General features: G+C 40.3%; 1 protein-coding gene across 2 annotated transcripts; it reads left to right on the forward strand.

The window, feature by feature from the left end:
• Positions 1 to 480: 480 nt before the first annotated feature.
• SPATA18 (spermatogenesis associated 18) lies at positions 481 to 44,299 on the forward strand. 2 transcript variants are annotated; one of them, XR_647076.2, is made up of 13 exons: positions 481 to 977; positions 9,870 to 9,975; positions 10,106 to 10,221; positions 11,519 to 11,631; positions 21,308 to 21,403; positions 23,064 to 23,303; positions 27,905 to 28,166; positions 29,864 to 30,022; positions 30,867 to 31,042; positions 33,504 to 33,677; positions 36,040 to 36,123; positions 43,765 to 43,810; positions 44,118 to 44,299. XR_647076.2 is itself a non-coding variant. In XM_003898902.3 (13 exons), exons 1-13 carry the CDS (start codon positions 891 to 893, stop codon positions 44,123 to 44,125), a joined length of 1,617 nt encoding a protein of 538 aa, XP_003898951.1. In that variant the 5' UTR covers positions 481 to 890; the 3' UTR covers positions 44,126 to 44,299. The 2 variants fall into 2 exon arrangements, 1 of the variants encoding a protein (XP_003898951.1); XM_003898902.3 differs by having other exon boundaries at positions 33,504 to 33,627.
• The last annotated feature ends 27,790 nt before the right edge of the window (positions 44,300 to 72,089 follow it).

The following is a 72,089-nucleotide window of genomic DNA, read 5'->3' on the forward strand; positions in this document are numbered from 1 at the left end:
TTGAAATACTGCCAAACTAGGTCAAGAAAGTCCCAATTAGAGAATTCGGCATGAAATGAAGCTTTAGAGTGCTCAATGACTCTTAAAAAAAATAATAATAATACTAAAATATACACTGGCAAATCTTATCCAAACCTGAGGGATTAACTTTAATTTGTGAACATCCTGGACCTAAACTCTATTGACTTGGGTACCCAGTGGGTCAAGGAACAAAGCAAAAGCTAGAAGTAGGAAGTACTGAAATTTTAGTTACAAGTTTCATACAGGTAAACCCAAGGCGCTACAAATGAATAATTAAAGGAATGAAAGGAGAAAGAATAAAGGAGCCAAAGAGATGATCTCCTGAGACAGCCTTGCCCCAAACTTCTATGACGACTTAACTGCTGCTTTTCTGGACACGCGTGGGCACCCAGAACCCCCGAATGGGGAGGAATGCTCTAGGTGCCCTGCTGCCCTCCAGCCCGCGCGACGGCGCGTCTCAGTCCACCCCGGGAGGGGGTGGGGGGCGCGGCTGTCACCCAGGGCGGGGCGGCGCGGGCGTTGCCACGATGCGGGCCGCGCGCGTCCCTGGCAGCCAACGCGTCCACGTCAAGGTTTGTTTAATAATCGCCAGGGTATTTATGGCCGGGCTCAGGCGGCTGCTGGGGAGCCAGGAGACTGCGCGGGGCGGCGGATGAGGGGCTGTGGCTGCGGCCCAGGGCACCTCCCCCCCGGCTTCCCGAACCCGGCCCGGTCCGACCCGAGGGGGAGGATGGAAACACCTGCCGCGCTCTGAGCCACCCACAAGAGAACACCCTTCCCGCCATATCACCCCACGGTCCTGCGGAGGCCACCGCCTGGTCCCCCCACGTCTCCATCACGCAGCGTGGGGCCGTGCGGTATAGTGAGCGATGGCGGAAAATCTGAAAAGACTGGTCTCAAACGAAGCTTTACGAACGTTGCAGGAAAAGCTAGACTCCTGGCTGAAGGAGTACAACGTGAGTCTGGGTGAAAAACCCCCGGGGCTCGCCCTCCCGTAGGTTCCAGCACAGCCCTCGTCGGGGATTTCTTAGGGCTGGAGTTGGTGGCCACTTTGCAAAGCCTCCGCGGTTGTGATTCCTAACCAGGACCTCAGCCTTCGACCGGGATCGCTGGGGAAGGAAGGACATGTGTGTACGTGCCCCTGTCTCCCAGCTTAGCGAGGCGGCGCGCAGGTGGCGCGGCCTGCGGAGCGCGGCACTAGGCTGCGGAGAGATTGGAGAGTGCGTCCAATCTGTGGTAACTAAGGACGCCAGCGACCTAGCAACAGGGAAGCCCTGTGGTCTGCGACTGGTCTGGTCACGCCGGCCACTCTTTCCAATCCCCCTCGCCAGCGCAATCCACACCGCCTCCTTCCCCAACCCCGAATTATTTTTTACTACAACCCTCTCCTGCCCAGGGTTTGTATCAGAATGGATTTGTATAAACACACACCCAGGAGTTATTTACCCAGAAATACGCGAAACGGACACTTGTTAACGTTGCGGGTTTCACTTGCATGCTGGTGGGCCTGGCAATTGAGGCACAGTTCCAACACCAGGGCGGATTCAGGCCTTTTTCCAGGCATTTGTGAGAAGCCAGTATTCTGTCACCAAACCCATGAGCACTTTTCAAATCTCATTAATCCCTACCCGCACCCTGGCTCCCCATAATTTCCCCTTTCCCCCAAACAGAACTCTTCAGTGTTGAATTTGCTTTACATTCGGTCGGTCCGTCTTAATATAAATAGGGATTTCCCCTCCTACATAGTAAATGGAGGGGTCGGCAAAAAGAACTGTGGACCGGAAATTGGCCCCCTCCCCCCCTTGTTTCTACATTTGGCTCTGCATAGAACTAGCTGAATGAGGGTGTCAAATTATTTTACTTCTCTGGGTCTTAGTACCTCATCTATGGAATAGCAGAGATTGGTCTAGATGGTATGTAAATTTCCTGTTCAGATTTTAATTTTTTGAGCCTAGATTAGCTTGTTTCTGAGATCCTGCCTGTTATGAGGTCCTTAGGCTTCCCCATTCACCCTTTAACCAGTGCTCCTGAAGTGGAGGGGAGCTCAAAGAGTAGCTACAGCTTTCTCCTTAGCCTTCCTTTCTAGTGTTTCCTGTTCAATCTCTTTGCTCCCTTTTAAAGAACCAGCACTGACCATTCCTTCTCCATTAAGAATTCTGGAAAGTTAAAATGACCTCTTTATCATAAAAGACTTGGGTTCCCCCCAACTAATTTTAAAAGTACCTACTACCTAGTCTCAGGAGGTTGAGAATAAGAAATCCTAACATGTATACAGTATTTACCCCCTTTTTTTTTTTTTGCCCAGTGGCCTAACCGAACTCTGAATTTTAAAAAACATGTTGTTTGTCACAATGTTTATTACAAATAGCACTAGTATTTGTCTGGAACTAATAAACAATTACTTTAGAAACTCCCTGTAAGTAATGAGAAGTGCCTTCGTTTATTACATTTTCCTGTCTTGATAACATGCCATTCTCTGCTGTCATTAAAACCATTTCCATCCAGCTGTTCCCTTCATCTCTCTACAGTAGAGACTGTACTCACAACCACGAGTTTTTTTTATACCTGTGGCCACTCCCCAGGTTCCATCATTTCTCTTGAGTTTGCAGGCATCTTTATCACATTGGAATGTTGACACCTGTATTCTTCCCCCTCCACTCCTGCTTCATCTCTTACAAGTATACTGATGAATCTTATTTCTATAGGATATGTTCCCATCTGAGCTCTCACTTCTCCAGCTGCCCATTGGTCATCTTTCAATAGTGAATGCTATTGAAATGCTCAAAATGCTCAAAGTCAAATCTGTTCAAAATGGAATTTAGCCTTTCCCATGCCCCAACTACAGGCCTCCTTTCTAAGTAGTCTTCATCATTATGTACTCCACTCCCTTTTCACCATCATAGTCTATTGGTTCTAACTTCAAAGTTCATACAGAATCTAAACACTTTTCACCAACCCCACTGCTACCACCCTTCTCCATCCTTGATCATCTTTCACCTGGATTATTACAAAAGTAACAACCCAAAGAGACCTTCTAAATGTCAAGTCAGATCAAGTTACTCTTTTTGCAAGACACTCCAAATTTCCTATTTCAGTCAGAAGAAGCCAAAGCTCTTACAATGACCTTCAAAGTCCTACACAATTGTGCCCCTTTAAGCTCTTTAACCTTATCTGTTACTTTCTCCCGTGCTCAGACCGCTCCAGCAGTACCAGCCCTCTTGCTTGTCCTAGAGCAGTGCTGTCCAATAGAACTTTCTATGATGATGGACAGGTTCTATATCTGCATTGTCCAATATGGTAACTATTGGGCACTTGAAATGTGGCAAGTGCCCACTGAAGAACATAATTTTTAATTTGACTTAAGTCCAATTTAAATTCAGATAGCCACATGTAGCTCATGGCTACTGTCTCAGACAGCACAGTTCTAGAGATGCCAGACATGCTTCTGCTTCAGGGCATTTTGCACTCATTGTTTTCTCTGCCTGGAAAACATTTCCCCTGTTGATATTTGAGTGAGATAGGAACATCCTCATTTTCTTTGGAGAGCTTTAATTCTTAGAAAGGGTAACAACCTGCAGGCTGCGACGTAGACAGGAATTAATGCTGAATGGGTTGGCCACGTGTATACATATTCAACAGGTTATAGGAGGAGCTATGAATATTCATGAAGGGGGAACTCTCACATGCACAGTAAGCAAACACGCATGTTACATTCATCCTATATTCATTTTGGGGTAGAGGCTTAACATTTAAATGTATTACAATTAGGCCCTATACATCAAAGGTGGAGGCAGGGACATGAAGGAACTTAGTGTGCAGCCTCTGCGGATCGACCAGAACCAGCCTATTGTCCATGGTCTCTTATCAGCAGAAAGTTACTGAAATCAGTAACTTATCCAGTCGAAGTTGCAGTTATGGACTGTGGAACAGGGGAGGAGATCAGTTAGTCAGTGAGTTGCAATTGTTTTAACATTGTTTATCTCAAAGCCAGTGCTTGCTTAGCTGCTAGATAAAAAGAAAAAACCTTTTGACAGTTAGAACATAGTTGATTCTTTATGTGTAGGGGTATGTGACTTAATCCTTGCCTGGCATGGCCTTAGGTCTTTATCTTATTGCCTCAAAGAGTCTGTTACATTAGTCTTAAGATCTCTATTTTAACAGTAGCTTCATGCAGTCCAGAAAATGTTGCCTCTAACAGAACTAGCAGTATTTTTACAGCAATCATGGTAACAAAAGGAGGCTCTTAGCCCATATCTGTGTCACAGGGGTTAGTAGCTTTAAAAGAACGTGTCTTTATGTTAATAATGTTGGTGGTTATATTCCTGAATATTTTATTGTTTTCTGTTAACTCTTGCTTTCCTATCTGCACAAAGCCATTAGAATGTGTTTGAAGTTTACTTATTTCACTTTTACACTTAAAACATGGAAAGTTCTTATTCATTTCCTTGCCTTCATTCATGCCCACTTCCAATCCAACTTTGATACAGCTGTTTGAGGCATCATTTTTATGGCTCTCGTTGCCAATACTAGTGATTCTCAACACAGGCAAGGCATTGTCCCCTAGAACATTGTTTTTAAAACTTACCTATAGGACTCAATGCATTTTACTTCACAATATAGCACACATAAACTCTTATACATATAAACTCAAGTTCCACTAATAATTACCTTTACTCATTATGGTGTGTTTTTCTATTTTCTTTTTAGTATTATTTGCTGTTTGAGACTCACTAAATTGATTTTGTTACCCACTAATGCTGTGGTTATCAATCTTCATTGCACATAGGAATTATCCAGAAAGCTTTTATATTTCCAAAGACCAGGTCCCACACGAGAGCAATTAAATCCATTTCTAGGAGTGGGAGCCCACAAAGCTCCTCAAGCAAAGGCTTTCCTGAAACTTCATGGCCCTTACCAGCTTCTCTTTTGAGTTTTACCTCCGAAATCTGGATGAATTTTCTTATAGTAAATAGCATGTGTTTTTGCATTTATTTTCATGTTTATCTTAGACTATAAATTCCTCCAGGGCAGGAGACATTGTGTCCCTAGCATCCAGTGCATAGTGGCCTCTCCATAAAATTTCTTCAGAGTATAAATGCATGAATAAGCCATGCCCTTCTGCTTCTTGAAACCATCTCCTTCTTCGGCCTCCTTATTCTTCTTCATCTTGCTTCCTGGGTGTCCTCTTATTTCTGACTGCTCTTATTTTGTTTTTTATCCAGTGGCTCTTCTTACTTAGAGCACTTCTGACACAGCAAAATTGCCCCTCGCTCTGCCCTCAGCCCTCTCCGCACTCTTTTCTCTCCCTGGTAATCTCATCTGTGCATGTGGCTTCTGTGCCCTCCCACTTGCTGAAGCCTTCCAAAGCCACTCCTCCCAGTCCTGTCTCTCTTCTAAGCTCCAGACTTACTTTCCATCTGCTTTGGGGAAAGCATTGTTGTTGAGAGCTCAGCTGCAGTGCTGGAGGCTGCAAGAATGGGTCCGCACTATTGTCTCTTCAAATTACTTAATTTGTTTTTCCTTAGTGATGAATTTTGCATGATGATGGCATCCCATTTGTAGAATTGTTCTGAGGATTAAATGGAGCCACGTATATAAAGCTCTTAGCACAGGGTCTGGCTGGCATAGAGTAGGTAATTAGATCAGTAATTATTAGGTACTACTACTGGACATTCCATCTGAAGGTCCTGCAGGCCCCCTCACTTGTTCAAACCCAAACTCAGGATCATCCCTCTCATACCTCTTACTCATTTCGAAACTCCCTGACCTTCTTAGGTAATGCTGAAATCAGCAGGAACTTTACTGGCACAGGTGTAATTTGGGGCTAGGAAAGACCTTTGGGAGACCCTTGGTATGTCTACAGCCTCCAGCATCTCTCAGCTAGATGGTTATATCCATCTACCTCCCCACCAGACTCACTCTCTAACCCAAACTCTATCTGGTCTGCTTTTGCCAGAGAGATTTTTGTAACATGCAAAGGAAATATGAGCATGTCATACCCGCCTTCCTCTGTTGCATCCTTAAACATTTTGATGATGGAATGAAGCCCAAGACCCTTAATGTGGCCAGTCAAGTCTTTCAACTCTGGACCCTGTACTCACTTTCCCCTGATATGCCTTGGTACCTTCTGTTTCTCCTCTTCAATTGCCCTTCCCTCTTACCCTTCACCCCTCACTAGAGGTTATTTTGCTACTCCTATAGCTTGTTATCCACACAGAGCACTTAACATAAACTCTTAGGTAATTATTTATCCCCTATGTGCCTCTTGTTCTCCATCTCACTTCCCTGTCTAATTAGTTCACTGACTGAAGACAACTTTTTTTTTTTTTTTTAATATAGCTTTGTTTCCTGAGCTTTGTTTCCAGGGCCTTACATATAATAGGAACTCAATGATTTATGAATGGATAAATCTGGAGAGTCTGTGCTTTGGAGACAGTATAATTAGTCCATATCTTTGCTCTGTTTGTCTTGTGTGAGTATGTGGGTATGTGTTTACTTGAATAATGTGACCCTATTGCAACTTGATTATCTTGTGCAATGCTTTGTGTTTAGAAGTTGCAGCATGTTGTAACATGTCTTCGGAAGCGGAACAGTGTGACACAGGATATTCTCTCCTGTTATTTAAGTTGTGTTTAAAAACTCATTTGACCAGCATTCCTCTGGGTACCCAGTATGTACCAGGCTCTAGGCAAGGCATAGGAACAGATAGTAATGATACCACAATAATACTTCTAATTAATTGTGTACCTCTTTTACACTGGACTCTGCTCATGTGATCAACTACCTCCTAAACGGGAGGAAACAGAGCCTCATATTTAAATGTCTTTTCTAAGGGAATGCAGCTGTTAAGTTGAGAACCAGGTTTGAACAAAGGTCTACCTTATTCCTAAGCCACTGACTCCTTTCAGTACTGCATGCCACCTCATAGGTGCCAACTGATAAACACCTTCTGTGTCTGAGATGCTGGACATGTATTATTTTGATTTAATTCTAATGCTCCGCAAGGCATTATTATCCCCATTGCATGGGAGAAGAATGGGCTCAGAGAGGTTAAGTAACTTGTGCAGGGTCACACAGAACTGTAGCAAGCAGCAGAGCTGAGATACTCAGGTTTGCTTGACTCCCAAGCTCATTCTCCATCCACTTAACACATGGAATGATCTTGCCAGAGGGCAAAAGGCTTGTAAGTAGGTAATTGAAGTTCAGTGTAATAAGTGCAGGTATAAAATGGCCACGGCAAGGAGTGCTGAATTAATGAGGAAGAAATGGAGATAGCTGTTCAGGCTATGGGTTTTAAATGCTCTATTATGTCAACATTACGCTGTTAAATCATTCATTCATCAACTGCTGTTTGGACCCTTCAATTTGCTAGGATACTAGTGGCAACAGATACAAACATGAGCAAAGCAAGATCGTTTTTAAAAAGAACTCAGGCCGGGCGCGGTGGCTCAAGCCTGTAATCCCAGCACTTTGGGAGGCCGAGACGGGTGGATCACGAGGTCAGGAGATCGATACCATCCTGGCTAACACGGTGAAACCCCGTCTCTACTAAAAAATACAAAAAACTAGCCGGGTGAGGTGGTGGGCGCCTGTAGTCTCAGCTACTCAGGAGGCTGAGGCAGGAGAATGGCGTAAACCCGGGAGGCGGAGCTTGCAGTGAGCTGAGATCCGGCCACTGCACTCCAGCCTGGGCGACAGAGCGAGACTCCATCTCAAAAAAAAAACAAAAACAAACAAAAAAAAAAACAAGAACTCATGATCTTTTTGGGAGGAGAGATTAGATGGACGAGATGGAGAAAAAATGACTACAGGAGAAATCAGTGCTACAACAGAATTAGTTACCAGGTACCATTTACCAAGCATGGAAAGTAAACCAGTTGCCCTCTCAGTTACAAGTCCATCCCATCCAAACTCCATGCCAGGGGTGAAAGGCTCTCCAGGTCAATCTACCCTGCCAAACTCTCTGACTTTCTGTGCCTCTGCCACATTGACATATTCAAGGTTGCTAAACTTGTTCCTGCCACAGAACCTTTGTCCTTGCTGTTCCCACTGCCTGGCATGCTCCTTCCCTAGTGCTGTGCTTCCCTGAATCTTATAACCCAGGAATACTCAAGGGTCCCCTCCACAGAGAAGCCTTCCCTGGATGCCCTCCCCATTCACTCTTGGTCGCATCATCCAATCCTCCCTCTACTCCCAGCATGAAGCATGATCTAAAAGTCAGTATAGATAGTTTACTAGTTAAGAGCATGGGCTGTGGAAGCTGGGCTGCTGGGGTCCAATCTCAACTCTGATAATTTACAGCTGGGTAGCCATGAACCAGTTACTTAACCTCTCTGTGCCTCAGCTTTCTCATCTGAAATGGGAATGATAATAGTTCTTCTAACTCCTAGTGTACTAGTGCAAAAATTAGCTGAGTTTATGTAAAGCGCTAATAGAGCCTGGCATATAGGAGAGATATGATAAATACAGAGTGAGTGAATCATCTCATTTACATGCATCCATCCAACATATAATGAGTCTGAATACAGGGACACTGTAGAATCAGGGTTGGGAATACAACAACCAACTGTCCTGTCCTCAAGGAGCTTCCTGCCTGTCTGAACCATTTCCTTGGTTGATGCAGATGTGCATTTGACTTGTAAACTTTTGCCTAGAGATTATCTCAACTTTTCTCTTACTCCTAATTTCTATCCTCCTTGTACCCTGCTTTCTGTTCTGGGATTTGTTGTGTCCAGGAGGCACCAAGGACCAATGCCTTATTGCGTCCTGAGGTGACACATAAATCGATGCATTTTTACAACCACGTGATGTTTGTTGCTTGTAGTTGTATTCCTTCTTCTAATGCTGGAGTCAGTTAGAGGTTTGGCTTATGTGGAAATGGAAATGGTAGAATCTTTCAAAGAAGTGAGGAAAGCAGAATAATAGCCAAAGGTTCACTTCTTTGCCTCTTTATGTTCTGTTCTCATTGCTTAGAATGTTCCACAACCACTGGAACCACCTCCTTTTCCAAATCTGGCTAATTTCATCTTGGACTAGGTTTCACTTCCTTTGGAAGCCTTCCCAGACTTTCCAAGACAATGGACTATTGGGTAGAGCTTGCACTCATCTGTGTAGTTAGACTTATTATTCTGCTGCAAAGTAACTGGCTATTCATCTGTCTGCCCCACAAGTCTGCAAGTGCCAAGTCCCTTATATCCTAAACCCAGCAATACCTTCTTGCTGTTAAGAAGTCATGTTCTCTATGCACATACAGTATATACGAATTGAATTTATGTAGAGGACAGGAACCAATAAAGCAGGTAAATTAGGCAGTGATTTGTATTGTCTGACAACAGGTCCATTTAGCTTTTAAATGTATTTTTGTAGGGTTTTACTGAGTAGGATTATTGCTATAAAAAACAACCTCCAAATCTCAGTGGCTTAACACACACAAACCAACTTTCTCAACTATGTGATAATTCAATGCAAGCATTCAGTCAGCAACCTTGCAAATCTTGTGGCTCCACCATCCCTTATGCCCTCAGCATCCTCTCTTGGCTCTTCTGCATTCAGTTGACAAAGGGGAAAAGAAAAAAAAAATCATTCAAGAGGTTCCCTTCTGGGCCAGGCCCCGGGCATATATCACTTTCCATCCAGTTAACCAGAATTCAGTTACATGGCCACACGAACTGCTAGGGAAACTGGGAAATGTGGTCTACGGGAGATAAGTTTCGGTGACCACACAGCAGTCCTGTTACCAGAGCATACCAGAGCCAGACAGCTCTTGGGTCAAGTGAGACCCTGGTCTGCCTGCAGTGGGTCCCAGAGTGAAGAAATTACCCTGGTTATCTACTGTTTTGCCCTTGCAGACAAACACGTGTGATCAAAATCTAAACCACTGCCTTGAACTCATTGAGCAAGTTGCCAAGGTGCAGGGACAACTCTTCGGGATCCTCACAACAGCAGCCCAAGAAGGTGAGAATGGCCTGGTAATTTCCCATCCAGTTCTGCCTGCCTTTCTCTCCTTTCTTGGTGCTTTTTTGTGTTCTTTGACTGTTGATGCAGTTGTGTTTCTCTCCCTGACCTGATGTGTGTATTCTTTTAGGAGGACATAACGATGGTGTGGAAACAATCAAGTCACGCCTTTTGCCTTGGCTGGAGGCTTCCTTTACTGCTGCTTCCATGGGAAAACCTGTTGACAGCAAGGTCCCCTCTCTGCAGGTAGGGATGCTGAAGGATAACCCTTGCTTTCTGAACAGTGAGATAAAACAAATCAGAAACCTCCAAGAGAAGAAGAGGACTTAATTCTGGTAGACTGACAGAGTGTCACAATTTGTGAGAGTTATTGGTGGTTTTCATGGGGACGGTGTTAGTTTTTGAACAGGTGGAGATCAGACTAGAAAGAGAGCACATACCTTGCTTAAGGCATCCACATCATTACATCTGGGCAACCAAAACATTAGTTACTTTACTTTTAAACATTTATATGGATTTACCTATAACCCTTTCTAAAACAGAAGCATTTAGAAAACATTTAGTCTGTTCTGAGAAAACCAAACATCACATGTTCTCACTCATAAGTGAGAGTTGAACAATGAGAATACATGGACACGGGGAGGGGAACAACACAGCAGGGCCTGTCGGGGAATTGCAGGGGTGAGGGGAGAGAAAGCATTAGGACAAACATCTAATGCATGTGGGGCTTAAAACCTAGGTGACAGGTTGATAGGTGCAGCAAACCACCATGGCACACATATATCTATGTAAAAATCCTGCACATTCTGCATGTGTGTCCCAGAACCTAAAGTAAAAAAATAAAAAATAGTAATAATAACAAAAAGAAAGCATTTAGTCTGTTCTGAGCAAGAACCTTATAAGACAGTGGCTGAAGGATCCCTGCTTGGAGATCACTGAGCAGAAAACCAGTTCCTCTTTTATGGCCCTGGAGTAGGTATCTAAACATTTATGTCTCAATTTTCTTATTTGCTGAATGGAGACAATGGTTTTGCTGATCTAATAGGGTCATTTGTGAGAATTAAATGTGATAAGCACAGTAAACAAGCTGCATAGGGTCTGACACGTGTTAAGTACTTTATAGACTTCAGTTATCATTAAGTAATTTTTTTTTCCCTGACAATGTTTGGATGCTTCTCAGATTTTTATCCTCTGTGTGGGCATTATTCTAGGTATAAAGATGTAGAATGATGTTTCAAAGTCTTTTTGGAAATTGAGGTATAATTTATATTCAGTGAAATCCATAGATTGCTGTTTTGACAAATACGTATACCTGTGTAAATTCACATCTCTATTGGAATATCAGACATCTCCATCACTCCAGAGCATTTCTTGCACCTTCCCCAGGGCAACCATCTTCTCATTTTTATCACTCTAGATTAATTTTGCCTGCACTAGAACTTCATGTGCACTCTTTTGAGATGGACTGGTTTTTTTTTTTAAATTCATCAATGTCATTTTATATATTCAGACTGTTTTTTGTTTTTTTGGTGTGCCTTTCCAGAACACGTTTGACAGGGAGAGACGTAAAGATCCCAGTCCTCGGGATCGGGACATGCAACAGTTAGACTCTAATTTGAACTCAACCCGGAGTCAACTCAACCAGGTTCAAGACGAGTAAGAGGAATGCAAGTTATCTTTTTCCAAAAATAATTGTTTTCAATTAAGTTTTAAATTCGAAAGGAGAATAATAGCTCATGCAAAATGTGGGCATTTGTAAATAAGTAATATGATTGTGTGTGTGTCTGTGTGCATGTGTGTATGACAGTGAGAGAGAGAGAGAGAGAGAGAGTTTAGAGTCAGTGTCTGTGGATTTGGGGACAGGATATATTATGATACCTGGTCCCCTGGTTCCTTCTTTGGAGTTCCTTCTTCATAAGCACATCATCAGCCCATATTGACAAACAGGTAAAGATTGTTAGACAAAAATCTACCTTTTGGGAGAAAAATTTTAAAAGAGATGCAAAAGGGAAAGAATAAAATAGAGTGAACAATCAGGCAAAGAGGACAATTAAGAGAAAGACAGCAAAAGTCAAATGAAGCAGGCTGCATCTATCTGTCCATTATACTCATTTAAGGGTGTATGTGTGCCTCTCTGAATCCCAAAGAGTCAGAGTCTTTTAAGAAAGGAAGAATTCAAGATTTTGCAATAATTATTAGGTATAAGAATGTATTTTTAAAAAGTTAAGCAATTCCAGGCAACAATAGATGTCAGATGCATGCTGTGGGCAGAGCCAGGGTAGCAAACTTAGGGAATCACCACAAAAAAAATTGTAGACTTTGAGTTTGTACTTGAGGCGGGTAGACAAATATGTATGAAACTGTGTTCGACATACCTAACAAAAATCCATCAATGGGAATTTCTCCTACCACAGCATTGCTTCATTGCTGACATCAATGGGACAGAAAGGAAGTCTTTTTTTTTCTTTAATTAATAACTAGTTAAGGCTTGGGATGGAATAATGTGTGGTACTCTGCCTTGTTCTCTGATGACATTTACATTTTTCTAAGGAAAAATATCTGTATTGATTTAGTTTTGCCTGATTATAAAAATAATACAATTTTCTTTTTCAAAATGCATACAACAAATAAAAATTGATGAAAATCACCTGTTTTCTTGTCCCCATTAACATTTTGGTATATTTTACTCCAGACATTTTTTCTTTGTGCCTGCACCTCCACACACACCCATTCATATTTCCAACTGGAATCATAATCAATGAGCAGTTATATACCTGAAGCAGTCAACATTTATAATTGTAATATGCAAAAAGCATACAATCTGTAATTTATTTCAACTAATGTGAGCTTATTTTGAAGGATCCTTCAATAAGCCACTTGAAGGTCACACAGTCATTTTTGGTTTATCGTAGTCCATTTTCTGTAAACATTCAGCTCATTCCAAATGCAAACATGCATTAAGAGCTGTGTTTACCCTCTCATGGGGTCTCCCTTCCCCTCATCCTTTCTAGGGAAGGGATGCTTGTATACTCTCCTGATGACAGACAAGAAGAATTTTTGGTCTTGTACTGCCCTCTGGGTTCTTGCTGGCCTTAATTTCATGTAGGCACTAGTGTCTTGTGCTGATGGGTCCTGAGTTGTGCATGTCTTGTCTGGGAAGGTCTCCTGGGACATTAGCTAGCAATTGCTGCAGATGATTCTACGTTTTCCTCTAGTTGTGAGGCAGGGCATCAAACCTTTACTGGTTCTTGATGGCTGTCAGCACTAGTAGGGGCCAGCGTTTCCCACTTTTCTTTCTTGTGTCAGTGACACTGTTGTTACCTACAAGGGGCACCATGGATCAAGAAATTTAATGCATGCTTTAAAAAAACTTTTCATTTGAAAATAATTTCAAACACAGCAAATCCGCTAGAATAGCACTAAAAATTTCCATATGCCCTTTCATATGCCTTTTGCCCTATTTGCTTTATCACGTGTGTGTTCCTTCTCTCTCTATATATATTTTTTCTCTACCAACCATTAGAAAGTTGCATACATGAAGATGCTTGCTGCTTTTCCCTGGATTTCTTAGTTTTTATTTTTGTTTTTAATTTTTTATTATACTTTTTCAATGTGCAGATTTGTTACATATGTATACATGTACCATGTTGGTGTGCTGCACCCACTAACTCATCATTTACATTAGGTATATCTCTTAATGCTATCCCTCCCCACTCCCCATACCCCACGACAGGCTCTGGTGTGTGATGTTCCCCATTCTGTGTCCAAGTGTTCTCATTGTTCAATTCCCACTGCAGTGTTTGGTTTTCGGTTCTTGCGATAGTTTGCTGAGAATGATGGTTTCCAGCTGCATCCATGTCCCTACAAAGGACATGAACTCATCCTTTTTTATGGCTGCATAGTATTCCATGGTGTATATGTGCCACATTTTCTTAATCCAGTCTGTCGTTGATGGACATTTGGGTTAGTTCCAAGTCTTTGCCATTGTGAATAATGCCGCAATAAACATACGTGTGCATGTGTCTTTATAACAGCATGATTTATAGTTCTTTGGATATATACACAGTAATGGGATGGCTGAGTCAAATGATATTTCTAGTTCTAGATCCTTGAGGAATCGCCACACTGTCTTCCACAATGGATGAACTAGTTTACAGTCCCACCAACAGTAAAAAGTGTTCCCATTTCTCCACATCCTCTCCAGCACCTGTTGTTTCCTGACTTTTTATTGATTGCCATTCTAACTGGTGTGAGATGGTATCTCATTGTGGTTTTGATTTGCATTTCTCTGATGGCTAGTGATGATGAGCATTTTTTCATGTGTCTGTTGGCTGCATAAATGTCTTCTTTTGAGAAGTGTCTGTTCATATCTTTTGCCCACTTTTTGATGGTTTTTTTTTTTTTCTTGTAAGTTGGATTCTTAGGTGTTTTATTCTCTTGGAAGTAATTGTGAATGGGAGTTCATTCATGATTTGGCTCTCTGTTTGTCTGTTATTGGTGTATAAGAATGCTTGTGATTTTTGTACATTGATTTTGTATCCTGAGACCTTGTTGAAGTTGCTTATCAGCTTAAGGAAACTTGGGTCTGAGATGATGGGGTTTTCTAAATATACAATCATGTCATCTGCAAACAGAGACAATTTGACTTCCTCTTTTCCTAATTGAATATCCTTTATTTCTTTCTCTTGCCTGATTGTCCTGCCCAGAACTTCCAAATTATGTTAAATAGGAGTGGTGAGGAAGGGCATCACTGTCTTGTGCCAGTTTTCAAGGGCAATGCTTCCAGTTTTTGCCCATTCAGTATGATATTGGCTGTGGGTTTGTCATAAATAGTTCTTATTATTTTGAGATACATTCCATCAATACCAAATTTATTGAGAGTTTTTAGCATGAAGTGCTGTTGAATTTTGTCAAAGGCCTTTTCTGCATCTATTGAGATAATCATGTGGTTTTTGTCTTTGGTTCTGCTTATATGCTGGATTACGTTTATTGATTTGCATATATTCACCCAGCTTTGCATCCCAGGGATGAAGCCCACTTGATCATGGTGGATAAGCTTTTTGAGGTGCTGCTGGATTCAGTTTGCCAGTATTTTATTGAGGATTTTTGCATCGATGTTCATCAGGGATATTGGTCTAAAATTCTCTTTTTTTGTTGTGTCTCTGCCAGGCTTTGGTATCAGGATGATGTTGGCCTCATAAATGAGTTAGGGAGGATTCCCTCTTTTTCTATTGATTGGAATGGTTTCAGAAGGAATGGTACCAGCTCCTCCTTGTACCTCTGGTAGAATTCGGCTGTGAATCCGTCTGGTCCTGGACGTTTTTTGGTTGGTACGCTATTAATTATTGCCTCAATTTCAGAGCCTGCTATTGGTCTATTCAGGGATTCAACTACTTCCTGGTTTAGTCTTGCGAGAGTGTATGTGTCCAGGAATTTATGCATTTCTTCTAGGTTTTCTAATTTATTTGCATAGAAGTGTTTATAGTATTCTCTGATGGTAGTTTGTACTTCTGTGGGGTCTCCCAGTTAGGCTACTCGGGGGTCAGGGACCCACTTGAGCAGGCAGTCTGTCTGTTCTCAGATCTCAAACTCAGTGCTGGGAGAACCACTACTCTCTTCAAACCTCAGTTGGAAATGCAGAAATCACCCATCTTCTGTGTTGCTCATGCTGGGAGCTGGAGGCTGGAGCTGTTCCTATTCAGCCATCTTGGAACCCTTTATTTTTATTTTTATGTTATTTCAATAGATTTTGGAGAACAAGTGGTATTTGGTTACATGGATAAATTATTTGGTGGTGATTTCTGAGATTTTGGTGCACCTGTCACCTAAGCGGTATACAGTAGAGCCATTGTGTAGTCTTTTATCCCTCACCCTCCTCCTTTCTTTCCCTCCAAGTCCCCAAAGTCCATTATATCATTCTTATGCCTTTGCATCCTCATAGCTTAACTCCCACTTATAAGTGAGAATATATGACATTTGGTTTTCCATTCATGAGTTACTTCACTTAGAATAATGGCCTCCAGCTCCATCCAAGTTGCTGCAAAGGCCATTATTTCATTTCATTGTATGGCTGACTAGTACTTCATGGCATATATATACCACATTTTCTTTATCCCCCCATTGCTTGATGGGCACTTACGTTGGTTCCATATCTCTGCAACTGTGAATTGTACTGCTATAAACATACATGTGCATGTGTCTTTTTCATAAGATGGCTTCTTTTTCTTTGGGTAGGTATGCAGTAGTGGGATGGCTGTATCAAATTGTAGTTCTACTTTTAGTTCTTTAAGAAATCTCCACACTGCTTTCAATAGTGGTTGTACTAGTTTACATTCCCACCAGCAGCATAAAAGTTTCCCTTTTCTCCACATTTACTCCAACAGCTATTGTGTTTTGATTTTGTAATTACGACAATTCTTGCAGGAGTAAGATGATATCGCATTATGATTTTAACTTGCGTTTCCCTGGTAATTAATGATGTTGAGCATTTTTTTCATATGTATATTGGCTGTTTGTATATCTTCTTTTGAGAATTGTCTATTCATGTCCTTTGCCCACTTTTTAATGGGATTAATTGTTTTTTTTTTCTTGCTGACTTTTTTTGACTTCATTGTAGATACGGGTTATTAGCCCTTTGTCGAATATAGTTTGTGAATATTTTCTCCCATTATGTGGGTTGTCTGTTTACTCTGCTAAGCAGAAATTTGTTTTAGTTTCTGTGTTTCTTCTGCTGTGCAGAAGTTTCTTAGTTTAATTAGGTCGCATTTTATTTATTTTGTTTTTTGCTGCATTTGCTTTTGGGTTTTTAGGCATGAATTCTTTGCCTAAACCAATATCTAAAAGAGTTTCTGGTGTTATCTTCTAGAACGTTTGTGGTTTCAGCTCTTAGATATAAGTCTTTGATCCATCTTGAGTTGATTTTTGCATAAGGTGAGAGGTGAGGATCCAGTTTCATTCTTCTACATGTGGTTTGCCAGTTTTCCAAACACCATTTGTTGAATAGGGTGTCTTTTCTCCACTTTGTTTAGTTTTAACCCACCTGTGATTCTTATTCTGTTTTTAAATTTAAAGTATCAGTAAAAGAATTTGTTCTCCACATTCTGTGGTAGCCAATTCTCTCTTCCCTCCCTTACTGTGCCTACTTGTCTCTTAAGCCAGGGTGCTGCCCCTCTATGGAATGAAAGGGCCACCCAAAGTGGTTCCCTATGTCTAACCTTGTGGAGACTGGATTGGTTCTGATTTAGTCCCAAAATGCAAATTCCAATAATTATGGACAAATGGCCACACGTCTGCACAGGTTTGATGAACCCCCAGGCAAGGGAAGACTTCTAGATTTTATGCCTGGATTCTGGTTAGGAATCTTGCTTTTCCTCCTCTCCTATATCTAAAGTATCAGAATGTCCAATTGAATCTATCTCCTATACTTTCACACCTGCCCTTTTCTATTCCACCACCTTTGCCATGGTTCAATCCTCTGATATCTTTTTCCTGAACCAATTGCTTCCTTCTAACTGGCTTCCCCACTTCCATTCTTGGTCAACCACCATCCATTTTCCACTTAGCAAATATATATATACACATATATATATATATGTAGAGTATGTATATAAGCATATATATATATATATATATATATAATTGTATCAAGTCATCATTCTTTTTTTTTTTTTTTTGAGACAGAGTCTCTCGCCTCTGTCACCCAGGCTGGGGTGCAGTGGTGCTGACCTTTGCTCACTGCAAGCCTGCCTTCCAGGTTCACGCTTAAGTATTCTCCTGCCTTTAGCCTTCTGGAATAGCTGGGACTACAGGTGCCCCGCCACCATGCCTGGCTAGGCTTTTTGGTGTATTTTAGTAGAGATGGTGATTTCATCAGGTTAGCCAGGATGGTCTCGAACTCCTGGCCTCATGATCCGCCCGCCTTGGCCTCCCAAAGTGCTGGGATTACAGGCATGAGCCATGGCGCCCAGCCATATCAAATCATCCTTCTGATTAAAAGCTGTTAGTCTGCTCCTTTTTCAAATATTATATTTTATTTTAAGTTCCCGGAAACACGTGCAGGATGTGCAGGTTTCTTATATGGGTAAACATGTACCACGGTGGTTTGCTGCACAGATTAACTCATCACCTAGGTATTAAGCCCCACATGCATTAGCTATTTATCCTGATGCTTTCCCTTCTCCCAGCCCCCAACAGGCCCCAGTATATATGGTTCCCCTCCCTGTGTCCTTGTGTTCTCATTGTTCAGCTCCCACTTATGAGTGAGAACATGTAGTGTTTGGTTTTCTGTTTCTGCGTTAGTTTACCGAAGATAATGGCTTCTAGTTTCATCTATTTCCAGGCAAAGGACATAATCTTATTCCTTTTTTGGCTACATAGTATTCCATGGTGCATATGTACCACATTTTCTTTATTCGGTCTATCATTGATGGGCATTTGGGCTGATTCTATGTCTTTGCTATTGTGAACAGTGCTGCAATAAACATACATAAGCATGTATCTATAATATAATTATTTATATTCCTTTGGGTATATACCCAGTAATGGGATTGCTGGGTCAAATGGTATTTCGGTTCTAGATCCTTGAGGAATCACCACACTGTCTTCCACAATGGTTGAACTAATTTACATTTCCACTAACAGTGTGAAAAATTTCCTATTTCTCTGCAGCCTCGCCAGCATCTGTTGTTTCTTGACTTTTTAATAATTGTCATTCTAACTGGCATGAGATGGTATCTCATTGTGGTTTGATTTGCATTTCTCTAATAATCAGTGATGTTGAGCTTATTTTTATATGTTTGTTGGTCGCATAAATGTCTTCTCTTGAGAAGTGTCTGTTCATGTTCTTTGTCCACTTTTTGATGGGGTTGTTTGTTTTTCTCTTATAAGTTTGTTTAAGTGGTCTCTTCTCTTTATACTTAGAAAAAATTCTAAATTTCTCACCAGGGCTCTCATAGCAGCCCTACTGATCTGGCTGTATTTCTGCCCCAGTGTCATCTGTCACTTTCTCCTGACCCAGTCTACTATCTACTTCCTCACCTTGAGGCCTTTGCCTGTGCTCTTCCATTGCCTGAAAGAACTTTCCAGTCTTCCACTGGCTCTTTGCATGCCTGGTCTTTATTATCTTACAAGTCTCAGCTTAAATGTGCCTTTCTCAGAGTCCTTCTGTGACCACCATACATTGAAAGGTCTTTCTTCTCTCTAATTCTCTTTCACGGTTATCTGCTTTTCTCATAATAGCACTTATGAGAAAAGTTAGAGAGTGAAGTCACAACTGGGAACTTAAAAAAATAAACTTGCTTGTATATATATGATCTATCTCCCCAACTAACCTGGAAGATCCAAAGGGTTACTGTCTTGCATTGCTTTCTTGACACTGTTGTATCTCCAGTACTGAGCATCATGCCTAGCTCACAGTAAGTACTCAATAATCTGCTCAATGAATGGATACACAACAAAATATTTAAATAGAATGTCAGCCTGATTAAAACAATTCTTAGCATATGAATGTACTTTTCTTTCTTCTCTTTGTATGATATCCAAACACATGAAATTAGCATGTATGTTTGCTTGTATGTGCATCCGCTTGTGTGTGTTAGGAGAAAAATACCCAAGTTCTTAATTCCTGCTTGTATTTTCCTCCTTTTCTTGATCCATTTTCTACAGTTTCTTTTCTCTTGATAAAAATGCTCATTTTCACATATTTACTTTTAAAAACTTGTTATCTCTTTATATTTGAATTAAATCATACTAGTTTCCTTTCAATCTCCAATAGCCATATTATGAAGTTAATGCTATTTTTTGCTTTCTTTTCATCTTTAGATATTTCATTCATTCCTTTCTCATTAAAAAAAATATACCTTGTGACAGGCACTGTTTAGGTGCTGGGGGTAGAGATGAATAAAATAAAATTATTGCTCTCAAATAGTTTATAGTGTGAATGCAATGAGGTAAATGTGAGTGGAGCGCCGAGAAGGGGAAACAAACTGCTTGGGAGAGTTGGGGATAGTATGTGGAAGGCTCTTGCTGAATGCGCATTTATTAGAGGAGGAAGCAGGTAGGGGATGGAATTTTGGATGTCTGGTTAAGATCTGTGGGATTGACAGGGATGCTGTTAGCACATTATTTCTCAGGCTGCTCCACTCTCAAAGTGAAAATCCCAGTGTTTTGCCCTCCACTGTTCTTCCATCTAGAGGGAAGGATAAAGGCTGATGTGAGTTTGGAAGGCAACTGCACTATCTTAGCCTCAGGACAAGTGCTATGATCTCTCTGGCAGAGTCAGAGAAGTCAAGAAGACTTTGTCAACTCAAGTCTCACTGTTCTGGGGTAACTTCATTAAGGACCATTGGTCTTTATTCAACATCATCTATCTCACTTCCTTTTTTTTTTTGGAGACATGCTCTTACTTTGCCACCCAGGCTGGAGTGCAGTAGTACAATCAAAGCTCACTGCAGCTTCAAACTCCTAGTCTGAAGAGATTCTCCCACCTCAGCCTCCTGAGTAGCTGGGACTACAGGCACACACCACCACACCTGGCTTTATTTATTTATTTATTTATTTTTTTATGGAGACAGGGTCTCACTGTGTTGCACAGGCTGGTCTTGAACTCCTGAGTTCAAGAGATTCTCCTGCCTTGGCTTCCCGAAGTGTTGGAATTACAGACATGAGCTACTGCACCCAGACCCACTTATTTTTTAAATTAGATAGACCTAAATAATACGATTTATTATGATTTGTCTACCATGAAGAGGATTTGAAACTGATAATGACAGAGATACAGTGAAAACTCAGAGAATTTGTGTTCAATAAGTAGTAGAAGTCAGAGGCAAGAAGACATGAAGTACCTGATTGTCAAGGGTGATTGTGAGGACTTTATAGGTGGGCACATAATTTTTTTAAATATTGAGGAAGTCTGCAGCTCCACAGTGCAAAGCAATAAAAATTGATGTTGGTATATTGTAGAAAAATGGAGATTTTGTAGAGAAAGCCAACCTGGGGCTTTGATGTAATTAGAGCAGATGAATTAGGAGGGTGAGAAGGAGAAATTGAACAAGTTTCTTTGTCCTTTATATTCTAATACTAATAGTCTTTTGGGGGTAGTAGCTCTGTAATTTCCCAGTGTTTGACATTGAGCAAAGGATGTTACCATGTTTTAGCATACAAGTCCACCACAATTTTTGCAATATTACCTGATTGAATGCAGATGTCTTTTAACTTGATCTTGTTTATGTTGAACTATGTCATATACCAGAAGTTCCTAAGTGAGCCTCTGCCTTGATTTAGAAAGTCTGCCAATTTTGAAAAATCTATCTTTAGTTACTGATTTCTCTTACAGTCTGGCTGAAACTGAAAAGAATCTTGAAGAAACCAAGAACAGATCGGCCATATCCCTGTTGGCTGCAGAGGAGGAAATAAATCAGCTAAAAAAGCAGTAAGAAAAAAATGACAGGATTATTGCAGCCTAAATCATTGAATTTAGCTTTTTTGGTGCTCCATTACAATATGAAAGAATCTGTTCACCACCAGAGAGAAAATGCAGAAATATTTTTATTAATTATACATATATATTTACTACAAAAATATTACTTATCTACTATAGAAAACTTCCAAAGTACAACATAGTGTAAAGGAATACAGAAACCCTTTCATAACTCCAGAGCCAGTGACTGTTAACATTTTGCATTCCTTCCAATTAATATATTAATAATAGAGTTAAGACTACAGAATAAAGTATATAAGTATACAATTTTGGATCCTAACTTTTCACCTGACATTGTTTTCCTCTGTCACTAAGAAAAAATACTGCAGAAGTTAGTTTTAAATAGGTTCATTATGTTCCATCATTTGGGGATTGAATATTTACTTGTATACTAATTTTCAACATTGAAAATAATATTGGGATAATTTTTGTGGAAAAATCTCAGTTGAGCCATCTGATTATTCCTTATAGATAAAATTCTAGAAGGGGAAAATAAACATTGATCTTTTAGGGTTATATCTTCCTGGATCTTAATTTTGATCCCCCCCTCCCAAAAGAGTAAGTGGGAGATGGATTTTACACACACACACACACACACACACCCCTTTTGATTATCTTCACACGTGTTCCAGTGGTTCTGATTTCATCAGGAACACCCATAAATTAGCTAGGAACACTGTTCTAATTTCTACTTCTGTCTTCCCCTTCCTCATCATTTAAATCTCTAATTTCCTATTTGTTAAACCTTCTCAAATCCATCGATCATATTACTCATCAATTACCTATAGCACCAATTCTGTTCTTTACTGTTTGTATTGCAGCTTTTCATTCCATTACATCTTTAGCTTCTTTGTATCCTTCTTAATCCTACTTTCTTATCTTCTTAATCTTACCTTTTCATCATACACCCTTGTCATTTTCGTCACAGCATGTTCTCTTCTTCCAGCTTTTGCTTTTGTTTTATGGTGGCCACGCCTCTTTGTAGCTTGATGAGGATGCCAATTTTATTTCTAAAGATTTTTTTTGTTTGCTACATTATTTTCATAGGTTCATACTTCTAGCTAGTTTTGTGGATGTTATTCAGTTCCCATTATAGTTTTCTCTCATATTCCAACTATTCAGAGAATCAAAGATTCTAATTAATATTAAATATTCCAATTAATATGTTACAAATATAGTTGAGACTATTCAGAGAATCAAAGAACTAGTGAGGGTAGGAGATTATATTGTAGAACAGCTTCCTGTGTAGCTTTTGGAGGCCAAATGTTTTCAGCGTGCAGTTAAGATCTGTCCCATACTGTCCAACATGGGACAGTATGACTATAAGTCCAGTGTTTTTGCTACAGGATCTGTATGAGTGTCCTTTCTTTAGGAATTTTTCCCCATGCAAGCTGCAGACATAGAGTGGCATCCTGACCCTGGGAGTTCTGTTCCTTGCTAATTTGTTCATTCACATGTATTTCCACCAGTTTCCCAATGCAATAATGGCAGGCTGAGTAGAATAGCCTCTGTTGGTAAGCATGCCAATTGCTGCTTATTACCTTTCCTTCCTTCCTTCACTCCCTCCCCTCTCCTCTCTTCCCTTCCTCTGCCCTCTCTCTTTGCTGTTCAGGCTTAAAACTCTTCAAGCTCAGGAGGATGCCCGCCACAGAAACACAGATCAGAGGAGCTCAGAGAATAGGCGGTCAGAGCCTCGGAGCTCTGAGGAGCGGAGGTGTGAGCAGTGGAGTTCACTCAAGCGGAATGCAGACCAGCGGGACACAGAAGTCACATCCGATTATAAGAAACAGCTCCGAAACCTGAAGGAGGAAATAGCTGTTCTGTCTGCTGAGAAAAGTGCCCTCCAAGGAAGGTCAGACAAACTCTCAGATATCTAATTTAGGCTCTTTTTGCTAAGTTAAGGGATCGGGGAGGGGAAAATAAGTAAAATGATAAAATGATACCCTGAATCAAAACCTCAGCAATCTGGCAAGCTTTCAATTGTAAAGGGATTGTTTTCTTAACTGCCCCCCTTCCAGAGAGAGAAAATACCTCCTGAGTTGCCAGCATTTGGACACTAATTAACTTTGGGCTGAGAGATATGGAGAAGGAAAATTCTTTTTTTTTTTTTTTTTTTTTTTTTGAGACAGAGTACTGCTCTGTCGACCAGGCTGGAGTGCAGTGGCATGATCTCGGCTCACTGCAACCTTTGCCTCCTGGGTTCAAGTGATTCTCCTGCCTCAATCTCCCGAGTAGCTGAGATTACAGACACACACCACCATGCTCGGTTAATTTTGTTCTTACTTTTAGTAGAGATGGGGGTTCACCATGTTGGCCAGGTTGGTCTCAAACTCTTGGCCTCAGGTGATCTGCCTGCCTCCACCTCCCAAAGTGCTGGGATTACAGGCGTGAGCCAACGTGCCCGGTTGTAAGGAAAGTTCTTTGACTTGAAACCAGAATTGTGCGGGCCTATGGTGCAAGAGGTGGTACCCTCGTGGAAAAACTGTTCTGTAATATGAGGGTCATTTTCTCTGAGGCCTGGGAGTCCTCTCTCCAGGGATACTGTCCATTTTACTGCAGGGTATTTCCCTTTTGTATCTGACTTTGATGGGATGTGTAGGTGAAGTGTTCTTGTGAAATCCCTTTCTACTTATGGACAGATGTTAAGACAGGCCATCAAGATAGTGTTAAGTAAGGACAAAGGAGATGTTCCTCTGGAGTCTCTGCATTTTCCTTATTCTTTTTAACAACCCGCATCAAGCCCCTAATGTGTTCTGCTCCAGGCTGTGAAAGTCCCTATTCCCATTCTCTAAATGTCACCACAGTCTTTAATTTTGAGGAATCATTCTGTCAGTGTTGTGTTTGTGCCAACTTGTATTGACTCCCAAGAATGAATTATGTGCCTGTTTGACATGGTGGTAGTATTTACACCACGGGAATTGGCAAACACCATAAGTGAGTCTCACCCTACCCAACCCAACCTCCCTGGCTGTTGTACTCAGTTTTGCATTACCTTTTGCCAGATAGTTTCTTCTGTAAAACCTCCCTTTTTGGAGACCCATTTACTTCGGGCTAGCTAGTCTGATAATTTACTTCATACTTGAGGGCAATATAACTTTTTATTGATACAGTAGTTTATAATATACCTAGTACTTCCACATGTATTTGCTCATCTGACCTTCTAATCCCCACCTCCACGCTAAAATAGGGCAAAAGTTATGTATCTGAAAACTGGGAATTCCAGCTACTTAGGAGATTGCTTGAGCCCAGGAATTCTAGACAAGCCTGGGCAATGTGGCAAGAACTCATCTCTAAAAAGAGTTAAAAAATAAATAAATTAGCTGGGTATGCCTGTGGTCCTAGATCCTCTGGAGGCTGAGGCAGGAGGAACTCTTTAGCCCAGGAGTTTAAAGCTGCAGTGAGCTGTGATTGAGCTAAGGGATTTTTGGAAACCAATCAGTAAATGTTTTGGCCCAGTTTTGGTTACTTTGGGAGAGTGTGTTTAACCATTTGGCTTGTTCGAAAATTTCTTGGACACGAGTTTCCACTTTTCTAGACACATTAATGTAGATCAACAGGTTTTACTGATGACAGCACCTTGTTCAGCTAGGAGATAATCTAGAGCTCGTCTATTTCAAAAACCATTCCTGCTAGTGAGCCTAAAGACCTTTCTAGCAGCGATAGACTTGCATCAGTATTTGCTAAGGCCAGTATTTGCCAGTATTTCAAGGGAGGTGGTAAGTTCCCGTGATGTGATTTCATGGTAAGTAAAACTTCCCCAAGGGGCAAGAATTGTGATAGTTCCCACAACTCTGGCCACAGTAAATCCTAGGGCCCTTTTTCTTCTAGAATGGGATTCTAGATTGGAAATTATGTTCAAGACAATGATTTGGGTGGGAGCTATTGTACCCAGAGTACAAACACCATAATGAAAAGAATCATGAAGATGGAATAAAGCCAAAGATTAAAAAGAGTTTAAATAATTTTTAGCAGTGCCACAAAGCCATAAGAGCCCAGGAGGGGCATCCAGGTAATATGGTGTGGTTGGTTTCATTAAAATGTTGGAAACAAAGGAAAGGGGCCTCTTGACAGTTTTTGAGAGGCTCCACAGGAGAGGAAAAGTCATGTTAATGTCCCAGCTGGTTGGGTGGGTGGGGGGCACAGCGGTGGTGTTCAAAACCAGGGAAGTGTATGTGAAATGGATAGGATATAAGTGACATGATGGTTATTTCCCACATTGGTTTTATCATTCTAGTAACATACATGAGTGGTATTAGGAGTGCAAGGGATGGTGTATACTGGAGGCCTTACTATATTCGTTTGTTTGAAAGGCTTAAAAATGGGCAGTGATGAGATAGATTCAGAGTTTTGTTGTAAGAGCCTAAGGCCTCAAATGGGTTAATGTTACCCACAGGAGTATCCCAGGGTGTACATCCCAAAGTAGCATTACAATTAAAGAAGTTCCAATGATATTGTAAGTATGGATGGTGGGGGAAGTAATAAGATTACACAAAGGTGGAGATGTTTCCCATTTTACCAGCACAGAGAGAAATAGTTAGGGTAGGAAGGTGTGGTAAAAAGTCTTACTCAGCCACAATTAGATTTACCCAAAGCTCATCCACAGAAATGGAAAAGATAGGGGCCTGGAAGGACTCAAGGCCCCACCAGTCATCTAGAGGATGACTTTCAGAGGCTTGATTATAATCCAGGAATAGAGTTAGAGGTCCATGTCCTTCCCCTTGTCCTTGTTCTGCAGAATCCCCTTGTCAGGTATGTTGGTGAGGTTGTGGCTATTATGGCTTAGGAGAAAGAAGTGCCCCTCTGTCACGAGGAAGGGAGGGACACTCACTTTTCTAATGATGCTCTTGTTTGCAAGGAGAATAGGGTCCTCATTGTAACCTGGAGGTGGCTTGTAACCTGGAGGTTTTGGACATTTTCTACTCTAGTGTCCTGGATTTCTGCAGCGATGACAGACCCCTGTTCTGTTAGTGTTATGGGGACGAGCCTTGGGATTATTGGCTAATGAAAAAGAATGTGCCAATGCTGTCACCATGTAATGAGTGTGGTGCTGGCACTTTTCCTCCTCCAATGGAACTGTTTTTATTTTAGATATTTCCTCCTGATTATTGAAAATCTTAAAGGCTATGTTTAATAAAGTAAGAAAGGGAGTTTGTGGGCCTTGTTCTAAGTTTTAGAGTTTTTGTCTGATGTCTGGGGAAGTCTGACTTAAAAAATATATGGCCAGAATGGATAGGCCCTTAGGGATTGGGGGGTCAAAACTTGTGTATTGATGCACGTCCTCCACCAGTGTAGCCTGGAAAAGGATGGGACTCTCAGATGGCTCCTGAGTGATTTCTTGTAATTTAGAAAAATTAACAGGTTTTACTACTGCCTTTTTCATTTCTTCCAACAAAAAAGAGATCATATAATCTCATCTGCCCTTGCCTCTGTTTGGGCCGGCATCAGTGGCCTGGTATTGCCAATTGGGTTCTGTTTTGGGGACAGCTTCTGCCCCAGCTTTAGCATTGTTAGGATTATGAACATGAGCTTCATCTGCCCAAGCTTGACCATATGCGTGACCTTCCTTCATGGGAACAGCAAGTAGTTAATACCACAAATATATCTTGCTGGGTTCAATCAAAGGCAATAGTCAAAACCCAAAATTCTTGAATGAACTTAGAGGGATCCTGGCTAAATGAACCCAAACTTGGATTAAATTTGTGAAAGATCAGACATTGGAAAAGGGACATGAACTTGGATTGCTCCTAAATCTCCATTAGCCACCTCACAGAGAGGCAAAACATTTTGGGATTTTCCGAGGACTCTGTACCAGTGTTATATGTAACTCCTGTATGAGTATCTGAGAGGGATAAAGTATCTGGACATGGAGGTGATTGATTAGGGGATGGAGCAGATGGGGAGAGAATAGGTGAAGCATGAGCAGGCTGAGGACAGCGTGATAGGCAAAAGGGTCAGACACCAGAATCGAGGAGGGAGGAAGTTCCTTGAAAGGATACATGAAAATTTTTATGTAATTTTGAGTTTTTGGATAAAGCCAGAAAGACCTGAACATATGGGACCTCTGAATCCCTTTTGAGGTTCTGGTAAAATGAGTCTAGATGTAAAATAATATTGTGATGCAAAGTTCCATTAATAGGTCAATTTGATTTATTAGGGACTACAAAAGAAAATTATATGCTTCTTTTTGAGAGTTTATAGGTCAAAATGGGACTGATTTTTAAGAACGCATGCATTCTGGAGATGTATAGAAATTCTAGTTACTTACAAATTTTTGGGAAAGAAGTCTGGTACCAGATGCTGGAGTCAGATGATAGGGAAGTCTAATCACTTCTGAATTACTCAGATAAGGAGTTTTGCCTCCCGATGGTCGGATTGATTGGCCACCAGGTGATCTTTACTTTACTCAAGAAGTAAATCAAAGGTTTTCCCTGGCTGATTCTGGCTCACCAACAGGTCCTCCAGGAGCCGGTCTCCCAGCCCTGCCCCTCGCAGCCGTAGCTGCAGCCGCAGCCGATCTGCCAGCCCCTCCACGGCTGTCAAGGTCAGGAGCCCGTCCCCAAACCGCTCCAAGCTGTCCAATGTGGCGCGCAAGGCTGCCCTCTTGTCCCGCTTCAGCGATTCTTATTCCCAGGCCCGCCTGGACGCGCAGTGCCTGCTGCGGCGCTGCATCGACAAGGCTGAGACCGTTCAGCGGATCATCTACATCGCCACAGTGGTATGTGACGCCTGCGGGACCCCCGGCTCCTTGGGGGCAGCGCGGAGACAAGTTTGGTAACGTGAATGGAACAACATACAAAGACTAGTGGATCCTGAGGTCACAGAAGCGGGGGAGATTCCTGTCCTTCCTTCCTTCCTTCCTTCCTTCCTTCCTTCCCTCCCTCTTTCCTTCCTTCCTCCCTCCCTCTTTCCTTCCTCCCTCCCTCTTTCCTTCTTTCCTCCCTCCCTCCCTCCTTTCTCTCCTTCCTCTTTCTCTCTTCCCATCTCTCTCCCTCTCTCCTTCCTTCCCTCCCTTCTTTCCCTCCCTCTCTCCATCTCTTCCTCCTTCTTTCCTTCCTTTCTCCCTTCTTCCTCCATTGTTTCCTTCCTCTCCTTCCTTCCTTCCTTCCTTCCTTCCTTCCTTCCTTCCTTCTTCCTTCCTTCCTTCCCTTTCATTACAAATAGTTGGGGGGTGAATCATTTTCACAATCGATAACTATACATATATATATGAATAGTTATATAATATTTATTTAGTTAGTTATATTGACCCGGCATTTGTTTAAGAAGTATCCATAAATGCCGGACTATCTCAAATGGGTTTATAAAAAGTTGATTTGCACTGTACCTTTTGTCTAATATGGGCATATTAGACACAGTGGATATATTATTGCTAATGGCTGTCATTTGGTTTCCTTTAGTTCTTAAAAAAAATTAGAAGGTTGTGATTGTGTTAACATTTCTGTTTATTTAATTAAGAGTAGTTATTAAAACTGCTAACATATCAGCTATTTGAGTATGGCAAATTTTAAAAGTGCATATATGTATTCTTCCAAAACAAATATGTTTGTTTTATGGGTTAATGCCATACAAAGATACTGAGAGTTCATGAGGAGAATTGTTAAATATTAAGAAACAAAACAAAACATTAGTATGAGAACAGAATTATCAGAAATACTGAATTTTATCCTGTATTTATTCATTTAAATCAGGGGTTAGCAAACCATGATCTATGGACCATATCTGGACCTGGCTCATATTTCTAAGAGAAATGCTACTGTAAGAATGTAAGAATGTTTTTAGATTTTTAAATGGTTGTAAAAAAAAAGACAGAAACTGTATGTAGTTCAACATGCATACAATATTTGCTATCTGGCTCCTTATAGAAAAATGTTTGCCATCCCCTGGTTTATATAATTAAGAACCACTTACTAAGTTAAAGCTCTATCAATGTACAGGCCATGTCTTCTGTGCATAACTGAGTTTTCCCAATGCTTACCACACCATAGGCATTTAATAAATATTTGTTGAATTAAAATATGCCAGGAAACATGTCTGAGTCTGGGTATGTGTTTATAACATGAACACTAGACTGATAATTTTCTCTTATTTCTTGACCAGTAATGTGATATTGGCATGGGCTCATAGCAGGGGATTTATTTCCTTCAATTTCCACACTGTCCTGTTTCCTGCACTCAGAATTTCTAGAACAATGGTCAACTGTCTTGATGTTAGTGAGCATGGATTATTATATGTTTATGTACTTTTCAAAATTAGAGATGTATTTTCTTCCAGATTAAAAATGTTTTTGATCAACTGTGTTTAGTTATCAGAAGATCAATATGATGTTGAAGCTTGGATTCTTTCTAATTCCTTGCTTTGGATCTCTTCATTTACCTCTTTTCACCAAAAAATTTGCTGCATTTTTATGTGCAGGAGGCATTCCATGTAGCAAAAATGGCATTCAGACATTTCAAGATCCGTGTGAGAAAATCATTGACACCATCTTACGTGGGGTCGAATGACTTTGAGAATGCTGTCTCGGATTATGTCATTTGTCATCTTGATCTATATGATTCTCAAAGCAGTGTCAATGTAAGTGTTGGGTCTCTTATTAGGACTGGGTTACTTCTGCTGCTGCTATTTATATTGAGTACTAATAACTCAGAAATCCATCCAATATTACATATTCTATGTAATGACAAAGAAGAAAGGAACAACATTCAATTTACTTGGTAGCACCTGCCATTATTGACTGTTTCTTCCTTAAAAATATTATGGGGAAAAATTGTCTGAGTTTCTTTAGATAGGCTGTTATGGTCAGGAGATGGAATATCATAATACTTAAGAGCAAGGATTTTGGGAAAAGTAAGTATGGATTTGCTTCCTGACTGTGACACTTACTAGCTGTGTGATCTTACACATTTACTTAATCTCTGTGTGCTTTAGTTTTCTAATCTTTCAGTGGGAGTAAAAATGTTCATTACCCCTAGAGTCACTGAGAACATTAAATGAAAGAAAGTAGGCAATTTGCTTAGCACAAGACTTGGCACATAGTTAACACTCAGTAAAAGCAAACTATTATAATGATTGTTACGGATTATGAACAATTCAGAGTTCTGTGTTGGCACATCATACCCTTGCCCAGAATAGAAAAATAAGGCAATGATAAATAAAAGCCACAGAAGGTTTTTTTCCTTGCTTTTTTAGGACTCTCTTGGCTTTTACTGTGTCGTTTCTACTCTGTGTCCTCTTTCCTCCTTCCCTGTGAATGGGTGGCAACATCTTTCTCCTTTTAGCACATGCACTGTTTCTCTGCTTTAACTTGTTTTGGCTCACATTCTCTTTTCCCACCTCCCATCAGTCCTAATATTCTTAGGATGTTAGAGTGTTTTTGTCACGAGCTGATAACAAAGTGATGCCATCTTTTGTTTTTCAGGATGTGATCCGAGCCATGAATGTCAATCCCAAGATTTCATTCCCTCCTGTCGTCGACTTTTGCCTTCTCAGTGACTTCATCCAGGAGATATGTTGCATTGCCTTTGCAATGCAGGCCTTAGAACCACCCCTAGATATTGCATATGGGGCAGATGGAGAAGTTTTTAATGATTGCAAGTAAGAGACAGAGGAGCAGAAGCTAAGGGATTCATCATGAGTACATTGTCTTGTCTGTTTCCTGAGAACAATGTAGGGAAAAGAACTCTGGGTGGAGAAATTAACAGACACTACCTGATTTCCAGGCCCTACCATATACTTCTCTGTATTCCAGGGCAGGACCCACTCCTGGAGTTATTTTCCATTGAACATAACGTATTGGTCTTTGGGGGAGAACTAGTGAGGACTTGGAGCCTATCTAGAACATTTTTTAAAAGATGCTCTATAAATACAAATATGCATTACTTTCTATTGGTTTTTATTGCATTACTCAGCCCAGGATTCTCAAAGTATGATGTGTGGATCACCTGCATCAGAATTACTCAAAGTACTTGTTAAAAATACACATTCCTGGATTACATATCCTGATGTTTTATGCAGTAGGTCTAAGATGGGGCTCAGGAATCTGCAATTTAACAACCACCCAGGTGTTCCGTATGCACACTAATGTTTGAAAATTAATGCTCTTGACTCCATTGTCTAGGACCAATAGATTGCTACCAGCTTTTACAAGAGAAATATTCCCTTATAAATTAAAAGACATTAAACTAATTTAAAACATTGTATTGTGATTTCTTGAGATCACAGGATATAGCTGGAGATTATCTGGGAAGAAATCAAGCTAGTGGTTAAGAACACAGGCTCTGGCCTCAAGCTGCTTGGGTTCAAATTTCAGCTCCACCACCTATTAGCTGTATAATGCTAGGCAAGCCACCTAATTTTTCTATTTCTTACTTTCTTCTCTATCCAGTGGGGGAAATAATAATGCCTACTTCCTAGGGTCGTAGAAGGTTAGTTGAGATAATTCAGACAAAGCACTTAGGATGCTGTGCATAAAGCATGAAGTGAGTGCCCAGGAAATATTCGCTCTGGGTTTTTGTTCAGGTTGTAAAGTTATGCCCAGCATTCCTGCAAGTTTGCTGATGAGGGAGGATGGATAGTACCACTCAGAATCATTCACTTTCTTTCACTTATGCAAATCACAACAATAATGAACTTTCCAATTGCCTTATAGCATGTCATATTTTCTTGCCATTGCCCTGCTTCTAGTTTCTCCAACATGGATCAACTCATGGAAGAGTTGATATTAGGACATTACACTGCAGTTGGGTCTTTTTGGTTTCCTTACAGGGCACATTATCTTCATTTGTCTCCTTTATTCCTTTCTCCTTTAGAGGATTGATAGTTCCACTCAGAACCATTCAACTTTTTAGTTTAAGGATTCTGCACATGTCAAAGACTTCTGTAGGGTCTCTTGCTGACATGCCTTTAACCAGAGGGAATGTGCAGCTTCTAGGGTATTCTCTGGCCTGTGTGCCTGGACATCTGTGCATCTGGAATTGGATTTTCTAACAATGATTGGATTTGGTTCTACTTCTAGAACTTCACAGAACAAGGCTAACCCTTTTTCACCCTGGCAGCCTTTTGTGCATTTGAAAGCAATTACTCAAATCCTCCTCCTTCTGGCCTCAGGACTTCAGGTTTTCTTCATATGAAGTAGGTTTAGGACTTCTTGACAAATAGATTCATTGTCTTGGTCTGTGCACCTTTTAAAGAAAGTGAACTGACCAGCCTAGAGGGACTAACACCCTTTTTTATTCTTATTCTCCATTAATTCAGCTAACTTGCAGTAGTTTTCTCTTTCTTTCTTTTTTAGCTTTCTGACAGTGTTTATTCATTTTGAGTACTACTGAAATCTGCTGTATTTTTACTTGTACTGTGACTAAACCATATGTCTCCTCTATTTGTGCAAATACTTTTTAGACTCAATTATAGGACCTCATATGTATTCACATTTTATTTTATCTTATTAAATTCAGCTTATTGTTCCAGCTTGCTGAGCTGTTTTTAATGTCATCTTTTTTTTTTTTAGCTAACCACCTGCATCTTTGAGCATGTTTTCTATATTTCATACAACTTATTCATAAACATGATAACTTATCACAATATTGAGAGAGAGCCCTCAGCATCTTCCTTTGGGTTTCTGTTAATCCATTAGTTACCCCTCTTTGGATATGATCATTGAATTAGTTTCCACTCCACCTACTTAAGTTAATCATCCTCCTATATTTCTTTTATTTTGTCCAGAAAGACAACATGAAAAATTCTATGGGAAGCCTGATGGGACTTTAGATAGCTAGTCTATGTCTTTAGAATTCCCCTGAATTGCAACTCTTGTAATCCTGAGAAGAGAAGGAAAACAATTAGTTTGACATGATTTGGTCTTAGTGCATCCATGCTGGGTCCCAGTTATCATTACTTCCTGTTCTAAGAGGCCACAGACATTCTTTAATAACAGAATTTGTTCTATATTTACTTGGATCTGAGCATAATGCAAAATGAAAATTCACACTGATGTTTTCCCCTAGACATGCTCCATAATTGCTTAACTTCTCTTTCTTGTTTTGTGTATTGAAAACAGATACCGCCGCAGCTACGACTCGGATTTCACGGCTCCCTTAGTCCTCTATCACGTGTGGCCTGCTCTCATGGAGAATGACTGTGTCATCATGAAGGGAGAAGCTGTCACCAGGAGAGGGGCTTTTGTACGGTGGCCTTGCATAGTGACAGTTCATCCCAAGTGTTTGATTCACAAGTTCGAGAACATTTATAAACCCAGAGATTCTATAAAAGAAGTTTATAAAAAGTTGATAAGATTTCATACAAAGGAGAGGATGGCGATGATCTCGAAAAGAACTGATTCTTTTCTTTGATTTTTCCATAATTCTGCATAATTTCCTAGAAGTAATTTCTTTACTTCTTGTTTTATTTAGAAGATGGAATCAGTCATGTTTACCTCCTCCATCTTAGAATTACTATGATATTTTAAAAACAAAGCCCTTTGAAGTTATCTTGTAGGAGGATTTCCATAATCCTAAGCATTTAAAATCAATTAACTTTCAGGAAGTGATTTGCTAAATTTTTAGTGACAATTCTCTATTTTGAGAAACTGTTAATGTGCCCTGTTTTTCTCTCCTTGGTATGATGTGTATGGAGTGGGGGGATGGAGACAAAGAGAGCAGAGGAGGTGGGAGAGAGGAATGAATCAGTTTGAGAAGGTTGCTTCCTATATCCACTGGCTATAGAACGTTTTGAACCTACAGAATATTAAATACTTGATCAGCCTTTAAAATGGAGTCTTAGGTTCCATATGTGAGCCTGTGGGTGTGTACGTGTTGTAGTGGGGATTGGGTGATGGAACTGGTGGTGCTTGGATATTCTGCATAGTTTATGTTATGTAGTTTTACTCCTGTCTTTCCTAGAAAGAGTTAAGTGAAGCCCCTTAGTCCAGAATGATGTACCATCGCACAGCTGGCTGATCTCTGTTCCTGTTCTCCTTGAACTGAAAAATAGGGGAAGTGCTTTACGGCAGCTTTCATACATACAGTGGAGAAGGGGAATATTTTATTTTAAAAGAACTTAAGAAAAGGGTTTTTGTAGCTTAAAAATCCCATTACAGTGAATACTATCTTAAAATGTTTTGTTCCATAAATGTTGAGCCCTTAGCTGGGCGCAGTGGCCCACACCTGTAATCCTAGCACTTTGGGAAGCCAAGGCAGGAGGATTGTTTGAGGAGTTTGAGACAAGCCTGGGCAACATAGCAAGACCTCATCTCTACAAAAAATAAACAAATTAGCTGGGCATGGTGGTGCATACCTGTAGTACCAGCTACTTGGGAGGCCGAGGAGGGAGGATTTTTTGAGCTGGAGAGGTTGAGGCTGTGTGAGCCATGATTGTGCCACTGCACTCCAGCTTAGGTGACAGAGTAAGATCCTGTCTTTTTTTTTTTTTTTTTTTGAGATGGAATCTCGTTCTGTTGCCCAGGCTGGAGTGCAGTGACATGATCTCAGCTCACTGCAACCTCCGACTCCTGGGTTCAAGCGATTCTTCTGCCTCAGCCTCCTAAGTAGCTGGGATTACAGGCGCATACCACCACACCCAGCTAATTTTCATATTTTTAGTAAAGACGAGGTTTCACCATGTTGGTCAGGCTGGTCTCAAACTCCTGACCTCATGATCCACCCACCTCAGCCTCGTGAAGTGCTGGGATCAAAGGCATGAGCCACAACACCTGGCCTGAGATCCCGTCAAAAAAAAAAAAAAAAAAAGGTCGAGCCCATAGAAATATATATTGGGTTTTATTGACCTGACAGCTACACATGTTCTACAATAAAACATACTTCTTGCTCCTACAGCAGTCACTCTCTGTTAAGAAGATCTTGTCTGCAGTGCAGTTTGGAAAGGAGGGAGAAGAAATACCCACTATTCTTATGTTTTACATCAAATAGCAATTGCCTTTTAACTTCCTTCTTCTCTCCCATCAAGCTTATCATGAACATTTGTCCAAGCTTAAACCCTAAAACAAAATAATAGGAAGTTCTTCCTAAAATAAAGAATTTGGAAAAGAAAGGGGTTGAATTAAGGGAAATTTTAAGGATTTTACCAGTAAAATATCATTTTAGTGAATATAGCTGTCTCCTTATTCATTTAGTTAGAAAGAAGATAGGCAGTAGTGGTGTTTCATTCATTCATCCAATGATATTTATTTATTCAATAGTTATTTATGACCCAAACACTGTATTTATATGCTAGAGATTTAGCAATAAATAAAACAGATACAAATCTCTACCCACATGGAGCTTACATTCTCCAGCACTAACAAACTTCTATGTAATTTCCAATAGCTTACTCACAAAAACATTCTACTGGCATCAAATACCAGGGTATCCCAAGGTTCATTGTAATGAGATTCTATTTAAAAAGTACCCTGAAGTTATTGCCACATATTGGGCAGCAATAAGAAGTGAAAGGAGTGTAGCTTGTGCAGATGATCAGTAATGGGCAAGTGTAATCATATCAGTAAGATTCTTACTCTGTGGGATATGCATGTTGTTTTAAGCCATGACAGTTTTCACAAACTCCTGACTATGTCTCTCTCTTTCTCTCTCTTTTTTAAGTGGAATTCGGTGCGATCTCTAAGTCGATGTCGAAGCAGGAGTTTAAGTCCCATTTGCCCCCGTAGCCAAATTGGTTTAAGCACGGTACATATCTATCTAATCATTTTTACACAAAATTCGTCTATGGTTGGCATTTTTTTTTTTGTTTTTGCTTCAGCAGTACAAAAGAGATGATTATAAGTCTACAGGTGGAAAGAGAACCTGTTGCAATAATGCTAGCTGCAAACTGATTTTTATATTACTGTAGGCTAAAGAATTTATTATTCTAGAAAGAAGTAGAGGTAGTTTTATCTTTCTTTCTTAGTTCAAGGAATAGTAGATTTTATGTATTTCATAGTTTTATTTTTATCTTTGGATGAAATGGGCTATTAGATATCAGATAGTGGACTAAAGAGTGAACGGGATACCTTGGTCAACTGATCTTGGAACAAGTCCCTGGTTCCTCTAGAAATTTGTGTATGAGTTTGGAGAAATTGCTCAGATGGTCTGGATTTCAATACCTTATAAATGGCATTGCAGGTATTAATATATCTTCAACTTCAAATTAGAAAAAATAAGGTTTTTTGTGTGTATTAGTTTTTGGAAAGATTGCTAATACTTCTGTTAAAGAAAAAAAGAACAGCAAAAACATCATGAAAACTATGAAGATAACATCCCTAAAAACATGATTATGGGCTGAGTAGGGTCGCCCACACCTGTAACTCTAGCACTTTCACAGGCTGAGGTGGGAGGATTGTTTGAGCCCAGGAGTTTGAGACCAGCTATGGCAACATGGGGAAACATCGTCCCTACAAAACAAAACAAAAATCCTCCCCAAAATTAGCTGGGCATAACAAAAAACTCCCCCGCAAATTAGCCAGGTATGGTGGCATGTACCTGTAGTCCCAGCTACTTAGGAGGCTGAGCTGGGAGGATCACCTGATCCCAGGGAGGTCGAGGCTGCAGTGAGCTGTGATTGTACCACATTGCACTCTAGCCTGGGTGAGAGAGTGAGACCCTGTCTTAAACAAAACAAAACAACCCCCCCCAAAATAATTTAAAAAATTATGATGCACCACTATTAATTTATTCAACACATATTTAGTCAGTGCCTTTTGAATACAGGGTTAGAACAAGACATGTGGGCAACAGGAAGGCTAACAATGTGCTGTTCCCCAAATAATAATTATTTAAATATTTGTTCAACCTTGTTTTAGAGAGAGTAGTAGAGAAGGAGAATCACATTCGGCAACCCTACATACTTTTCTGAAACTGCTTCTAGCATGCAGCTGTAGCCCCAAAGTTGCAAAACTTCCTCAGCAAAACAAAAACAAAACCAAAAACTCCACAGTTGATGAGACTCAGCTTCCTTACTGACTTTTTTCTTTTTTTTATACTTTTAAGTTCTGGGTTATATGTGAAGAACATGCAGTTTTGTTACATAGGTATACACGTGCCCTGGTGGCTTGCTGTACCCATCAACCCGTTGCCTACATTAGGTATTTCTCCTAATGTTATCCCTCCCCTAGGCCCCTACTCCCCGACAGGCCCCAGTGTGTGATGTTCCCCTCCCTGTGTCCATGTGTTCTCATTGTTCAACTCCCACTTATGAGTGAGAACATGCAGTGTTTGGTTTTCTGATCTTGTGATAGTTTGCTGAGAATGATGGTTTCCAGCTTCATCCATGTCCCTGCAAAGGACATAAACTCATACTTTTATGGCTGCATAGTATTCTGTGGTGTATATGTCCCACATTTTCTTAATCCATTCTATCATTGATGGACATTTTGGGTTGGTTTCAAGTCTTTGTTTTTGTGAGTAGTGCCGCAATAAATGTATGGGTTCATGTGTCTTTACAGTAGAATGATTTATGATCATTTGGGTGTATGCCCAGTAATGGGATTGCTGGGTCAAATGGTATTTCTAGTTCCAGATCCTTGAGGAATTGCCACAATCTCTTCCACAATGGTTGAACTAATTTATACTCCCACCAACAGTGTAAAAGCGTTCCTATTTTTCCACAACCTCTTCAGGATGTGTTGTTTCCTGACTTTTTAATGATTGCCATTCTAACTGGCATGAGATGGTATCTCATTGTGGTTTTGATGTGCATTTCTCTAATGATCAGTGATGATGAGCTTGTTTTTCATATGTCTGTTGGCTGCATAAATGTCTTCTTTGGAGAAGTGTCTGTTCATATCCTTCACCCACTTTTTGATGGGGTTGTTTTTTTTCTTGTAAATGTGTTTAAGTTCTTTGTAGATCCTGGATATTAGCTCTTTGTCAGATGGAGAGACTGCAAACATTTCCTCCCATTCTGTAGGTTGCCTGTTCACTCTAATGATAGTTTCTTTTGCTGTGCAAAGGCTCTTTAGTTTATTAGATCCCATTTGTTAATTTTGGCTTTGCCCATGCCTATGTCCTGAATGGTATTGTCCAGGTTTTCTTCTAGGATTTTTGTGGTCCTAGGTCTTACATTTAAGTGTTTGGTCCATCTTTAGTTGATTTTGGTAAAAGGTATAAGGAAGGGGTCCAGTTTCGGTTTTCTGCATATGGCTAACCAGTTTTCACGACACCATTTATTAAATAGGGAATCTTTTCCCCATTGCTTTTTTTTTTGTCAGGTTTGTCAAAGATCAGATGGTTGTAGCTGTGAGGTTTTATTTCTGAGGCCTTTGTTCTGTTCCATTGGTCTATATATCTGTTTTGGTACAAGTACCATGCTTGGTTACTATAGCCTTGTAGTACAGTTTGAAGTTGAGTAGCATGATGCCTCCAGCTTTGTTCTTCTTGCCCAGGATTTTCTTGGCTAGGAGGGCTCTTTTTTGGTTCCATATGAAATTTAAAGTAGTTTTTTCCAATTATGTGAAGAAAGTCAGTGGTAGCTTGATGGGGATAGCATTGAATCTATAAATTACTTTGGACAGTATGGCCATTTTCATGATATTGACTCTTCCTATCCATGAGCATGGAATGTTTTTCCATTTGTTTGTGTCCTCTCTGATTTCCTTAAGCAGTGGTTGGTAGTTCTTCTTGAAGAGGTCTTTCACATCCCTTGTAAGTTGTATTTCTAGGTATTTTATTCTCTTAGTAGCAATTGTGAAATCACTCATGATTTGGCTCTCTGTTTGTCTGTTATTGGTGTATAGGAATGCTTGTGATTTTTACTCATTGATTTTGTATCCTGAAACTTTGCTGAAGTTGCTTATCAGGTTAAGGAGGTTTTGGGCTGAGACGATGGGGTTTTCTAAATATACAATCATGTCATCTGCAAACAGAGACAATTTGACTTCCTCTTTTCCTAATTGAATACCCTTTATTTCTTTCTCTTGCCTGATTGCCCTGGCCAGAACTTCCAACACTATGTTGAATAGTAGTGGTGAGAGAAGGCATCCTTGTCTTGTGCCGGTTTTCAAAGGGAGTGCTTCCAGTTTTTACCATTCAGCATGATATTGACTGTGGGTTTGTCATAAATAGCTCTTATTATTTTGAGATATGTTCCATAGATACCTAGTTCATTGAGAGTTTTTAGCATGAAGGGGTGTTGAATTTTATCGAAGGTCTTTTCTGCATCTGTTGAGATAATCATGTGGGTTTTGTCATTGGTTCTGTTTATGTGATGGATTACGTTTATTGATTTGCATATGTTGAACCAGCCTTGCATCCCAGGAATGAAGCCAGCTTGATCATGGTGGATAAGGTTTTGATGTGCTGCTGGAGTCGGTTTGCCAGGATTTTATTGTGGATTTTCGCATCAACGTTCATCATATTGGCCTGAAATTTTCTTTTTTTGTTGTGTCTCTTTCAGGTTTTGGTATCAGGATGATGCTGGCCTCATAAAACGAGTTAGGGAGGATTCCCTCTTTTTCTATTGTTAAATAGTTTCAGAAGGAGTGCTACCAGCTCCTCTTTGTACCTCTGCTGTGAATCCATCTGGTCCTGGACTTTTTTTGGTTGGTAGGCTATTAATTAGTGCCTCACTTTCAGAACTTGTTATTGGTCTATTTAGGGATTCAACTTCTTTCTGGCTTAGACTTGGGAGGGTGTATGTGTCCATTAATTTATCCATTTCTTCTAGAATTTCTAGTTTATTTGTGAAGAAGTGTTTATAGTATTCTCTAATGGTAGTTTGTATTTCTGTGGGATCAGTGATGATATCCCCTTTATCATTTTTTATTGCATCTATTTGATTCTTCTCTCTTTTCTTCTTTATTAGTCTGGCTAGCAGTATATCTATTTTGTTGATTAAAAACAAAACAGCTCCTGGATTCATTGATTTTTTGAAGAGTTTTTCATGTCTCTGTGTCCTTCAGTTCTACTCTGATCTTACTTGTTTCATGTCTTCACGAAGTTCTTGTGCTGTGTTCAGCTCCATCAGGTCATTTATGTTCTTTTCTACATTGATTATTCTAGTTAGCAATTCGTCTAACCTTTTATCAAGATTCTTAGCTTCCTTGCATTGGGTTAGAACATGCTCCTTTAGCTTGGAGTTGTTTGTTATTACCCACATTCTGAAGCCTGCTTCTGTCAGTTCATCAAATTCATTCTCCATCCAGTTTTATTCCCTTGCTGGTGAGGAGTTGTGATCCTTTGGAGGAAGAAAGGCATTCTGGTTTTTGGAATTTTCAGCCTTTTGCACTGGTTTTTCTCCATCTTTGTGGATTTATCTACCTTTGGTCTTTGATATTGGTGACCTTAGGATGGAGCCTTTGAGTGGACGTACTAATCCTTTCTGTTTGTTTCTTTGCCTTTTAACACTCAGGTCCCTCTGCTGTCAGCCTGCTGGAGTTTGCTGGAGGTCCACTTCTGACCCTCTTTGCCTGGGTATCACCAGCAGAGGTTGCAGAGCAGCAAAGATTGCTGCCTGTTCTTTCCTCTAGAAGCTTCGATCTAGAGTGGCATCTGCCAGATGCCAGCCATAGCTCTCCTGTATGAGGTGTCTGTTGGCCCCAGTTGGGAGGTGTCTCCCAGTCAGTATACACAGGAGTCAGGGCTCCACTTGAGAAGGCAGACTGACCCTTAGCAGAGCTCAAATGCTGTGCTGGGAGGTTCCTTGCTCTCTTCAGAGTCATCAGGCAGGGATGCTTAAGTCTGCTATAAGCCCCTGACTAGGGCTGCTGCCTTTTTTTACAGAGATGTCCTGTCCAAAGAGGAGCAATCTGCCAGTCTGACCACAGCAGCCTTGCTGAACTGCAGTGTGCTCCACCCAGTTTGAACGTCCCAGCAGCTTTGTTTACACTGTGGCCATAAAACCGTCTACTCTAGTCTCAGCAATGGCGGACACCCCTCCCCCCACCAAGCTTGACTGTCCCAGGTGGATCTCAGATTGCTGCTGTGCTGGCAGCCAGAATTTCAAGCCAGTGGATCTTTGTTTCCTGGGCTCGGTGGGGGTGGGACCCGCTGAGCCAGACCCCTTGGCTCCCTGGCTTCATCGCCCCCTTTCCAGGGGAGTAAATGGTTCTGTCCCCCTGATGTGCCAGACGCCACTGGAGTATGAAAAACAAACAAACAAACAAAAGCCCCTGCAGCTAGTTTGGTGTCTGCCCAATTGGCTGCCCGGTTTTGTGCTTGAAACCCAGGGCCCTGGTGAGGTAGTCACTGGAGAAAATCGCCTGGTTTGAGGGTTGCGAAGACCGTGGGACAAGCGCAGTATCTGTGCCCGAGTTCCTCAGGCTCAGACCCTGAGGCTTCCCTTGGGTAGGGGGAGTATTCCCTGGCCTTTTGCACTTCCCAGGTGAGGCGACGCCCCACCATGCTTCGGCTCGCCCTCCGCGGGCTACACCCTCGGTCCAACCAATCCCAATGAAATGAACTGGGTACCTCAGCTGGAAATGCAGAAATCACTTGCCTTCTGTGTTGATCTCGCTGGGTGCTGCAGACCAGTGTTATTCCTATTTGGCCATCTTGAATCTCCTCCCCCTTACTGACTTTAATGAGCATCTGTAGTGACTCCCCCATGCTCCTTATCATACATCCTTTCTGGATCTGATGGATGCTAGATTTGGGAGGGACACAAAAATGGCAAAAACATGTTATCTTCTCTGAATAGACCTTAATATAGGAAGATCACGAGATTGTGTCTTTTGCAGGAACATGGATGGAGCTGGAGGTCATTATCTTTAGCAAACTAACACAGGAACAGAAAACAAAATACCTTTCTCACTTATAAGTTGGCACTAAATGATGAGAACACATGTACACAAAGAGGGAATAGCAGACACTGGGGCCCACCAGAGAGTGGATGGTGGGAGGAGGGAGAGGATCGGGAAAAATAACTAATCAGTACTAGGCTTAATATTTGGGTGATGAAAATCTTTCCAAAAATCCCCCATGACAAGGTTTTACCAATATAACAAACCTGCAGATGTACCCCTAAACTTAAAAAGAAAAATAAAGTATAGGAAAGAGAAAGATTACTATGATTTAAACAGATTAGCTGAATGTGATACAGTCAACAAATCAATACATCCATACTGTGATACAATATGATAGTCAATAAAAGAAGCAGAAAGGGCTAGAGTCATTAGATGAGATAGAGATTCCTCCCAGATTTGATCATGACGAAGGCATTCATGGGGGAGGTAGTATTTAATTTGGTGTTTTAGAATGGGTGGCTTTCAATGGGCTAGGAAATTGGGAAGGAATATTCAGGTGAAGAAAATGAACTAAAAAATGATAGGCAAATGGAAAAGTCATGCATCTAACACAATCCTTTTGCTCTTGGAGATTTCATATAGCTTCATAATCCTTTTTCATGAGTAAGTATTTATGGTAAGTAAAAGCAAAACAATAGTGCAGTTAGTGGACTGTTAAATAAAAAAGAAACCTTGGGAGCGTGATACTGAGAGAACCACAATTCCCCATTGTAAGGGGAAATGGCATATCAGAAGAAAATACCATTAGATACTTATTGTGCAATAGCCATGGCAAATTCTAACTCCGAAATCCCATTGAAAGGCTTATTCATAGGCAATGTCCTCTGTGAGAATCCCTTATACCTTCTCTTTCTTATGTTGTGCTCAGAAAGAACACATTAATTTAAACTTTAGATGAGAATAAAATCTAATTTCAAAGGTGTGACTGCAGCCAACTTTCTATCTGTTTCCATCATCCCCTTGCCACAACAAAACTGGGTATACCTGAAAAATAAAATACAAATATTTTTGGTTAGTCAGGTTTATTTTTGCTTATGTGGGGTCTTGATTCATTCAGAATGGATTCCATCTTTATCAGCATCTATTTATCTAGAGTGTTTGAAAGCTCAGAGGAAGGATGATGCTTGTAGCCACTTACTCCTGATCGGCTATGTCAGAGACTTGTGGTTCCAGTGCAGTACCTTCTACTTAGTGAAAGTAAAGATGAGATTTGAAAGATGATGATTTTTTGGTTGCCTGGTGACCCTTCTTAATAGAGCAGAGTTTATGACTTATAATTTTTATAAAGAATCTTCCAGAGATTATATAATCATTTTAGCTTTAATTTGTGAGATTTGACTTCAGTATGGCTGCTCTTAGGCCAATGAACCCAGCTTTTAACTAATAATATAATTTAAACCAAATTGAGTGTTCATATACTTCAGAAGTCTAAAAAGAATTACAATAGTCAACCTTAGGGTGAAAAATCATAGTGCTAAATTGCCTCAGAGCAAGCTATTTGGTTGGTTTTAGGGGAAAAAATATGCCAAAAGAATTAATCTTTTGAGCTCTATCTACTGTATAATTCACATTATTCTTTTACATTTTCCAGATGTCTCGAAGTCGGAGTCCTTCTCCAATAAGATGTGGATTGCCAAGTAAGTGGGATTAGTTCAGATGGATCAAATTTTCTGCTTTTTAATACTCCTTCTAGTACTTAGCACTGTGCAGCAAAATGAATGTTTTGCTTCCTAGGGAGCATCTTTTTCTTGCTCCTCACACCTTTCATGTCTGGGCCTCTGGCTGATAGCACCTTGGCAGGACCCATGGGTCATGTAGAAGGAGCTTCCAACCAAGAGGCTTCATTGCCATAAACCTAGATTAACTGCCTCTTTCATTTAGGTGCTTCCAAAAGAAAATTGAAGAAAGTGACCATAATAATGAACTGTTTATTTTTCTCCCTAGGATTTTAAAACCACCAGACCTGCTCCTTTGCCCCAGTGTGTGGAAACAGCTGCCTTCTCCGGTGCCTCCATCTGCCTTCTGTGTCTGCCTCAGACCTCACTTAAGATAATGTCAAAAGACAATTCTGTGTATCGCTCCACACAGAGAGTTAAATGTTTTGGCTTGACACATGTGTAACTTTAGATATATTGCATTCTATTTTATTTTATAGATACTAATTCCATTAATTTCATAAAAATGATTGTATAGGCATTTAGGATCATATTCATTCGAAGCAAAGTCCATTACAAAGGGTCAGGATTTCCATCCCAAAACACTAGGCTCTTTTATGGGAACTATGTGAACCGAAGTGGAAAGCGTTTACCATGCTGAGGCTAAAAGAAAAGATGAATCATTTTAGTTCGTAGATGGATCATTAAGTATAATTGTTGGTATCAGCTTTAGCTCAAAACCAGTATTAAGTGTTTCAGTTTCCTTTTAAGGTTTGGAAGAGAGCCCTAATCTCAGGTTGGGGAGCTCATGTTAGTAGCAGTGACTTAAGGCTAAGTGTAGAAGATAATTTAAGATATATTTTCTTTATATATTAGCCCACTAATTATATTTATTAGTTGTCTTGTTTTTCTGTTCTGATTTTGAGAGTGCCCAATTTGGTTTAGTTGAGCAATGAATGTCAAAGCTACTTAGTTGAGAAAATTTCCTCGTTCCATAAATGTAGAACAGTGATTTGATTAGAAGCCAGCATTGAGATAAATGTTGATTACCTCATGCATATCTCCTGGGAATATTTCAAACTGTTTTAATGCGTGTGTTATATATAAAAGTTTCTTGGGACATGCTCTTCATCTGTTCTACCTAGTTATTTGCAAATTCAGACCTGTTGAATTCTATCTGATGAAAACTATTTAAACTCAAGGCCCAAACTAGGGGCAGCATTTACTGATATTAAATTGAGTATATATCCCTTGACTTCTTCACTGTCAAATACTTTTGAAACTTCACGTTCAAAATGAGAATAGAATGTTGCTTTCTTGCAATAAGTAATGTTCTTTCTGCCTTTTTTCACTTTTAAGCCAGCCTTAAACACAAGCCTCACAAACATCTACTTTCTCCATATACCTTTGAGAGAGACATTGAATTGGCCTCAGCTCAGTTTTGCATAAGCTCAGTGCCAGAACCAGTACCTGATGCTTTTCAGGTGAAAACAAAACAAACAGCTTATCTAAAGCACCTTACCTCAGTGCTGGAGGTTTGTGGGGCCTCTTCAATGCCTGCCCCTTGAGTCTAATGGTCACCACCTCATTCTGAAGTATGAGTTGAATTTTTTGCCCTCTTTGCATATTTACATAGTCATCACTTTGAAGCAATGCAGTGTGCTGGAAGGAGCACTATCTGCCTAGGTAACTACTAGTCATGACTTGGTCATCAGCTTGCTTTGTGGCATTGAGCAAGTTACTTCACTTCTCTGAGTCTTGTTTTTATCATAGGGTGAGGAGGTTGGATACTATTAGTGCCTCTCTTAACCCTACAGACTCAATGTTCCCTTTTATAACAAGTGTTTTATTCTGAATATGAAATGAAAATCAAAGTTAATATAATCATTTTTGTGCACATATAATTTTAAGCAATGAACATAGTACCCTAACTATAATATAAAGCAGAAAAAAGAAGGCAATTTTTAATAAAATACAATTTATTTCAATAAAAAAGCTTGTGTATAACCACTCTGGAAGAAAAAATTAAGTCATTAGATGGCTGAACCTGAGTGTAGAGCCACCAGCTACAAATGAAGAAAAATGTGTGTATTGGCAACAGAAAATCATGGTGTTGTCATTGGATGTGACTTTCTGAAGTGGTGGGAAACTCTTGCTGACGTTTTAAACAAGAAAAACTTATAGTCTTGCCCTGATTTACACAGTGGTCGCATTTCTGGAAATTTCAAGTATATATTAAAACCATGAAACAGTTACTGTGTGTTATATGTTAAAAGGTCCTCACTAATATCTCACTAAGTAATGAGAATGCCTACATACCAGATTTTTTTTTCAGGAGCCAAGCACATATTCCGACTTGGGAAAAGGCACAGGTAGCTCACTTTATTTGCTTTCTACCCTGCCTGGCCACTTGCAGTTTCTTAAGTTTCTAATTTGAGCTGTAACTACACAAGGAAAGCTAAATAGTCTGGAAAATTTTTGGAAAGAATCCACAGAGCCAAAGGAGACTGACTGACCTATACTCATTTTATCTGGGGATGTACCTTACCCTTAGAGACTTCAAAAAATCAAAAGCTCTTATTTTGTAACCTGGGTAAATGTTAGTTTCTATTTTCGGCTTAATATCTAATAATAACATTTAAAAAGTGCTTTTGTAACTATTAGTTATTTGCAATAAAATGCTTTCCTTCCACAGTCCCAAGTTCAATAATGTCCTTTACCCATCTATAATCTCTGTATTCATCCATTTTCACACTGCTATAAAGAGCTACTTAGACTGAGTAATTTATAAAGAAAGAGGTTTTTTAATTGACTCATAATTCCACACGGCTGGGAAGCCTCAGGAAACTTACAGTCATGGCATAAGGTAAAGGAGAAGCAAGTGCCTTCTTCACAAGGTGGCAGGAGAGAGAGGCAAGGAGGGAACTGCCAAGCACTTTTAAACCATCATATCTTGTGAGAACTCACTATCATGAGAACAGCATGGGGGAAACTGCCCCCATGATCCAGTCACCTCCCACCAGGTCCCTCCCTCGACACATGGAGATTACAATTTGAGATGAGATTTGGATGGGGATACAGAACCAAACCATATCAATGTCTGTGGCCCAAACCAGGACCATAAATTCATTCAGAAATACTTACTGCACTCTGCTCTGAGGAAGACCATGGGATTGCTGCAATTCCATATTGTAGCCTTAATTGCTAGCTATATTTTATTCACAGCTCATTATCATGTTCAAGACACTTTCTCTGAGTAGTGTTTTACCATTTTTGTGGAGCTTTCACTTACATTATTTCACTTACCACAGCAATCTAAGTGTGTCAACTTTATATGTAAAGAACCTGTTCATCCAATACACTATTCAGTCTTGTTCCAAGACTGACTTTTATTTCAGAATGAGATTCTATCCTGTTCTTTTTGTTTCTTCATGACATACAGTATCAGTTTTTCTATTTATTGATTGTTCATTTATTCATTCATAGTCTTATTGAATACCTCCTCTGTGCTACCCATAATATACACTTCCAGGGATATAGTGGTGGACAAGGCTCTGGTTTTTATGGAGTTTTATGTCATGTCCAGTTGCATTCCTTGATGATTTTTGTGTCATAGAGAGCAGATATGATGGAAGAAATAAATAAAATAAAAGTATAGCAAAATTAAAAGAGAAAATGTTATACATCAGTTGAAGGATTTAAATACATGAATTTATGGAGCAAATACCAGTACATAAAAACCTTTGAAAGGTAATAGTAGAAAAATAGTACGATGAAGTACAAAATAGAGTGTAACTCAATTATGTCAGCCACAGGTGAATTACTCAGTCCTTTAACAAAGATTTATTAAGCCTATAATCCTAGGATCATTAATAATAAAATGAGTGTAGGGAGAAGGACAGGTTCATAAGATCAATTCTTGCACCTCCCGTGACCAGAGCTGGGTGCTCCACCTGCTGTATTCCTAAGTAAATGCAATTTGCAGGTCATTCTAATTTCCTTTTAAGTACTCCACAAGTCCTTCATGAGGTGAATTGCTGCCAATAGCATTCTATAACGTTTGGGTTGAGTGGAAGATTTCTTAGTAGTATTGCTTTGAATAATTTCATGCTTATAATTAAAGGCAAGGTGCTATGGAGCTTTTTAAGCAACTAATGTTACACACCGCATGAAGTCATTGAAACATGAGCCCAGGAGCCCCTATAGGTAAGTGACATTCAGTATATGCCACCTAAATACCAAAGCAGTGAAGTGCATTGGCCTTACTTAATACAGCATGGGCAGAGTCCTTAAAAATAAAGCAAGAGCTAATTTTCTTATTTCAAAATGAAATGCAATGGGACAATTTTACTCTTAAAAAACTGCCTACTGGGTGTCAGCATGAACATCGTACTTTCTATAGTATTATTGACAACTGCCTATCAACACCAAGCAGCTATCTCTATTCTTTGCTGGGTAAGCAATAAATGAATGTAATAAATGGTTATGTTACAGGTTTATTTCAATGTAGTTTAAGCCATAATTTTGGAGATACAGTGGAAATAAGTGTATTAAAATGTGGGATAAAATATGTCTTACAAAACTATTTAGTAATTGTCATTTGATGAATCAGACACTTCAACAATTGATTTCTGTGAATTGGACACTTCAACAATTGATTTCTGGGGTTGGGATGCTGAGGATTGAGTAGGACATTTTCCTCCTACTTATTTCTGTTTTCTTAGGCCAGGGAACAGGTTTCAGAACCATTTCTTTAGAATAATAGACTTAGGATTGGCCCAGCTCCGTGGGTCACAAGTTTGAAGTTGGAATGGAAAAACGTTATTTGTTCATTCATCATTCATTCATTTAAGAAGCACTTGCTGGTGCTTTATTAAGTAGTGTTCCAAGTACTGCATTAGACTCTGAGGATAGGATGGTGAGAAAGACTTTCAGTTATGGAGAGAGTGCTCTCAGCACTCCTTGGCAGTGTGTACCTATGGGATAGATCTGTGATCTTTATGAAAGATGGGGCAGTGGTTGTTAATGACATCTTGTTTGGGAGATAATAGTAAGTCCATGATGTTGATAGAGGGTTGAATCAATCTTTCCTGGCACTGTCACCTGGAAGCCCAGACTTAGCAATGTGTAATAACTCATTCAGGCTTCAAACAGGAGGTTTCCCTGCCCAGTGTAACATACAGTGAGAATGGATCTGAGAAAATCCAGATGCTGCCTAAGTAAGGTGTTGAAAATGCCAAGCAGGGCCCAAAGGACCTTGCACGCACCCTTAGGAATAAGGCTTTAGAACCAGAGAAGACACTGAGGTTGGAGAATCTACTTTCCACAGAATTACTTTCAGGAGCCCTGCCTAGGAAGGCCTCGCCACTCCACACTTTATTAGCAAATTCCTGACATTTCACTTTTAGAATTTTACTCAGACTGAAGAAGTTGAAGGATGTTAGAATGCAAATGCACATAATTCAGAGCAGTAACCCCATAGCATGAATGAGGTTTTAGATTCTTCCTGAAAGCCATATGGGTAGAGGGAGCAATCCAGACTCATAGGGCCCTTAGTACATGATCAGGGTTGGCAGGTTGTGTAAGGAAAACTTTTTTTCTCTGAGTTGAATAGTCAAGGGCACGAAACCACGTTTTGTCTATTCCACTGTTGTGTTTGGCATGAACGCAGTCTTACTGGCCTGTGAGAGAGTTGTGGTTTTCTAAGGCAGCTTCACCTTAGAAATGGTTATCTTTGATCCAAGATCTATTTGTCTATACTCTAGACTGTTGCTTATGACACCTCTTTGTTGCAAATCATTGACTTGCTCTGATGTGACTAACTTCTGTTTTTTCTTAGTTTGATTTGAAATTTCCTAACTGGAAAAAAAAGTTTGGGGGAGGAGGCAGGGAAAGAAAAATAAAAGAAAAACTCCCTAATTTTCTTTGATTGGAAAAATATATTTCTTCTAGATGTTCTAAGAATGATGGCATAACAATACTTTTTATTGATAATTTGGCAGAAAGCTTAGGATGTTCATAGGTTTCCCAAAATATCTTCTGAAAGGTACTAATAACTGGTACTTAATCCAGCATTTACCATGTACCTGACATTGTGCCAAAACTTTACATTATTAAACTCATTTCACACAGGGAGAAGTTGAGGCTTAAGGTTATTATTAAGTAATCTGCCCCAGGTCACATAGCTAGTATATGTTGGAGTGAAGGTTCAAACCCAGGTTTTCTGATATTGAACCTACCCTCTTGTCAATAACTCTATAGGATGTCAGTATGATTTAGAGTGAAAATGAGTCCTATGGTCAGACAGGCCTGGAAAACACTGAGGTAAGAGTGAGTTTAACAGGTCTTCTTCTAATCCTCTACTGTGCATGGGAATCTTTTAAGAAGAAGAATGTAATATGCAGCATTCTCCAAACTGATTTCACCAAGGAACCCCTTTCTTCATGAAGCTCTTGCCACTGTACTGTGCCAGAATATCTGTTTTAGAAAACGCTTCCTTGGGACCTGTTTCCTTCAAATTAAAGATGTTGCTGACCATTTGGAGTTATGCTTTATCACCAGATAAACAGAGTTGTCACCCAAAAAATTATCTACTAAGTAAAAGGTCAAAACCTTTTACAGAAATCTCTTTATATCTATGTTTTCCTTTCGTCTATTCTATCTTTCCCTTTCTTCTATTTTCTACACTCTTCTATCAACTGTATCATAAAATAAAATTCACTTGAGCCCTAATATTTATGTCAGTGTTGTTTTTCCTGTGTTTCTATTTTTCCTTAAGTCTCTTACCGTGTTGTACTTTTTCATCTTCACTTCTATTTTTCCTCCCTGCTTCTCTTATAAATTCTTTCCTTCTCATGGTTTCAGTTTTCCTAGTTAATCTCCTTGATGCAAATCCATTTATACTTCTTAAATACAAGTACCCATAAGCCAGGCACAGAAAGACAAAAATATCACATGTTCTCACTCATGGGGGAGTTAGAAAAAGTTGATCTCATAGAGGTAGAAAGTAGAATGATAGTTACTAGTGGCTGGGATGGGTGCGTGTCTTTTGGGGGGATTGGGGGAGATAAAGAGAGGTGTGTTAATGGGTACAAACATACATGCAGATAGAAAGAATAAGTTCTAATATTCAATAGCACATTAGGGTGACTACAGTTAATAACAACATATATTTCAAAATATCTAGAAGACAGGGCTTGCGATGTTCCCAACACAACAAAATGCTAAATGTTGAAGGTGACGGATATCCTAAATACTGTGACTTGATTATTACACATTCTATGCATGTAACAAAATATGATATGTACCCCATAAATATGTAGAAATATTAGGCATCAAAAAATTTACGAAAAAATACAGGCACCTAATCTTAAATGGAATTATGAACCAATGAAGGTAACAAATACATATTATTCAAAATTAGGACACACTAAATAGCATTTCATATGAATATTCATTTATATTACAATTCATGAATGTATTTTATGAACATTTCAAATTATCTTTCACATTTAAAAATATATGGATTATTAGAAAGTGACAAGTTTTAAGATGAATTACAGTTCCAATAAGTCTGAGCTTTGAATATACTTAGATCTTGAGCAACTTCAATGAAAATGTTGACTAGTATTTTCAAAGTTTGTCTGATGACGAAAATCACTTGGCTTGCTTATTAGAGGTAAACTCTTGGATCCCACCTCAAGCTTCCTGGATCAAAATCTCCAGGGACATCTGTATTTTCAATATCAGTAGGCAAGTTTGAAAAACACTGGTCTGGACCATCCTTAATGCCCAACAAGGAGAATATTGCAAAAATAAATTATTCCATATATGATGGGGCAACATCATATATGCAATAGATGGAAATTTCCAAATGGAAAATGATGTCTCCATTTAAAAGACTCTGAGAATATTAAGTTATTTGTTACAATCCAGAAATAGATAATTTACTGAAAATTCATGTGTATTTTTATCTGCATACATGCAGATTAAAAATGGCTAATTATGGGCTATGCAATTAAATTTTCAATAAAAGGAGAAGGATGAGAAAGTATAGTAGTTCTTTCTTCCCTAGAGGTTAAAATTTGCTTATCTTGTGGTTTATATTTGGACAGCTTGTGTGTTGAACTGACAAAATATGTTTTCTTACTAAACTTATAAGTCATTTCCTTCCATCTTACAGGTCTGTGTTCACTGTGTGTAACTGAGATTTGTAGTCACAGACTTAGAATAATGAGTCCATATTGGTCATTGTTTGATTAGTCATGGTCGTCTGCCAAATAGAGCTAGATGTCACCTGGATGATTCAGATTTGGGAACATCTTTATAATTATTCATATGAGTCTCTAGAGAAAAATCTAAAATGGAGTGACACTGGCATTCAAATATTAGATCTCACAAGGTGGCTCAACTAAAATTTTCCCAAACACTGAATAGAAAAATTTGGCTTTTTCTGTTTACTTGGCAAAGTACCAAATGTTCCAAAGATAATACTGGAATTGAACTTGTTGTAATTTCCATTCATGAAAATTGAAATATTTTTCTTCTTTTCAAGTCTGGGTATAATTTCTTATCATTACAGTATCTTAGTGTTGACAAGTAGGTTCTGAAAATCTCCAGGAAAGGGCCAAATATAACTCCACTTGGAGTGTGCCAGCATTTCAAATACATGGGCTAATAGATCTAAGAGATGCCTTGGTGGCAATGACAGATTTTCCTCTTTGTGTTTTCCTTGTCTGAATTAAACTTTTCTTCATCAAATAGCCAAAAGTGATAATGTAAGACAAAAATGACACTGATTACTGGAAACAAAAGTTGTACGATTTCTTGGGATGAGCTCTCCCTCTGTAACCAAACTTGATCCACAATTGGAGGAAAATCTAGGGACATAAATCAGTTCCCATCATTGATCCTATTAGGGTCTCTCTAGTTCACCTAGGCCTGGCATTTCCCTGGGAAATGTATGGAGTTAGCCACGAGATGGCAATGTTGCTTAGGAAATGAGAGGATACCAGCAGTTAGTAATAAGATTCAAACTGGGAAATAAATAGCAAGTCCTCAGATAAAATTTATGACTTAATTATTGGTCTTACTGCTCTCCATGAATTTGGATAACAAATTGATGGAAGGTGGCCCGGGATAAAATAAAAAGTGTGATAGAAAATGTGGAGTGTTAAATAACTATATATGTAATAAAGGATTTATGCATTTGATCCCATTAAGGCTCAGGAAGCAACTTTTCTGCTAGAACAATTTTTTTGCTACTTAAAAAAAATCCCCTTATGCAACCCAATGCCATCATCTTGTCAACTTAGAGTTCTTATTGCAGTTTGTTAACAAATGTTTTGGATGTAGGTCTTTGCTCTAAAACATGGAAAAAAGGAGAAAATAATGGTTTCTTTCATTAGCCTCTATGATTTCCAAGATTTTCAAATGATTAATATTTTGCCTGGCCCAAACTCAGTTTCAGAAACTCTTAGGGTTATTTCAAGTAAGTATTTTAGTTTGCCCCTAAAAGATTAAACAATATTGCTAAGCAACTCTCAAAGAAATTGTAGGAACTCACCAGAGTGAAATTCCTAGGGTACTTGAAAGAGGCACAATTCTGTATGAAGGCAAAAAAATTATAGCGTTAATAATAATGATTTTAAAAAAATCTCTGCAGAAAGAAATATTTCAATTCTATGTGGGTTTTATTGAAAGTAGTGAGCTGGGTATCTACTTTATTATTTCTCTAGCCATGCTTTGAGGGCAGCAGATTGTGGATACTCTATGCAAAGTTCAGGGCTCTAGCTAATGAAGTCTGCAAGGTATGACTGAGTCAAAGGCACTGCGTTTTCACTGGGCTGGTTTCCTTCAGGCTTAGACCAACAGACCTTCCAGGACTGGCTTAAGGAGTGTGGGATTCAGTCCATTCTACACAAACACACAGAAGTGTGTGTGCACACACACATACACACACACACACATTACCATAGATACTGACAAGCTGATAAAGGCCCAAGATGTGGCTGTTGGCAGTTTTACTTTAAATATGTAAAATATTCCAGCTAGAAAGCCTGGTTTTTTTTTTCAGAGGGAGGGTTCAAAGAGAGAAGCTACTCACACCATGAGTCTTAAAAGAAAAAAATCACTCATGCCTCGTGAAGTAAAATATCTTCCCCTTCTTAGAGTAGTGTCTGAGTTGAGTTGATGCCAACTCTAAAATAACCCTCAGGCCAGAAACTTCAGAAGAAGGACCCTGGAGATCTTATTGCTGTAGAGGGATGTAGGGCCTGTAGGGAGACTTGTGTCAGGAATAAAAGGGTATAGAAAGAAGACTAGAAATGACTCCCTGAGGTTGACCCCTGTTAAGGTGTCATCTTGCAGATATAGGGTGTTGATCTGTGTACCTTACCTTCTCTCCCTTCTCCTTTCTTCTCTAATTGGATTTTTCCTTAACAGGGAAAAATCTCTCACTGCAACCAGACTTTCCTACCAGAGGTGGGCATTCTCTTTGGGAACTGGAATGAAGCAGAGAGTGATTTGACTGGGCAAGAAAGAAGGCTGTAGATGAGTCAGTGTGAGGGGCATATTTGAAGTGGAGAGAGAGAGGGGAGAGAGAAAGAGACTGGAGTAAATACAGGTTGTTTAGAAGGGTAACAGATAACTGGGTTATCCCATCCTTGTTCTCCAGAATTGCTGAGCCCTGCATAGCTCTGTTACTCAGGGAGAACCAACTCCTGACCTACTGAGCTGCATGGTCAGGCTGTTTGTTCTGTGGAGCTAGTGCCCAAGCCTTGGATTCAGGACATTGGGGTGAGAACTTCTGCTCTGCCTATGGCTTCCTTTGTGAACTTATGCCAGTCACTTAACTTCCCGGAGGCTCACTTTCTTGATGAACAAAATGGAACATATGTGGGAACCGAATTTGAAACAATGCAGAAGACGTGTTAAATAAGCAGGCTGAGAACCCAGTTCTCTATAGAACATCAAAGAAGCAGCTATAAAGTGACAAGTTGTTTTTTGTTGAGCATTTCACTGCTCTGTGTACCTACCCTCCACAAACCCAATCCCTTTCTCCCTTGCAGCCACTCTCATTTCTTCGAGTTCCCTGGGCCTCCAGCCTTCAGTTCCTGGGCATGGGCCATCATGGGCATTTCCAAGAATCCTGAGACTTTACCTGGGACTGCCAGTTAAGGCAGGACACTATGTTAGCCAAGGGAAAACATGAAAAGTGTACAGGTTACCAGGGCAGACCTGGTTCTCATACCAGCTGTGGTGAAATCACATCGTTGCTCTTTCTTTTGAAAGTGTTAACATTTTTTAAAAGGACTAGTTAAGAGCTATGCATAAGAGAAAGAACTAAAATTATTTTAACAGGAAGGGGAGCAGATAGCTCTAAAAGACAGAGTACGGTGCTGTAATACTCTTTCTACTTTGAAATATTTCACATGATTAGAAGAGACAAGCAAAAGTATATGAAGTAAGGAAATTGTACCTCTAAAGCTTTTTTTCTCCTACAACGTAAAGAATTCGTGACCATTTAGGACAAAAATCCATGCACCAATTCCTTCTGTAATGAGACCTCTCTGCAAAGGCTCTCTCCTTCCTGTATCTGTAGAAGTAACCAGAATAATTTCTGGTCTGGTCTGGCCTGGAGCTCTGATGACAGGAAGAGAAGCTCCATTTCCTCTTTGTATGGCTAGTTCTTGCAGCAAATGAAAGTGTTTCCTAGGAGAAGTGTTTTGTCTGGTCTTAACGGAATTCAAAAGCTTAAAGGCATTATCCTTCCCACTCTGCAGATGCAAAAGCTTAACAAAATTAGAATGGTCACAGCTTCACCCCTCCTTTGCTATTAAAACATATTACAGCAAAGAGTCCCATACTAATTATGTTTGGGGAGACTTTAGAAAAAAATTGTCTCAGTCATGTGCTATTTTAATACTTAGTTTGCTAAATCCCTTACCTGAATGGGCTCACTTTTAATAATTAAAATCTCAATTCACTCAAATATATAAGCACAGGCAGCGTGCAAGCTCAGATTTCATTTGGAGCCCAAACTGAAGGAACAGCAGACAGTTTATGGGCTCTGCCTTTTTTTCAGCATGAACCTGTAGGGGCTTGTTACCCAGCCTCGGTCTCTCTGCTTGCCATATGCTTTCCTCACAGTGACTTTAATAGCCTGATGTGAAACAAGATCCGAAGGCCCCCAGAAGTCATCCTAATGAAACTCGAGCTGCTGGAGCACACAGCCCAGGAGAAGCTGATTTAGAAACATTTCAATTCTAGATTTCCAGGCCATCTTAAAGGGAACACAGCTCAAATTTTTAGACCCTAAAAAGATGCATAAGATCTTCAGGCTTCTTGTGAACTGGAACCTGGCTACATAACCATTTCAGGAAGTCAGAAGACGTTTTGGAGGATCATAAGTTTGGGTTTGCAATCAATAGGTTGCAATGGGGTTTATGCATGCTTTTCCAGTAAATAGGTTTGCTCTGGAAAATGGTTTATGGAGACTCATCAATGTAGATATTATTCTGATTAAAATATGTAGTGAAATAGTCTTTAGTGTCAAGAGCTTGGGATTGAAATTTCCACCAGGTCAAGATGACAAAATGTCTCGTATTTGGAAGACATGCTTTTAAAAGTAAATAGCTCTGTGCAAGTTAAGAATTTGTGTTATTCATACCTCATCTAGAAACCTCAGATGGATTCTATTTTTTTTTATACCACTACTTTACAAATCTTGAATTGCAAACTTCTCTAAATTGCAGAGGCTGCTGGGAAAATACATACACTGTGGCCCACACATTCATTCTGTCTGGACACAAGTTCCCTCCAATAGCGTCAAATACCTGTGGTTTGCATTCATCTGGGGGTAGGGTGAATGGAACCAGCTGGGAGGTTTTTGTAGGAAATTCTGGATTAAACACAATGGTTGTGGAATTCAGATCTCATCTGGAGTTCCCTGGACCTTTATAATCTAGGTAAGAATGGCCCAAGCCCCCAAATAAGGACCAGGAAATTTCAATGCCCAGTCAAAATTCTGAAATTCACTGTCACCTCTGGCTCTGAGTTCCTGTGTCCTCTGAAGTTTTGTTTTATACTTTGCATCTTAAAGTTGTTTCAATTTTTCTTCCCCATATTACTCCAAACTTGAGGTCTTCTTCTTGATTTTTCTCCTCCAAACAATTGTTAAGTACACAGCTGTAGACTGTAGCAGGACTTTTACCAAAGTTGTTCATGTTACTAGGAGGGGGCTTCATATCACCATACTGCATGGGAATCAGCATAAAATTACGTATTAAATACAACTGACCCTTGTGGATTTGAACTGCATGAGTTCACTTATATATGGATATTCTTCCACTTTTGCCACTCCTTAGACAGCAAGACCAACCTCTCCTCTTCCTCCTCCTTAGCCTACTCAACATGAAGATGAGGAGGATAAAGAAGATATTTAGGTGATCCACTTCCGCTTAATGAATAGTAAATGTACTTTCTCTTCCTTAATATTTTCTTAATAATATTTTATTTTCTATAGCTTACTTTATTGTAAGAATAAGCATGTAGTACATACAACATACAAATTATGTGTTAATTGACTGTTCATGTCATTGGTAAGGCTTCCAATCAACGGTAGGCTTTTAGCAGTTAAGTTTTTGGGGAGTTAAAAGTTATACATGGATTTTCAACTGTGCAGGAGGTGAACATCCCTAATTCTCTTGTTGTTCGAGTTAACTGTAGTCTCATTCTTAAATGTTGTTTTAAGACATCCAGCACCACCATGATGTCTCACTAGCTCTGCCACCATGGGCTCTGCATAATGCCCATGCTTTTTGCCACTTGGCTAGTTCTTCTTCCAATTTTAATTTGTCTTCTTAATTTCATTGTTCCTTAATTTCCACTTATCTCCCAGATTGCTTCCAGGGTTCTATATTTCTCTAACTCAGTTCTCTCCAATCCTTATTCCCAACTTAGATCCAGGGCCACCTTTTCATGTCCAAATTTCATATGGTGTTTGTTTGGTTGAATAAAAGTGTCATTCCTTTCACTGGACCATCGTCCTGACACGGCAGGGGAGGTATTTTTCAAAGTATTTCTTCCTTCAGGTCTACCTAAGAGGTCACAGTTGAAAGCCATTCCTCAAAACAACGGGAATGAAGTCAATTAGCGTTTTCATGTTCAAAATCAACAGCAACTAGAACCTGATGGGTCACTTTCTTAGGAAGCCAACAAAGGTACAAGGGACCTGATCACTGAATACCAGCAATGGCAGAAGAAGTGATAAAGTGATGGAACTCTTGAATGTTGGAGTATGTTCTCAAACAAAGCTAAGAAAATTGCTCCCCAGAAGGTTTTAAAACGAACACACTTTTTTTTTTTTTTTTCAAGATAGAGTCTCGCTGTTTTGCCCAGGCTGGAGTGCAGGGGTGCAATCTCAGCTCACTGCAACCTCTGCCTCCTGGGTTCAAGCAATTCTCCTGTCTCAGCCTCTTGAGTAGCCAGGATTACAGGTGTCTACCACCATGTCCAGCTAATTTTTGTATTTTTAGTAGAGACAGAGTTTCACCATATTGGTCAGGTTGGTCTGGAACTCCTGACCTCAGGTGATCCACCTGCCTCGGCCTCCCAAAGTGCTGGGATTACAGGCATGAGCCACCATGCCCGACCAAAAAGAATAGACTTTTGTCTGCAGGGAATGAGTTAGGGACAGATAGATGGATTACTCTGAAGAGAACTTCTCAGAGACCAGAGACTGGCAATGCTGGCCCCTTGGCCTCATCATTAGGTGAGAGTCAAGGTGTACTGGTTGTCTTGATGATGCTCAAAGTAGAGAGGCCTTTATGAACTCAAAGCACTTTGGGAGGAATTTTCAAGCTGAAAAGCATCAACCCAGGGAACTGCCTGGTTTAAGGTTCTCCACACTCCAGGTCAGGACTTCACATATATATGTTCAGCACAGTTCTGAGGCAGCAAGATATTTTAGTCACCATTGTATTTTAAGACCTAACTGAGGCCGGGCGTGGTGGCTCAAGCCTGTAATCCCAGCACTTTGGGAGGCCGAGACGGGTGGATCACGAGGTCAGGAGATCGAGACCATCCTGGCTAATACGGTGAAACCCCGTCTCTACTAAAAATACAAAAACCAGTCGGCGAGGTGGCGGGCGCCTGTAGTCCCAGCTACTCGGGAGGCTGAGGCAGGAGAATGGCGTAAACCCGGGAGGCGGAGCTTGCAGTGAGCTGAGATCCGGCCACTGCACTCCAGTCTGGGCGACAGAGCGAGACTCCATCTCAAAAAAAAAAAAAAAGACCTAACTGAGTTGTTTCATATTTACTGCTGAACTCCACATTTTCCCTGCAAGACTGCTAGCCAGGGCTAGGGGCATCTCTGGGAGGGACTACAGTAAAGTCTCAAATACTTCTGGGGCCAGGGAGATAATGTAAATAAGGAAATAGGACCAGGTTTTATACAACAAGGAGTAGTGTGGACTCTGGATAAGTGAAATTTCATGCCCTAATGGAACAACTGCTACCTCACTTTAGCCAATCATTGCTGTTATGGATTGAATGTTTGTGTCCCCCGCAAAATTCCTAGGTTAAAACCATACCCCCAATATGATGGTATTTGGAAGTAGGGCCTTTGGGAGTTAATTAGGTTTAGATGAGTTCATGAGGGTGGGACCCCATGATGGGACTGGTATCATAATTAGAAGAGGAGGAGAGACCAGAGCTCCCTCTCTCTGCCACATGAGGACACAGAGAGACGGCAACAGCTGTTGCCAGCCAGGAAGAGAGTCCTTACCAGAAACTGAATCTGCCAGCACCTGGATCTTGGACTTCCCAGCCTCCAGAACTGTGAGAAATAAATGTCTGTTGTTTAAGCCATGCATCTCTAATATTTTGTGATATCAGCCCAAGCCGACTAAGACAATTGCCCTGTGGGAATGCAGGCCTACAATTGCCACACTCTACAATCTTTAAAGGAAGTCTGAAATGTTCTGGTATTTACATTAGGTGAGCCAAATGTAACAAAGCTGTAGGCTGAATGTGGCCTCTGCATCACCACTTTGCAATTTTCCCATGGTAGTTAAGAGTTTAGGCTCTAAAATAAGATAGGCCTGAGTTTTGCAAACCCCAGCATTTACTAACTGTGTGTCCTCTGAGCTCAGTTCTCTCATCTATATACTGAGCATAATAGCAGCATCCTACTGGGTTAAAGGAGATAATTTAGGAAACGTAGCACAGTGCTAGACACATAGAACATGATAAAATGAGCCAATCTGCAAAAGCTATGTACCACGTGATTCCAACTATATAAAGTTCTGGAAAAGGCAAAGCTGTGGAGGTACTGAAAAGGTCAGTGGTTGTCATGGGGAGAGGAGAGAAGGATGAATAGATAGAGCACCAGGGATTTTTTTAGGGTAGTGATACTATTCTTATGATTCTATAACAGTGAATACACGTCATTAAACATTTGTTAAAACCAATAGAATATGCAACATGGTGAATCCTATTGTAACTATGGACTTCATTTAATAATAATGTTTCAATATTAGCTCATCACTTGCAATAAATGTACCACACTAACGTGACATATTAATAAAAGGAGAAACTGGCCGGGCGCAGTGGCTCATGCCTGTAATCCCAGCACTTTGGGAGGCTGAGATGGGCGGATCATGAGGTCAGGAGATCGAGACCATCCTGGCTAACACGGTGAAACCACGTCTCTACTAAAAAATACAAAAAAAATTAGCAGGGCGTGGTGGCGGGCACCTGTAGTCCCAGCTACTCAGGAGGCTGAGGCAGGAGAATTGAGTGAACCCGGGAGGCGGAGTTTGCAGTGAACCGAGATCGCGCCACTGCACTCCTGCCTGAGCAACAGAGGGAGACTCTGTCTCAAAAAATAATAATAATAAAAAATAAAAAATAAAAGGAGAAACTTAAGAGAGAGAGAGTATATGGGGAATTGTGAAAATGAATGATAGTTATTGATGATGAAGATGGTTATGATTATTATGTTTGTACTAGTTAGTTATTGCTGCATATCAAGGCACCCTAAACTTTAGTGGTTTAAGACAATAAATATTATCACTCACAAGTCAATGGGGCCAGTCAACTGGGTATTCTGATAATTTTAGCTAGGTTTGGCTGATCTCAGCTGGACTGCACATGTGTTGGCAGTCACGTGCAGATCAACAAGCCCATCTTGATAGACTTTATCATGTGGGGTTCTTGTGCCATGTACCATATGGACTGCATGTACCAGCTCAGGCCTTAGTGGTACAATGGGGCTGACTGACCCTGGAACCCTTGTTCTGTCATTCTCCAGCAGCTAGCCTGGGTTGTTCACAAGGGTCAAAGAAAGGGCAAGTGTGCAAGGCCTAGTACACTGTTGTGTCTTCCATATTCTATTGGCCAAACAAGTTACAAGCCCAGCACAGGTCCAGGGACTGAGAAGACAGACCATGCCTCTTGATGATAGGAGCTGTAACACTGCACTACAAAGGGCTTGGATGCAAGGAGGGGAATAATTGCTGCCATTTTCCCTCAGACAATCTACCAAACTGATAATAATGAAAGTTTTCTTCTTACCCATCCCTGTGATGGGCCTGTGGGCTCTTTTTCCAGAGCATAATCACTGGAACCTTTTCTTTTATCTAGTTAGAGGTTTGTATTAGAGAATTGAATTTGGCCAGAGCATAGGATTTTAATACAGCAAGACCAAGAGCATTAAAAAATATCATTTAAAGGGTTGACATACAAATCTGTCCTGGAAAAACTTGGGCCTTAAAATATGGGGTGTCACGGGCCCCTTAGGCATATGTCAACAACTCTAATTTTGTTGTATTAAATGCAGTGGGTTTGTTGCTCAACAACAGTGCAAAAAGAAAATTTGACTCCATTTACCACAGTTTATAAAGTCTCAAGACACCCAAACATGACTCATGACCTTTGCTGGTGGGAATAAGAATAAAAGCTTCCTTGGGAAAAAATATGGCACACACATTGTGCTTAACTTGGCTTCAGAAATTCAGTGACATTTGAAGAAGAAATGTTCTGACAACTCACTCTCAGAGAGCCATAGTTTTCACCATCTGCCCTTAGGCTGCTGTTTATGTCTGTGGATGAGCAGTGTGCAATTTTACTGGAAAAAATATTTAAAAAGAAAAACCCAAATACCCACATTATGGGGAAATCATGTTGAAAAATTTCCAGTTTTATAGTAAAATTTTTGTTCTTAGCCCTAAGAAAACATTCCAAACCATCTTCATTGGCTCAGTGTGAGACTTGAAATGTCCCAAGAGAAGAACTCCAAACATCATTAGTTGTCAAATGCAAGTGTCGAGCCCACTTCTGCCCCAGTGTGCAGCCAACATTCCACATGCTGTCTGTCTGTTCTCGTCCCCAGTCTCTAGGACTCTGAGTGAGTTGAAGCTCTTTCTACTTTCTGGAAGTCTCTGAGTGTAGTGTAAGTCATATAGGGTAAATGCTATATACTCCATCATTTCTCTCCTTATCGTCTCTTACTTCTTAACTTCTGCCAGAGAATTGCTAATTTTCCACAAAGTCTCATTTCTCCAATACTCAGTAGCCAATTGTAGGCAGATTTTCTGCCAGCCAGGGTCTAGGGCAAAGGAAGAAGTACCAAAGGTGCTGTCTCTCTCCTCCGGGGGCTTTCCATCTTGGCTGATATTACATTGCAGGATGCTTCCAGAATGTTTTCCAAGTGTATTCCATGAGACACAAGTTCCATGATATGCTTCTTAAAAAAGGGTTCCATGGGATAGCTTTGAGAAACAATACAAGCCATATTTCTTTCTTGGAAAGCTGCAATGAGTATTAGTAAATAAAAGCTGTGAGAAGTTTTTCAGTGAAGATACATTTAAATGTTTCTTTTATAATCCAGGGTTTCCCACTTGTTTTCCCAGGAAATCTTTTTAAGAATAATAAAAATGACTCTGAACAGTTTGAGAAATACTGTTATACATCAAAATGGCGCTCGTGAGAGGCATTTTGGCCACTTATATTCCTGTCTCATGAAGGTGTGGGTATCCCCTTTCCTCAAAAAGGTGCTTCCAGAGGGCGTAACACCTTCTCACTTCAGGCAGGAGTCTCTAATGCCAATGACTCTTTGCTATGAATGATGGTAACATGTTATGATTAAAACACAAAACAACAAAACCAAACACACATACAAACACATCCACACAACAAACAACATGCCATTGGTTTCTTAAATCCACTCAATTTGCCCATTAGCCATACTACTTTGTCAAAGAATCCTGGTGACAGCTACACAAATGAAAGTAGACGTTGTTGTCCAGCCACTCTAAAGCGGGGCTTCCTCTGGGTCCCTGTAGCTAGGAAGTTACTGGCTTTGGGTTGAAGTGGGTGGGACTTTGGGTGGGACTGAGTTGGGGCATAATGTGGCTTTGGTAACATATAAAAAATAAGAGGGACTAGATCAGATATTTTCAAACTCTTTTTTTCCTCCCTTAGAATCTTTTCCTTAAATAAATCTTACTTGAAAATTCTAGACAAATAAAAAATAAGATCAAAGCAGATCCTATTTGGTTGACACAGGAAAGAGGCAATGGGGTTGGCAGAGGGGTTGAGATGGGGGAGGCCGAGTTCCCTCTTGCCCTTACCTGACCTTTGCAGTGACCCCTGAGGGGGCTTCTCAAAGTACAGTTTGAAGAATCCCAGATGAGATGATTTCTAGGGTTTCTTGTAGAGTGAACATTCTAGTTTCTAATCCCTTGGGTGTTGTGAGACTAAATAACATCTAAAGTGTGCAAGAATAACCTGATCAGTGTTTTTCTCATATTTTCATGGAAATATCTAATAACATAGGAAAGAATTAACATGCAATCCTGCTACATTATGATTGCATAGTCTGGGAGGGTAGTTGAAAGCATAGTTTTAAAGCATGAAACTTTCACAGCTCCTGCTTTATCTTAAAAACCAAAAAACAATTCCTACTTGCCCTGTTGGTCAGTGGAGGAGATGTTATATTAAGTGTATAAATGTTGGGAACTGGATTGAATTAAAGAGAACTGACACTGCCTAGCAAGTCAGTATCAGGTGGTTTTTCTACTTTCTTCTGTCTTTTTTTTTTTTTTTTTTTGAGACAGAGTCTCCCTCTGGCACCCAGGCTACAGTGTAGTGATGCCATCTCTACTCATTGCAGCCTCCACTCTCTGGGCTCAAGCAATCCTCCCACCTCAGCCTCTCAAACAGCTGGAGCTACAGGTACACACCATCATGCCCAGCTAATTTTTGTATATTTTGTAGAGATGGAGTTTTGCCATGTTGTCCAGACTGGTCTTGAAATCCTAGGCTCAGGAGATCTGCCTGCCTTCACCTTCCAACATGCTGGGATTACAGGTGCAAGGCAGTGGGCCCAGTCAGTCTGGTTTTTCTCCTGTCTTGATGTCAGGTTTAGATAATCCAGATTCATATACATGAGAAGATAAATATGCCCAATCTGTGTTTTCCTCCCACATCTCTGAATGAATCAGTGCTTTGAGGAGATGTCTTCCTAAGGCTTCATGTACTCATAGTATACCTTCAATTCCTGGGGACTATGCATCTACCTGATATTGGGTATAAAGTGATTCAATGCTATATGAAACACACAACTGCTAAGGAGTATTGTGGTTATAGGAAGTGGGTGTTTCATGGCATTGACCAGAAGTGCTGCATGTTTTTACAGGCAGCATCATTTTTAGCTTGGATTCTCAGTAGAGACTGACTCCTGTCGATAAAGGTATTTAAATGTACTTTCACATTTGTATAGGACTCTGGAAATGCTGTCCCCAAGAGGGAAAGCAGCTAGAGGGAACCCAGACACAATAATGCTCAGGGTAGAGGCACAGCGAGTTGCAGCATCATGACACTGCTGTCAATATTTTAGAGGACATTTTTATTTAAACCAATCTGGGTTGAATTTTATTATTAAATATAAAAGAGATTCTACTTTACCACATTCATATATTGTCTGATGGACAGATTGACACATTTACAAAAAGAGGCTGTCAAAAATATTCAGTGTATACATAGCACAGAATGAATTAAAACACTGATATTTTATAAAACTGAAGAATTGCATTTTAGACAGTGTATATTATTGCATCTTATTAAAAATATTTGGAAAATACAATGTTTCTCTAAAAAGATTTGTAACACTTGTCAAAATAAAGAAAAACTCTATCATGCATATATTCTAAGTATTTGTGTGCTTTACAAGGATTAAGTATCTACTTTGAGTGTAGTATAGAGCTTCAATTAGTATACACGTATATAAAGGATAGTAACTTTAGACAAAATCATACATTGAAAACAGCATGAGTTATAAAATCTGAAATGTGGAATCTCAAGGAACTGGGATTATATTTATTATTTTTCTATCAAGTACCACATACTTTTTTGTTGAGACAGGGTCTCACTCTGTCGCCCAGGCTAGAGTACAGTGCCTTGATCTTAGCTCACTGCAGCCTCTGCCTCCTGGGCTCAAGCCATCCTCCCACTTCAGCCTCCCAAGTAGCTGGGACTACAGGAATGTGCCACCATACCTGACTATTTTATTTTATTTTTTTGTAGAGATAGGGTTCCGCGGTGTTGCCCAGTCTGGTGTCAAAATCCTGAACTCAAATGATCCACCCCACCTTGGTCTCCCAAAATGCTGGGATTACAGGCATGAACCACCACGCCTGGCCTCCACATACCTTTTTTTTTTTATTATTATACTTTAAGTTCTAGGGTACATGTGCATAATGTGCATGTATGTTACATATATATACTTGTACCATGTTGGTGTGCTGCACCCATCAACTGGTCAGCACCCATCAACTCGTCATTTACATCAGGTATAACTCCCAGTGCAATCCCTCCCTCCTCCCCCCTCCCCATGATAGGCCCCGGTGTGTGATGTTACCCTTCCCGAGTCCAAGTGATCTCATTGTTCAGTTCCCACCTATGAGTGAGAACATGCGGTGTTTGGTTTTCTGTTCTTGCGATAGTTTGCTGAGAATGATGGTTTCCAGCTGCATCCATGTCCCTACAAAGGACAGGAACTCATCCTTTTTTATGGCTGCATAGTATTCCATGGTGTATATGTGCCACATTTTCTTAATCCAGTCTGTCACTGATGGACATTTGGGTTGATTCCAAGTCTTTGCTATTGTGAATAGTGCCACAATAAACATACGTGTGCATGTGTCTTTATAGCAGCATGATTTATAATCCTTTGGGTATATACCCAGTAATGGGATGGCTGGGTCATATGGTACTTCTAGTTCTAGATCCTTGAGGAATCGCCATACTGTTTTCCATAATGGTTGAACTAGTTTACAATCCCACCAACAGTGTAAAAGTGTTCCTATTTCTCCACATCCTCTCCAGCACCTGTTGTTTCCTGACGTTTTAATGATTTCCATTCTAACTGGTGTGAGGTGGTATCTCATTGTGGTTTTGATTTGCATTTCTCTGGTGGCCAGTGATGATGAGCATTTTTTCATGTGTCTGTTGGCTGTATGAATGTCTTCTTTTCAGAAATATCTGTTCATATCCTTTGCCCACTTTTTGATGGAGTTGTTTGTTATTTTCTTGTAAATTTGTTTGAGTTCTTTGTAGGTTCTGGATATTAGCCCTTTGTCAGATGAGTAGATTGCAAAAATTTTCTCCCATTCTGTAGGTTGCCTGTTCACTCTGATGGTAGTTTCTTTTGCTGTGCAGAAGCTCTTTAGTTTCATTAGATCCCATTTGTCAATTTTGGTTTCTGTTGCCGTTGCTTTTGGTGTTTTAGACATGAAGTCCTTGCCCATGCCTATGTCCTGAATGGTATTACCTAGGTTTTCTTCTAGGGTTTTTATGGTATTAGGTCTAACATTTAAGTCTCTAATCCATCTTGAATTAATTTTCGTATAAGGAGTAAGGAAAAGATCCAGTTTCAGCTTTCCACTTATGGCTAGCCATTTTTTCCCAGCACCATTTATTAAATAGGGAATCCTTTCCCCATTTCTTGTTTCTCTCAGGTTTGTCAAAGATCAGATGGCTGTAGATGTGTGGTATTATTTCTGAGGACTCTGTTCTGTTCCATTGGTCTATATCTCTGTTTTGGTACCAGTACCATGCTGTTTTGGTTACTGTAGCCTTGTAGTATAGTTTGAAGTCAGGTAGCGTGATGCCTCCAGCTTTGTTCTTTTGACTTAGGATTGTCTTGGAGATGCGGGCTCTTTTTTGGTTCCATATGAACTTTAAAGCAGTTTTTTCCAATTCTGTGAAGAAACTCATTGGTAGCTTGATGGGGATGGCATTGAATCTATAAATTACCTTGGGCAGTATGGCCATTTTCACGATATTGATTCTTCCTATCCATGAGCATGGTATGTTCTTCCATTTGTTTGTGTCCTCTTTGATTTCACTGAGCAGTGGTTTGTAGTTCTCCTTGAAGAGGTCCTTTACATCCCTTGTAAGTTGGATTCCTAGGTATTTGATTCTCTTTGAAGCAATTGTGAATGGAAGTTCATTCATGATTTGGCTCTGTGTTTGTCTGTTATTGGTGTATAAGAATGCTTGTGATTTTTGCACATTAATTTTGTACCTTAGACTTTGCTGAAGTTGCTTATCAGCTTAAGGAGATTTTGGGCTGAGACAATGGGGTTTTCTAAATATACAATCATGTCATCTGCAAACAGGGACAATTTGACTTCTTCTTTTCCTAACTGAATACCCCTGATTTCTTTCTCTTGCCTAATTGCCCTAGCCAGAACTTCCAACACTATGTTGAATAGGAGTGGTGAGAGAGGGCATCCCTGTCTTGTGCCAGTTTTCAAAGGGAATTTTTCCAGTTTTTGCCCATTCAGTATGATATTGGCTGTGGGTTTGTCATAAATAGCTCTTATTATTTTGAGGTACGTTCCATCAATACCGAATTTATTGAGCGTTTTTAGCATGAAGGGCTGTTGAATTTTGTCAAAAGCCTTTTCTGCATCTATTGAGATAATCATGTGGTTCTTGTCTTTGGTTCTGTTTATATGCTGGATTATGTTTATTGATTTGCGAATGTTGAACCAGCCTTGCATCCCAGGGATGAAGCCCACTTGATCATGGTGGATAAGCTTTTTGATGTGTTGTTGAATCCGGTTTGCCAGTATTTTATTGAGGATTTTTGCATCGATGTTCATCAGGGATATTGGTCTAAAATTCTCTTTTTTTGTTGTGTCTCTGCCAGGCTTTGGTATCAGGATGATGTTGGCCTCATAAAATGAGTTAGGGAGGATTCCCTCTTTTTCTATTGATTGGAATAGTTTCAGAAGGAATGGTACCAACTCCTCCTTATACCTCTGGTAGAATTCAGCTGTGAATCCATCTGGTCCTGGACTTTTTTTGGTTGGTAGGCTATTAATTATTGCCTCAATTTCAGAGCCTACTATTGGTCTATTCAGGGATTCAACTTCTTCCTGGTTTAGTCTTGGAAGAGTGTAAGTGTCCAGGAAATTATCCATTTCTTCTAGGTTTTCCAGTTTATTTGCGTAGAGGTGTTTATAGTATTCTCTGATGGTAGTTTGTATTTCTGTGGGGTCGGTGGTGATATCCCCTTTATCATTTTTAATTGCGTCGATTTGATTCTTCTCTCTTTTCTTCTTTATTAGTCTTGCTAGTGGTCTGTCAATTTTGTTGATCTTTTCAAAAAACCAACTCCTGGATTCATTGATTTTTTGGAGGGTTTTTTGTGTCTCTATCTCCTTCAGTTCTGCTCTGATCTTAGTTATTTCTTGCCTTCTGCTAGCTTTGGAATGTGTTTGCTCTTGCTTCTCTAGTTCTTTTAATTGCGATGTTAGAGTGTCAATTTTTGATCTTTCCTGCTTTCTCTTGTGGGCATTTAGTGCTATAAATTTCCCTCTGCACACTGCTTTAAATGTGTCCCAGAGATTCTGGTATGTTGTATCTTTGTTCTCATTGGTTTCAAAGAACATCTTTATTTCTGCCTTCATTTCGTTATGTACCCAGTAGTCATTCAGGAGCAGGTTGTTCAGTTTCCATGTAGTTGAGCGGTTTTGATTGAGTTTCTTAGTCCTGAGTTCTAGTTTGATTGCACTGTGGTCTGAGAGACAGTTTGTTATAATTTCTGTTCTTGTACATTTGCTGAGGAGTGCTTTACTTCCAATTATATGGTCAATTTTGGAGTAAGTACGATGTGGTGCTGAGAAGAATGTATATTCTGTTGATTTGGGGTGGAGAGTTCTATAGATGTCTATTAGGTCTGCTTGCTGCAGAGATGAGTTCAATTCCTGGATATCCTTGTTAACTTTCTGTCTCGTTGATCTGTCTAATGTTGACAGTGGAGTGTTGAAGTCTCCCATTATTATTGTATGGGAGTCTAAGTCTCTTTGTAAGTCTCTAAGGACTTGCTTTATGAATCTGGGTGCTCCTGTATTGGGTGCATATATATTTAGGATAGTTAGCTCTTCCTGTTGAATTGATCCCTTGACCATTATGTAATGGCCTTCTTTGTCTCTTTTGATCTTTGATGGTTTAAAGTCTGTTTTATCAGAGACTAGGATTGCAACCCCTGCTTTTTTTTGTTCTCCATTTGCTTGGTAAATCTTCCTCCATCCCTTTATTTTGAGCCTATGTATGTCTCTGCGTGTGAGATGGGTCTCCTGAATACAGCAGACTGATGGGTCTTGACTCTTTATCCAGTTTGCCAGTCTGTGTCTTTTCATTGGAGCATTTAGTCCATTTACATTTAAGGTTAAGATTGTTATGTGTGAACTTGATCCTGCCATTATGATATTAACTGGTTATTTTGCTCGTTAGTTGATGCAGTTTCTTCCTAGCCTCGATGGTCTTTACATTTTGGCATGTTTTTGCAATGGCTGGTACCGGTTGTTCCTTTCCATGTTGAGTGCTTCCTTCAGGGTCTCTTGTAAGGCAGGCCTAGTGGTGACAAAATCTCTAAGCATTTGCTTATCTGTAAAGGATTTTATTTCTCCTTCACTTATGAAACTTAGTTTGGCTGGATATGAAATTCTGGGTTTAAAATTCTTTTCTTTAAGAATGTTGAATATTGTCCCCCACTCTCTTCTGGCTTGGAGAGTTTCTGCCGAGAGATCTGCTGTGAGTCTGATGGGCTTCCCTTTGTGGGTAACCCGACCTTTCTCTCTGGCTGCCCTTAAGATTTTTTCCTTCATTTCAACTTTGGTGAATCTGGCAATTATGTGTCTTGGAGTTCCTCTTCTCGAGGAGTATCTTTGTGGCATTCTCTGTATTTCCTGGATTTGAATGTTGGCCTGCCCTACTAGGTTGGGGAAGTTCTCCTGGATGATATCCTGAAGAGTGTTTTCCAACTTGGTTCCATTTTCCCCCTCACTTTCAGGCACCCCAATCAGACGGAGATTTGGTCTTTTTACATAATCCCATACTTCTTGCAGGCTTTGTTCATTTCTTTTTCTTCTTTTTTCTTTTGGTTTCTCTTCTCGCTTCATTTCATTCATTTGATCCTCAATCGCTGATACTCTTTCTTCCAGTTGATCGAGTCGGTTACTGAAGCTTGTGCATTTGTCACGTATTTCTCGTGTCATGGTTTTCATCTCTTTCATTTCGTTTATGACCTTCTCTGCATTAATTAGTCTAGCCGTCAATTCTTCCACTTTTTTTTCAAGATTTTTAGTTTCTTTGCGCTGGGTACGTAATTCCTCCTTTAGCTCTAAGAAATTTGATGGACTGAAGCCTTCTTCTCTCATCTCGTCAAAGTCATTTTCCGTCCAGCTTTGATCCGTTGCTGGCGATGCGCTGCGCTCCTTTGCCGGGGGAGATGTGCTCTTATTTTTTGAATTTCCAGCTTTTCTGCCCTGCTTTTTCCCCATCTTTGTGGTTTTATCTGCCTCTGGTCTTTGATGATGGTGATGTACTGATGGGGTTTTGGTGTAGGTGTCCTTCTTGTTTGATAGTTTTCCTTCTAACAGTCAGGACCCTCAGCTGTAGGTCTGTTGGAGATTGCTTGAGGTCCACTCCAGACCCTGTTTGCCTGGGTATCAGCAGCAGAGGCTGCAGAAGATAGAATATTTCTGAACAGCGAGTGTACCTGTCTGATTCTTGCTTTGGAAGCTTCCTCTCAGGGGTATACTCCACCCTGTGAGGTGTGGGGTGTCAGACTGCCCCTAGTGGGGGATGTCTCCCAGTTAGGCTACTCAGGGGTCAGGGACCCACTTGAGCAGGCAGTCTGTCCGTTCTCAGATCTCAGCCTCCGTGTTGGGAGATCCACTGCTCTCTTCAAAGCTGTCAGACAGAGTCGTTTGCGTCTGCAGAGTTTTCTGCTGCTTTGTTGTTGTTGTTGTTGTTGTTGTGTAGCTGTGCCCTGTCCCCAGAGGTGGAGTCTACAGAGACAGGCAGGTTTCCTTGAGCTGCTGTGAGCTCCACCCAGTTGGAGCTTCCCAGCAGCTTTGTTTACCTACTTAAGCCTCAGCAATGGCAGGCGCCCCTCCCCCAGCCTCGCTGCTGCCTTGCCGGTAGATCACAGACTGCTGTGCTAGCAATGAGGGAGGCTCCGTGGGCGTGGGACCCTCCCGGCCAGGTGTGGGATATGATCTCCTGGTGTGCCTGTTTGCTTAAAGCGCAATATTGGGGTGGGAGTTACCCGATTTTCCAGGTGTTGTGTGTCTCAGTTCCCCTGGCTAGGAAAAGGGATTCCCTTCCCCCTTGCGCTTCCCAGGTGAGGCGATGCCTCGCCCTGCTTCAGCTCTCGCTGGTCGGGCTGCAGCAGCTGACCAGCACCGATCGTCCGGCACTCCCCAGTGAGATGAACCCAGTACCTCAGTTGAAAATGCAGAAATCACCGGTCTTCTGTGTCGCTGGCGCTGGGAGTTGGAGACTGGAGCTGTTCCTATTCGGCCATCTTGCTCCGCCCCCCCAGTATATCTTATTTGAAAAAAAAAAACCTGTACACGTCCTTTTCTCTCTCTCTCTTTTTTTTTTTTTTTTTTTTTTTGGAGACAGAGTCTCGTTTTGTCACCCAAGCTGGAGCACAGTGGCATAATCTCGGCTCACTGAAGGCTCTGCCTCCCAGGTTCATGCCATTCTCCTGCCTCAGCCTCCTGAGTAGCTGGGACTACAGGAACCCACCACCATGCCCAGCTAATTTTTTGTATTTTTAGTAGAGATGGGGTTTCACCCTGTTAGCCAGGATGGTCTCAATCTCCTAACCTTGTGATCCACCTGCATCAGCCTCCCAAAGTGCTGGGATTACAGGCGTGAGCCACCGCGCCTGGCC

The sequence above is a fragment of the Papio anubis genome, chromosome 3 (genome assembly GCF_008728515.1).
Source record: "Papio anubis isolate 15944 chromosome 3, Panubis1.0, whole genome shotgun sequence".
Lineage (NCBI taxonomy): Eukaryota > Metazoa > Chordata > Mammalia > Primates > Cercopithecidae > Papio > Papio anubis.

Excerpts from the sequence above, each read along its gene's own strand:
- SPATA18 (XM_003898902.3), top strand. The coding sequence starts at position 891 with ATGGCGGAAAATCTGAAAAGACTGGTCTCAAACGAAGCTTTACGAACG. Across the intron at positions 28,167-29,863 it reads TCATCTACATCGCCACAGTG|GAGGCATTCCATGTAGCAAA; the intron begins GTATGTGACGCC and ends TTTTATGTGCAG. Across the intron at positions 31,043-33,503 it reads GAAGTTTTTAATGATTGCAA|ATACCGCCGCAGCTACGACT; the intron begins GTAAGAGACAGA and ends TATTGAAAACAG.